The sequence below is a fragment of the Polyodon spathula genome, chromosome 2 (genome assembly GCF_017654505.1).
Source record: "Polyodon spathula isolate WHYD16114869_AA chromosome 2, ASM1765450v1, whole genome shotgun sequence".
NCBI classification, from domain to species: Eukaryota; Metazoa; Chordata; class Actinopteri; order Acipenseriformes; family Polyodontidae; genus Polyodon; species Polyodon spathula.
Window position 1 is genome coordinate 26,102,017 of NC_054535.1, and position 72,089 is coordinate 26,174,105.

The window sequence follows — 72,089 nt, forward strand, 5'->3', positions numbered from 1 at the left end:
GGCACCTATTACAAATACCAGGGGTTCAGACACGAAAGAGCTGGCAGACGGCAACCCTGGCACTATGTGCTGTGACTGAGAGAACACCAGCCCTGCAGTGAAGACCCAGGGGAATCCCTGTAGAATCAATCTCTATATTGAGCTGACCTTATAGCCATATTTTCCTTGCTGTTATATATGTGTTCAGTTTCTGTGCATGTTCATAATCATATTTTACAGTAAATATTTTTGGAACAACCTCCCTCCCTCCCATTTTACATAAATATAATTTATCTGCCGCTTGTGAACAGGTGTGTGGCCAATGCACCTGGGAGAGTCTATTCACTGGCATAATCAGAGATCTGTAACTCGTGATCTTTGCATGTGCTTTGCTTTTCAAATACACAATGCACATCAGTTATGCAGCACAAAGAGTGCTGGGCGAGAGAAGGCAGCAGGTGCTTCTTCAACAGATGGTTTAGTAAAGCACATCCAGCACACCTTACAGGACAAGGAGATAAAGGCTGAGAACATGATAACCAGGGGTTAATTTGTGCTGGATCACAGAAGAGAATTAAAGTTTTCAAACAATAAACCTTATGGGAATATATATACATACACACAATGAAACAGCAAACCCCCTCCCAAAAGAAATAAATTAAAGTGTCCTTAGCAATAACAGCGTTGTCGCTTCTGTTCATCGTACTGGTCAGCCGACCACTGGTATTGTTCAAATTAAAACTGTTAAACCGTGGCTATGCAAACAGCCGTACATGTGAAGATCCTAAACTGGTGGTCCATCTGCATTTGGAATGGGAAGCTCTTCAACTTCCTAGAACTGGAAAGCATTTCTTCTTTTAATTTTGTAAACAAGTTAGCAACAACAAGACACATTAGAAGAAATGTAATATACTTTATTCAGCTGATAATTATGTTTATCATGCTAATTGACAGCCGTTAAAGCACCAACAGAAAATGGCATTATTGTCCAACGTTACTGTAGGAGTATCCCAAGCAGCACCAATTGCATGTACAGAAACATGTAGTTATTTAAAATATAAAAGCATTGATTACCATTTATAAAACTTAATTTGAATGTTATTACATTTATATGGATTACCTGTAAGATAATAGGTTTTTAAATATAAAGTAATAGCTATGGTGACAATTACCAGCAGATTAGTACTATCAAAGGACAAACTTATAAAAAGTAAAAAAATGTAACCATTTACAGCCCCTTTTTTTTTTTTTTTTTTTAAAAGCAAGCCTACACTCTAGGATGAAATGAGCTCTCTGTTAAGCTTTTCAACGGTTACATGTTAACATGGCATTCACTGTTTTCCATTGCCGTTGATAGGACGGCTCTTGTGTGCATCAGACTCGAGGAACGCTTTAATTTTGGGACGTGCAGACAGACGCGCCACATAACTCTTGAGAGCCGGGAACGAGTCGAGACATCCAGGCGACAGGACCTGGTGATTTAGCAGCAGGTCCAGGAGGTTGTAGTCAGCAAATGAAATCTATCAGAGAAGGAGAGAAGATATTAACATTAAAAAGTAGTAACATTCATTCCCTGGCATGGGTGGTAATACAAAATTAGAGCCATCACCATGAACTACGCCCACTGTCATACCTATGCTTTTGTATATTCCCATTAACATGTGCTAAAGATGTCCAAACCAAGTTACAGCAATGTAAAAAGCATTTCTGAGATGCAGCACAGGACACCTCCATTTACCCGCATATTCTGATTCTCTAAGTTGTGCTACAGTTGGTCATTTTCAGGTTTCCTCAGAACTGGATAAACTCCACGGGACATGGAGAAAAATACAGCAGACTTTATAGGGCATTCTATGCTAAAATTACAGACACAGAAAACACTTGTCATAATTAACAAATGTAGAACTTGGAAAAATAAATGGTAGAGCTGTCATCTCCAGTGATTTAATGGATTATAAAGAGGATTACAGGGCTCAGTTAACAGTATGGGTTACTAGCAAGATCACTTATTATTATTTGGCAACTAGATCTTGTTAATTATATCTACTGTTTCAACAAAATGGTCTTCATGTCCTCAACACCAATGTCATTATAAAAGCCTTTTTTGTATTCTATTTAACAAGATTTTAGAAGGATAGAGCAACCAAGATATTAGTTTCCAGTGATTGCACATTGACAAATTAAAGTAAAGAAATGTCTGTTTATTTTCCATCCAGTCTGTTAACAGCAGCCCCCATAATGCACCTGGCCCGATACAACTTCAGCCAAGCGAATACTTGGAGGGTCACTAGCTTGTTTGTCATATTGCAATGTCAACATTAAAATTATTTATTTTCCTCTATTTGGAAAGGGAGTGACAAACGATGCAAAGAAAGTTAAAATTAGGAATTCCAGTTTCAAATGATTTGACCAACCTCCATTATCCGAATCGCTAAAAATAAATAAATCTAAGTTTCATTACCAAATTAGTATTTATTCCAAGTTAACTGATGTTACTTGTCTGTAGACTGGCAGAATGTTAGATTACTATTAATTCTCATTCAATTTATTTATTTTTTTAAATAAAAAGCCAATGTTGGTGTGCCCTCAACATCCAGCTGTGGTATGCGTTTGTTGCCATGTTAAGTATATGATACTCTAATGTATTCTATACTGCCTAGTAGTAAATGTGAAGAATACCCAAAATAAATCTAATGTTTCTGTTTTTATTAAATTTCATTTTGTTGCCACGCAGTAGTTGGGTGGGTTTAAAGCATTCAGAACGAATCGACTATTTTAACTTTTTTGTAAGTTATTTTTTTCACAGGGAAAGAGGTCAAAGCATTCAGAATGAATCGACTATTTTAACTTTTTTGTAGGTTATTTTTTTCACAGGGAAAGGGTTCAAGTCAACATGAATTGAGTAACAATTTCCAGTGGGGGTTTTGTGTTTATTGGATATACATCAATTAAATTTTTTATTTCCTTGAATCAAAGTGTTTTCAAATAACAGTAAATGTTTCACAATTATATAGATACCTGGCCTCCTACTAGAAAGCCTCCTTTATTGTCAGCCAGAATCTTCTCAAACTTAGACAGATCAGCAGGCAGGTTCTCAATATACTTGGCTTTACCATTTTCCTGTAGAGAAGGAATGGGTGTATCAAATGTTAATAAAATTCTAAACTATTACTTGTGAGCTACATCAAGTACCAGACTTTGTAGCAGGTGAGATGAAAATGAAATCACAACTTTAAAAACTTACATAATCCTGGTATATCATTCTAATATATTTTGATCTGATGTCTTCACAAGAGTCATTCATCATATCAATCAGAGCTGCCTGCTTGTCATCTTTTCCATAAAGTCCTGAGAATGACCAATGAAACAAAACAATATATTATACCAAGAGATTGTCCAGAATATGTATAATATTCATTCATACTTGCTGTCCAGATGAAAAGTACTGCGCATACCATGGGCTCGCGCCAAATAGCGCAGAATGGCATTGGACTGGTAAAGTGTGAAGCCACCATCTTCAAATTTCGGCAACTGGCCAAATACCTGAATTAAAAAAACAAACCAAAAAAAAACAACACTCTTGGAATGAAAGAAAAAAAAAATAACAGAACAATGAAAACTAGAACAGAGCCCTCAAATTGCCTAACTTCCCATGGATAACCTAAAAAAAACCAAAACAAACAAAAAAATATCCACAGGTATTGTCTACCACAGATTGATCTTAGAGATTAAACAAATAAAATATAATTTGGCTGAAGGAAGCAGTATTTGTTAGGAAGTCAATATCAATAGCTCCCAAACAAGGACTTGATTCACCGGGGTACATGCATCAGATGTTTTTAAAGTTAGTGCAGCAAAAGTACTGTATTAACGTGATTGTAATGACTACATAGCCTTTAGTCAGACTTGTCAGAACATTAAGTAGGCAGCTTCTATATTTAAATTAAGGCATACACATGTTGCTTTAAGGTCTCCCTTCTTCCACATATCAAAAGTGACGTCAATCTCTTTCCATTCCTGACCCTGGTCAGCCAGTAACACCCTGATTGTCTCACCGCGCCCTGCCAAAACAAACATTCATGTTAGTAGCAGACTATCTCCAGATTCTGAATATTATCATTCAAATGATCACATTTGGACAAGAGGTTTATAGTAAACACTGTAAAATGTATGCCAATTTAGGTTGAATTATTAAGTTGGCGTTACTGTATATTAAACTGGAGTATATTCAATTAATCTAAATGGTGGCAGATCTAAAAAAACAATGCTTCTCTTAGAACGGTGTAGTCGGGAGCCTTAGTTAAGAGACAGAATATGTGTTCCGCCGCACCGGGATTGTTCATGCAATGTCATAATAGGGCAACTGGGAGCAATGTCCAACCTGATCCATGGTACAAAGGGCTGCCTCAGAACGAGGGCACACTGTAAACACTTCAATGAGCACTTCAACAATAAAATTTGCATTTCACGTAAAATACAATTTAAATGGCTTTTGCATTCACATAAAACAAATACTCACCTCTCACAGCAAAGTATGTAAGGACGTATTGTGGCACTAGGAAAAAAAAAGAAATTAAATGTAATTGTCTATATATGGAAACCGAGCACGAAAAAAATACAAACAAAAAAACACACAGGCTGTCCCTATGCAATTTTCATTAATAAAAGGGCAACAGTCTGCACAACTTCCATGAATGTTTGTTTTGTTACTTCCACATCTGATCTTGAATCTTTTCACCAAGCTTTGTACTGAAATAATGTTCTCCTGTATTAAACCACCTTGAGTTAAAGTTTGTTTTTTGAAGCACACTGTAGTGTGGACACTCATCTAAATAAATGATATGATTAGCAACTTTATTCACCCCCCTCCTTTGTTCCACGTACTGCAGAACTGCAGTTTCTAAACCTAGTTTAAGGATAAAAGGCAGCATTGGAAAAGAATGTTGGACTTAAACCATACTAGGATAGACGCTTATATAGTACCACTGAGGTATTCAACTCCCAATCCTCAAAACAGGTTTTACATAAATCGCTAAAAATCAAATCCCCTTTATTACCAAAACAGAATATAGCATTTTGAATTTCCTGCAGTCATTTCCTTACTGTCAAGTGAAAATATGTAAAATTGACTGAATAATATTTGTATTTGACAGCAGTGGTTGGTTGTTTACTGCATGGGATTTTATTTTACCTACACTATTTACAACATGGCTTTTTCAAACACCTCCACCCGCCCAAGCATGTTTAGAAACTAAATAATCGGTCCGATTATTTTCCGATGCAGCCTTCACCCAGTCTAGAAACAAAACACAGATATGTTCTGTAGCAGCAAACACATTTGGGTGCCGTTTGTTTTGTAAGGTACAGTACAATTGTACATTTTTGCATGTACTTTTTCCTTCTGAAAATGCTGATCCCGTTTTATGCTTGTACTTAAAGGTTGAAACGTTCATAAATCAATGGGATTTGGTAGGACTTTTATTACTTCGCAATTTACAGTACTCTTGTCCATATATATTTAATTTAGGCTGCCCACAGTCCACATTGACAGATTCCATGGGGTGGGGGTGAGGGGTCTATGTTGTTTTTGTACATTTAACATGCTTTAACTAGATGACAATATAAAAATTAGTTATCTGCAATAAATTCATCCGATGCTTAATTTTTAAACTATTACTGTTATTTGATATACTGTTACTTTTGGCTTCAGAATTGCTACGGGTCAGTAAAGTAAAGAAAAACAAAAAAGCTCAGTTTATTTTCACTGTGGAAATCAGGTAACCAAAATAAGGCCAGTGTGAGAAACTGAAGCTCTGGTAGAAACTTTGGTCAGACACCAAAATTCTGCCGAACTCGACAAAACTCACAAAATAGTAAACTATATTTAAATATTTTCTCCAGAAAATAAAACTTTAGGTCACATGCATCTTTCATGATGGTTTTTAATTTCTGTATGTTTAATAATGTGTACGGTAACCAGCGAGCCCACGTCTCAAAAGTTGGTTTAACGAAGCCTTTCGATATATTGTAGTTATTTCAGTAATTTAACACGTACATATTGGTGTGCTTATCAGAACATTAAAATACTGTTTTCAAAATTTGAAAATGTGGGTGTACAAATGATAGTACTTTTTTTTTTTACAAGCAAACTCGCAACCGGGCTGTTAGCAACGCTAAAAATGTAACGGATTTGTACTAACAGTAAACACTATCAAACAATAATCATAATACAAAACAACCGTTCTCAGATCGTTGTCTCCCAAGTCAGATACGAACGATTCCTGAACGGCTTTTCTGACCCGAACACATTGTACCCCAAATCAAAAAGTGAGGCGATTCGATCCCGTTTTCCAGCTTCCATGTTGTGTACCTGGGTATCCATCGGTACTTTTTTTTCTCTCGCTGCAGTCACAGCAGCAGATAAACACCTGCTATCCTGCGAACTGTTACTGTGAGACTGGATAGGACGGCAATTAAATGTTGAATCCCCCCCCCCCCCAAAAAAAAAAAAAAAAAACGCTGCTGTTTTATCTGCAAGTCTGGGAAACTGACATTTGTTTCACTTTCATCATGAAGCCAGATTAAGTCTCTTCCACTCCACTCTCGTCTTTTTCATAATTTGTTTCTTTATCATTATTGATTTAAACACTTTACTTTTGGCTTATTGGTGCAGTTGGTTGCTTTAGTTGTGTTAAAAAACAAACAAACAAACAAACAAAAAAACACACACACACTAAAAAATCGCCATGTCGAGAATAAGTATTACCAACTGTACTGCAGTACGTAGTCTCAGATGCTAGCTGTACAACACGTGAGGCGGGAGAGGGAAAGTCCGGAAGAGTTCAAATACGCCTTACCGGGGGTCTGGGGGTTAGGTATGTTTTCAAAAATGGGTTTGTAAATTAGTTTTTTTTTTAGTGAATTAGTTACAGAAGCTAATTATATTTTGGACTAAGCATTAAACAAATACAATTTACTGGCAATGTACAAAATACTTTAAACAACAACTAACCATTTAAAAAAAAAGATTTTTCCAATAACGCAAATATAAGCATTACTCACTTTGACCGAGGTTAAGCCTTTACTGTGCAAATCATTTTTTATCTTATCTTAATGCCCAATTTGGGTCAGTGGGTTATATGAGACAGGTAAACGACTGCAATCAATAGTTCCAAATACTGTAGATAGAAAGCTATTTCTCTAATGCCATATCATCACAGTTACAGTTTCTCATTTTATATCTGTCCCGATTAAAAACGCAAAGCAATTAATAAAATGCATTGGGTTTACTAGGTCAGTTACTACTATTTAAACACTGCAAAAGACGTACAATGTCATAAACTACTCATGTGAAAAACGTTTTCACAGGTCATAATGTTACAAAGTACTCGTGCTAGTTTTGAAAATATCTGTTTGTTAATTACAATGCATTCTGCACTTCAAAAGAAATACACTAATTCCGTCTTACTTCTCTTCGTCCGTGCTTGTTTCCCTCTGAGATCGAAAGAGCAATGTTGGTCTGCAAATGACGCCCCTGATACTGTCTCAGACGTTTCTTATAGCAGCAGATTAAACTCTGCTGAGTCATTCTGATCAACGTGTTTAATACATTATGAAGGCGGGGATTGGACAGGTAGGGGAGGGAATTTGGGTCATTTACTGATATTAAAACGCAGACTACTGTTTGTCTGTTTTAATGTATAAATAGATCTTGATAGTGGAGTCATCATTAAAACCATCTTGCCAATGTGGTGAGGCAATTAAGAAGACAAATATAATGTTAGGCTATATTGCAAAAAGCGTGGAATACACGTCTAGAGAGGTTATGCTAGCTAGATTATACAATGCCCTCGTTTGAACTCGTCTTGCAGTTTTGGTCACTTCAGTATAAAGACATCATTACACTGGAGAAGGTACAGAGAACGGCAACTGGTCTGATCCCAGGACTTAGACATGAACTATGAGGACAGATTAAAATAATGAAATCTCTTGAGCCTAGAAAAAAAAGGAGCAGGGACTTGAAGGTTTTAAAATAATACATGTTAGATACAGTTAAACCAAGACAGTACTTCAAATTTAGCACAGAGAGAAGAACAAGAGGAAATACATGGAGGTTGACTAAAGGTAAATTTAGAACAGAAGGCAGGAAGCACTTTCTTTACACAGAGAATTATAAATGCATGGAATAGCCCACCAGGTGAAGTAGTAGGATCTAAAACACTGGGGACATAAAAAAAAAAAAAAAAAACCCACTAGATTCTGTGCTTTTAAATTAGCCCCCCTCCTCCCCACCCCACCCCATAAGGGGACAAGGCTTGATGTGCAGAATGGCCTTTTCTCATTCTCAGACTTTTTTTTAATGTTATTATGTTTTAAAACCATCAGGATCTCAGCATGTAAAATATTGACAATGTTGACAAATGCTTAACAGCCATTTGTTAATATCTCAAATGTGATTAAATAACTCATGGAGAGCCCAGCTAAACGTGCAGCGTACACTGTGAGACTTCTAGTTGTTCCAGATGCTTCCCCTCTCTTGATGTAATAGCATAAATAGCCTCATCAATATCACAGCTGTACTCGTGTCTAAACATTAACTATGCAAGATCATCGCAGATTCTGAAATTCCTACCAGATCTTATGAAACATGGATACAGATGCACTGCTGTCTATATAATGTGTTACTAGCAGCCTGCATTTGCAGGAACAGGGATTCCATTGGTAGCCTATACCCTACTGAGCACATTGTGACTTGTAATGATGAATAAGCACAAGGACACACAAACCTTACTGTTTGTCTTGTGACCTAATGAGAGGGCTTTTGATATTCTACTTACAAATATTTGTTTTTGCAGTAGAAGAAAAAAGAATATAACCATGGACAAAGTACAGTATTTCTAGTAGAATGAACAGTAATTTGTCCGTACTTGATATGTGGCTCATTCTCTGTTTTAGGTGTACCAAAGAGTGATGAAAAGTCAAAAAGATTTTTTTTTTTATTAAGAAAACAGCTTTTAATCATCAAATTAATTCCATTTTAATATTTTATCTAATTATGGGCATGTCACACACCATAAAACCGAGATTTTAAATTCAAAGTTTTAAAAATATCATTTCAGCTCACTTTTTGAAATCTGTTTCTTAGAGTTTTATCTTAGTTCTTTGAACTTAAATTAAAGAGGATTTCATTTCTCAGAGAAAATATTTAGATTATGGTTGTCTGTTACTCTAGACAGACTTTTTTGTACCCTTTGATAGTGGCCTACACATTGTTGTTTAATACTTTTTAAATTAATTTACTGCACACTGAAATATTTTTTTATTTTTTTTTTCTTTAAAATAGAACCCACTGTATTTTATCTTAGTCATTCTCCACCTTGCCAGTAAAGATTGTTTGAGTAAGATTATTAAAAAAAAAACAAAACTGCAAGTCATCTTGTCAAACATGCTAAACTGGAAACCTGCTCTTTTCTCAACTGTTAAATGCACTAATCAAAGAGCAATGATGTTGGCTACATTTGCAATGACAATAAAGATTGCATGCCATGACTGTCACGTTATTATTCCTGAAAAAATAAATCCATTCACCCCCTGCTTTTTTATTTTGACAAGGCCTTTGTAACAGACTTCTATGTGCCTCACCAGTGGGTGTAATTTTATGGTTATTGAGGTGGGGCTATGCTAATTTAGCATTAACATGCATCATAGGAACTTACCAATAATTAAAAGTATATTGCATTAAACATGGTGTCTACAAAGCAACGTTGTAAGATTTCTCAGTGATATTACAGAAAAGTTCCAATTTTACTTACCTAATCGTGGCCATCAGAGGCAAATGTAATTGGAGGGTTCTAGGTCATCTCTGGCTACATTTACAACAAAAATATAGCGAGCACGCTATGATTGTTACACTGTTATTCATGAAAAAAACCCTTGTCCTTTTTCATTTTGACATTGGGCCATCTGGAGTTAGAACAGGTGCAACTAACTTTATTTAATATATTTCTTTATATATCTCCAAGGATGGTTGAATGTAATTGTTTGTTAAATGTTTCTATTAAGATTTCCTGGTAGCACAAAAGGGATTCCTTAATGTGCTATGCTAATGTTGTGACAAGATGTTAAAACTACTAAGGAGAGAGACCACCTGGTGAATCTGCTCCTGGCTCTTGCAAGATTGGTCATCTACAAGACCAGGAAGTGTAAGATCATCGGGGAGGGTCTCTTTGACTGCGGAGCCATGTTCAGGGCCCTGGTCCGGTCCTGGGATAATTTGGAGTACGCCCATGCGGAGTCCGCTGGCGACATGATGGCCTTTGTTGACCAGTGGGCTCTGGGTGGTGTGCTCTGTATCACCCCCCCCCCCCTCCCCCTGTTCTAAATATTTAATTTACAGTCTTTTTTACCATTTTTTTTTAGTTAAAACTTAGTTAAGGTTCGACCTTGTTAGCACCCTCAAGGGTGCTAAGTAGAATTTGGTGCCGTCCTTTATTACGAGCCTTAAATAGGACTAATTAAATGAAGTTTCTTTTTTTAAACTACCAGTAGTTTAATTTGTTTTTTGGTTACTCAGTATTGTAATCACTGCACTGTAACATGAACTTCATAAACAAATCTGTCTGGTGAAAGATTCTTAACTTTAAAACACTTCATTTTCAAAGAAAGGCTATAATTACAAATTACTGTATAAGAGAAATATTTTTCAGCAGGATTCAATGCTGTGATCTTAAGGACTGTACCCCAAGGGTTTATTGCTTGATCTAACGGAGATTAAAACCCCTTGCATATTTTTAAAGATGAGACAATGATCTATTCATGGATACCAAGATATTTTATGAGCAAGTAGTCTGAGTGAAGTTGCCTGGCAACAAACTCCCCATCCCCACTTTTACTGCTTTCCTTGAAAAACAACATTTGAGGGTACCATTCTAATTGTGAGATGCCTTGCTCATTAAAATATTTAACCCATTTTTAAAGTAAGTAAGGGGTCTGAGTGAGGAAAAATGGCAATACAATCCCCACCCCTAGTCTTGCTGTAAATCATTTGTTGTTTCCCAACTTTTGAACACTACTGTAGTTTCATTGGCTGTATTTGTTTTGAAGTAGTGCAATATTAATTTCTTAACATGATTGCAGTGGGATTACAGAAGGTAAGGACGTGTATTTCTGTCCCTTTAATTTGATGCATTTTGACACATGGAACAATGTTAATTGTACCAAACAGGTACTGGCCTACCCCCTCCAGGCGTTTCACAGTTGGAACACACATTTCCCAAATCTGGAAAACTAACGGAGATTAAAACCCTTTGCATATTTTTAAAGAGGAGACAGTGATCCATTCATGGATACCAAGATATTTAATGAACACTGTAAAGCCACAGTAATTCTTCAGTGCAAGTACTGTATAATGAAAATGGAAAATGTGTGCACATGCTTACATATCTATATATCTATCTATCTATCTATCTATCTATCTATATATATATATATATATATATATATATATATATATATATATATATATATATATATATATATATATATATACACACACACATATTTCCTCATTCACTTTAAGAATATAAAAAGAATGTTTTCCTTTTGTATTTTAACCTTAACTCTATCGCGCATGAAATATTGAAAATAGCTGGGGGTGAAAAAAAAAACAGCAAAAAATATATGAAGTAGTTTTGGACACATAATAAATATTTTTTGTTGCCATTTTTTTTTAAATGGCATCCTCATGAGGTCATCATGCTTTTGCGTCCTCCATATGAATTGTATAAAGTCTAGAAGACTTATTGTATTTATTTATTTTTTTTAGCCATCCCCATAAGAGGTCACCACGAATGAAAGGGTTCATTAATATCTATTTTTTTTTTCTGTTTTGAGGTAAAGAGCTTATAGATTTTTTATTTTTACCCTTTTTAATTAACATCTTTAAAAAAAACAACAACAACAAAAAAAAAACAAACTCTTTACTTTAATATAAATTGATGAGCTTGAATAAACCCTCTTCGAATATAGGGGTCAAGAGTGGTAACCAACACACTGCCTGTGGTTTTAGGTTTCAAACACTTTAGCAACCTTGCTATACTTGACTTGATGTAATAACCTTGCTCTCTCTGCTAATTTAACTTAAAAGCTCTCAAACACATTTTTTTCAACCCCTAAAAGTATGCAGAAATTCAAGAAGATCTTCTTTTGCTAAGTCAGGGGTTCCCAAACTGTGGTCAAAGTTGGGCCGCGACACAGTCCCAGGCGGGCCACGTGAGCAATGACATTGTATGTATTTTTTTCTATTAATAGAGAAAAGCAGGCGCCGGCGGCAACTGTAACTAGAAAAATAGTGTAGAGAGGCAGTATTGGCGGACTGTCAATCCAAGTAGAAATGAACAAATCAGAGCTAACAGATTGCCTACCTGTAGGCGGGATGTTGAGCGAGAGCTCTGACAATAGGTCAGTGTTAAGGCCATGTGATCGTACTGTTGGCAGATGTAAACAGTGTATTCAGTCTTTTATAAAAGAATATGTTTTGCAAAGTATGAAGAACAAAAAGGCAACTACAGGAGTTTGGATGCATTTGTAACGTGGGCTCAGCTTTGAGGTGCTGTGAATGTGATTTTTCTTTTGTAGAAACGTTTTCATACTAACGTTTGTAATTCATAACATTCATGTATAAATTAAATTGATGCCTATGATGAATACGTTTTTGTGACTAATTAGCCACAGTATTAACATTTAAAATAATGAGTACTTTGATGTATGTTTCAATATTAACTAAATCAAGTTATTAACCAAACTGATAAATCTTGTTACTTACCGGTAATTGATTTATTAAAATGTTTGGATATACTGCTATTTTATTGATTACTGGTTCGTTCACAGTCGTCTTAAAATAACGCTAAAATATGTTTTGTTGGAAAATAATAATAATAATAATAATAATAATAATAATAATAATAATAATAATATTTTAAAAAATGGACTAATTCAAATTTCGTTGCAGATGTATTTATTTTCATAAGTGTTTTTTTGGGTGGGGGGGGGGGGGGTGTTGCAAGCTAACTCAATGTGATTTTGCAAGTTGTGGTAGTTGCAGTAGTGGCGAAAACAGTAACTTATGCAAGGCTCTTGTTTCTGTATTGTGCACATTCGTTTTTTGTGCATGACAGTTCAGCGTTAAAGGTAACGGCTGGACGTTTTAGTTACAGTGTTCAGAAATTAGAATTTAAGAGTTACGTTTTTGTTCACGTTGTATTGGTTTTACTCAAAAGTGATTCCTGTTCAGGTATTATGAATGGGAATAATAAGAGACATGCACTGCTTTCTTGTCTGATGACCATCTTTCACAATATTTATTAAAATGAATAAAGGACAGTTTAGACTAGGTTTATTTATAATGTTACAGGTTTAAACACGTAAAATGTTTTTAATTTGACATTTTTTTCCCAAGGAGTGCTAATAGTGGGCCGCAGTGCCTAATGTAGCCGAACAGGTGGGCCTCGGGTAAAAAAGTTTGGGAACCCCGTGCTGTGTGATTAGTTTCTTAAGAAAGAAGAACAAGAAGAAGAAAAATAACCAATGTTCTCCTTGCATGTGAATTTTGATTGTTTATAGGTGTACAGAAAAGTAATTTCAGTGGCATTGAAACACCTGGTATAGCTGTGGCAATACAATACCCTAGGTTTCTCATGAAGTTTGGTTCTGCATACTGTAGGTAGTCACCGTAGTTTTCCTCCATCCTTTATTATTATTATTATTATTATTATTATTTGTCCTTATTTATTTGGCAGACACCTTTATATAACACAACACTTGATAACTACGGTACAGTAATCTGAGAGCCATGAGTAACTGTTCAGCCATATTAATAAAGCAGAAGCATCTCAGTGACTTCTCAAGGAGTATGACAGTGGGTTCCTGTGAACCCTTTCCACCTTTTGTTAAAACATAAAGCTTTTTTATAGTACAGAATTAAAAGAAATATAAGTAAGGCTGAGTCTCACATCTGGCGGCGAGGAGATTTTTTTGTATTTTTCTGCAAGGACTGAGTCTGCTTCTGCTGGGTCCCGCTGCATTGATAACAGCATGGGGCTGATGCAAGGATAGGCATAGTGCAAAGGATTGACACTGCAAAATCCAAATTGCGGCCAGACAATTATTTTGCACTGCATATGTAAGCTTAAGAGCAATGGAATTACTCAACACTCACAAATAATGAGCCGCAATCATAATGAGGGTCGCAATGAGCACCACCTGTGCCTCTGGGTATTTAGCAGCCGCACTTACAGCCCAGAGGTGGAATGCAGTGTCTGGTTTTCGCCAGACATAACGGGGCACATGTTGGCCAATAAGTTCCACTTTTATCTCATCTGTCCATAGGACATTGTTCCAGAACTCTTGAGGACCATCCAGGTGCTTTTTGGCAAACTTGAGATGAGCATTCATGTTCTTCTTAGTGAGCAGTGGTTTCCGCCTTGCTACTCTGTCATGAATCCCATTTTTGCCCAGTGTCTTTCTGATAGTGGAGTCATGAACACTGACCTTAGCCAAGGCGAGAGAGGCCTGCAGATCCCTGGATGTTGTTCTAGGGTTCTTTGTGACTTCCTGGACGATTTTACGCCTTGCTCTTGGAGAGATTTTGGCAGGACGGCTACTCGTGGGAAGATTCACTACTGTCCCAAACTTTCTCCATTTGGACAGTATGGCTCTGACTGTGGTTTGGTAGAGCCCCAGAGCCTTAGAAATGGTTTGTAACCTTTTCCAGACTGACAGGTATAAACGACTTTATTCCAGAGGTCTTTTGATCGTTGCATGATGTACCTCTAGAGACTGTGTGCTGACAACTTCACTCTGATGGTAAGGGACAAAGTTAGTCAGATTTGTATTGGGCAGGGCTGGCCCAAATAAGTCCTGATTGTTAACCAAAGTATTCAAACAGCTGACCCTAATTATCCCTTCAGTTGGGTTGAGTTAACTGGGGGGTGGGAGGGGAGACAATAACTTTTTCACACCTGAAGATTGCATGTTTGATTACCTTGCACACCAAACAAATGAAAGAAGCACCAATCTTTGGTGTCAGTTTTTCTCTCAGACTCCCTCTGTATAGTACTACAACCCACAAAAAGATCTGACCAAATTCAATGTGAAAAATGTGCAAAAATGCAGAAAATCAGACAGGGGGCAAATACTTTTCCATGGTACTGTAACCTTACATCTGCCCCTTTATGTCTAAGGGCAAGGCTTCCCAATCTGGGGGCCTGGATATGGTTTCACTGGCAGTAGCACATACACATTCTTTTTCCTCACAAATTAAATTGTATTTCTAAAGATAAAGTGACCTTTGGACCACAAAATCACAATCAATGTACAGCCTAACACAAAATATGCGACTTTTACAAAAAGCAGGCATTTAATAGTATTTTAGTACTTTTGATGGTTTAGAAAAGAACATTTGATGGTGCTTTCTTAAATGCATGCCTAAATATAAACATGAATAAAAAATAGCAACACAATATTAACTTATATTTTACAATTCTTCCAATAATAGTATTTTTATAGGTATAATGAGTAATGGCCAATTACATTTTACACCACATAACTCATCTATCAAGTTTATATTTTACAAAGTCAATTCTGTGTCTCTCAAAGAAGCTTGTTAAATCGATTATTTTCTCACTAGAGGGCACTGTTTGCACAAGGAAAAGAGGATTGTCAAGTCTTGATTCTGTGAGCTACGGTATTTGTTTTGCACTAGAAACGGAAAAGGAGACAACTGTTTATATTTAGAAAATATCCAGTTGAAAGTGTATTGTACAGTAAGAGGGCAGCATTGATTTGAAATGCTTATCTCTTGTCATACTGCTACCAAGCGAAACGGAGCAAACCTTTCACATGTTTAAAAAAAAGTCCCCAAATGTTTTTATTTATTTTTTTTTTAAATTTTCTCATCTGCAGTACTTAATTCGTTAAAGGTACTTTACACAAAAAATAATGTACTTATTATTTCATTTTAGAACTTATCTTTGAAAAGCTAGCTTAGTCCATAGATACACAAACATCTACTTCTTTTTGTTCTAAATGAAGGCTGTGGATATTTTTGGAAAATAATTACATTTGTAAAAAAGTAAAATGATATGTCAGTTGTACTCTATAAATACACACTAAAACCACGTCGCCTCCAGTACCTGCTTCATACAGCAATATACTTGAATGCATGCATTTTCTTTTTTGCCAGTTGGACTCACAGCATCCTAACTGTTCAACTGGTAAGATGCAGCCTATAGTCAGTTTGGAGGCTTTCAAGGTACACACTGTACTGTGGGTTAGCTGACTAGAAACCATGCATTCACAATTCAACCAGACATTTGTTAATTCCTGAGAAAACATCATGATGTTGCAAATAATAAATTAAGTACATTATACCGTGTGTATTTCACAACTTGTCATCTTATAACAGTGGAACTCCTGCATTCTGTTTATCAAAGAGACTGAGAAAATAGTCTTGATTGGTAGTGGGTCCTAACAGAGGGAGATCTTCACGTATTGAAAGGGACTGACAGAGAGTGGTTTGAATGGTGAGACAGGAGTATACTCTATCGTGATGCAGTGTGTTTAAAAAGGAATGTATACCCACATATAATCAAATGATTCAACAAAACCACTCTAAATCATTTTTGAAAAGTGAAAAAATATTTATTCAGAAGAGGAAACATTATGCCAAATATATTTGTTTGCATTACATTAAATTACGAATTTATGTTTACAAAAAACAATGACAAATATACAAACTCTTACATTATGTATTTAGTGCTCCCGGTGTTGCAGTAAATGATTTAAAAGATACTCAACTATTTCATTTAAAGGTAATTTTAAATGTTCATCATTAACAGGTAATAGTCCTTTCAAGCTACTGCTTGTTGTTCCTGGTCCTCTGTCTCAGCGCTGCAGCCTATTCATGTTCCTCTGTGTTCCTCTCTTGCTGTGTCTTCACTGCAGGGCTGGTTTTGATGGGAACAGTTCTCTCAGTCACAGCTGGCAGTGCCAGTCTTGGAACTTCAATCTGTAGCTGTCCATTGGAGAAAGAGCAGGTCACTGCATCAGGCTTGACATCTTCTGGCAGCTCCAGTTCCTGTCTAAACTCCTGGTATTTGTAGGAGTAGCAACCATCTCGGGCTTCATCTTTCTTTTCATGCTTTCCGCTCACCAGCAGTTTCCTTCCCACCTGTTTCACAGTCAGCTCTTCAGGTAGAAAGTCTTTGGTATCCAGCATCAGAGCAAAATGGTTTTCGTCATTCTCCAGCTTGTAGGAGGGCGATTTGGAGTCTGAGAACTCGCTGGCACTATTTGTTTTCACCACCTCTTTCAACAGCACTTGATGGACCTGATCAATAAAGTCCACTCTTCTCTTCAGTTCCTCCATTTGTCTCACCCTTTCATTTTCCATCTGCATGAAGAAGTGCCGGTTCTCTGGCCACAGTGAGCACACTGGCATATTGAAAGCAAAAGGTGTGCTGAGGAAAGGCTGGAATACAGGAGAGCACAGCATCTTCAATAATAGTCCCGCGTCTTGTCTTTTGTTGCTGTAGGAGAGCAGTCTTTGCAGCTTCCAATCTGCTTTGTGATTCTGCCTCAGCAGTCAGAGCTCAAAGCTTATATACACTCCCACTCAGAGTTCCTGACACTTCCTGAACTTTCCACGTGTTGCTGGTATATTACAACGTGTGTGTGTGTGTGTGTGTGTGTGTGTGTGTGTGTGTGTGTGTGTGTGTACTTCGTCTGAAGTACTAATACATTGATTTCAGTAAAGCAGCTTTTGGCTTTGCCTAGTGGCATATCGAAATTTTTTCACAGATTGCAAGACACCGTATATAATGAGGGATCTGAGTGCTACATTGACAGCAGTTATTGCCCCTAAGGTGAACTTGTAACGCCGAGGAATAATAAAAAAGAAAAGGCAATTTTTTCCCAGATTGAAGGAAAATATATATTTATGAATGAGAGATTGGAGGGCTGGAAAGAAAACATTTTGCACAGCATTGGAATGGATTAATTATCCTGTAAATGAACTTGCTACATACACTAATTAAACTGTTCAGAAATATTACTGTGTTGAATTATACAGCAACCAAGTACAACTCAGTTACATTTGAAAACTTAGTTAAATACAATAAAACCATGCAAAAGAGAACTTATAAAACACCTAGGAGTTCAAGTATTTCACAACAATGTATTTTTCTTTGCAAATCAATATTTAAACATTAGCTATACTTTGTTGCCTTCACTAAAATAGTATAAGTCTGTCAAATATGCATTTGGTCTCATTTTTGTTTGGCCTTGCTGGGCTACATTGGGCATGTATTGCAAATAACCTCTTTCTGCTGCAGGTAAGAGCGAGTTTAAATTAACAGAATGGCAAGATGGCTTCAAGGCGAGAAAGCTTGTGTGAATGCAGCTATAACTGTCTTGAGGGAATATAAACAAACTGGAAAGCAAACAATGTTGGGTTTCTGATCAAGTTTACACTTTGGAAGAATAAAATATGCAGTCACACAGGAAAAATGTTATTGTAAAATGTAACTTGATTGTGGGACATTGGAGCCTCAGTTTTGTGAACCACAAATGACCTATGTAGATACAGCATTTCCCCTGAATTAAAATTATGAAAGAATGAAGCATTTGCTGTTTGCCTGTGCATTGCAGGACAGAGTACATTATATTGTGTACTGAAGAGCAGAAAACAAGCTCCCCCTAGTGGTAAAATGTTCTACTCCGAACATCCTGGAACAATCTGGATCCAGGAAGAAGCTTCAGTCCCCTGAGGCTGGTTTTTCCAAACGTTTAAGCTGGATAACAGGGATTCGGATAGTGTAATCCTACATTTCGTGATTGAAATTAATATGGAAAAGAAAAAAACAAAAAACAACTAATTTTGCATTTGTAATCTGGATAAATGTAATTCAGCAGTGACGTTTTCTGAAAAAACGGATCAAAACGATCCAGTAAAAAAAAAAAAGTAATCTTGATCAAAAAATGTAGGATTACAAAATCCAGATAATTTTTATCCAGATTCCATTTTTGAAAACCAGCCCTTGGCAATTTCTCTTTTAATAAGATCATCATCTGTGTTTGCCTACAAGTGATATTCATGGGTTTAATATAGGCGCTCAAAAAGCATTCAGACTTGGGAAGTATGCACTAAGGGGGCAGGCTGAACACCTACGTATTTTTAATTCCCCCAACACACTAAAACCACGTCGCCTCCAGTACCTGCTTCATACAGCAATATACTTGAATGCATGCATTTTCATTTTTGCCAGTTGGACTCACAGCATCCTAACTGTTCAAGCGGTAAGATGCAGCCTATAGTCAGTTTGGAGGTTTTCAAGGTACACACTGCACTGTGTGGTAGGTGACTGGAAACCTTGCATTCACAATTCAACCAGACATTTGTTAATTCCTGAGAAAACGTCATGATGTTGCAAATAATAAATTAAGTACATTATACCGTGTGTATTTCACAACTTGTCATCTTATAACAGTGGAACTCCTGCATTCTGTCTATCAAAAAGACTGAGAAAATAGTCTTGATAGGTAGTGGGTCCTAACAGAGGGAGATCTTCACATATTGAAAGGGACTGACAGAGAGTGGTTTGAATGGTGAGACAGGAATAGACTCTATCGTGATGCAGTGTGTTTAAAAAGGAATGTATACTCACATATAATCAAATGATTCAACAAAACCACTCTAAATCATTTTTGAAAAGTGAAAAAATATTTATTCAAAAGAGGAAACATTATGCCAAATATATTTGTTTGCATTACATTAAATTACAAATTTATGTTTACAAAAAACAATGACAAATATACAAACTCTTACATTATGCATTTAGTGCTCCCGGTGTTGCAGTAAATGATTTAAATAGTACACAACTATTTCATTTAAAGGTAATTTTAAATGTTCATCATTAACAGGTAATAGTCCTTTCAAGCTACTGCTTGTTGTTCCTGGTCCTCTGTCTCAGCGCTGCAGCCTATTCCTGTTCCTCTGTGTTCCTCTCTTGCCGTGTCTTCACTGCAGGGCTGGTTTTGATGGGAACAGTTCTCTCAGTCACAGCTGGCAGTGCCAGTCTTGGAACTTCAATCTGTAGCTGCCCATTGGAGAAGGAGCAGGTCACTGCATCAGGCTTGACATCTTCTGGCAGCTCCAGTTCCTGTCTAAACTCTTGGTATTTGTAGGAGTAGCAACCATCTCGGGCTTCATCTTTCTTTTCATGCTTTCCGCTCACCAGCAGTTTCCTTCCCACCTGTTTCACAGTCAGCTCTTCAGGTAGAAAGTCTTTGGTATCCAGCATCAGAGCAAAATGGTTTTCGTCATTCTCCAGCTTGTAGGAGGGCGATTTGGAGTCTGAGAACTCGCTGGCACTATTTGTTTTCACCATCTCTTTCAACAGCACTTGATGGACCTGATCAATAAAGTCCACTCTTCTCTTCAGTTCCTCCATTTGTCTCACCCTTTCATTTTCCATCTGCATGAAGAAGTGCCGGTTCTCTGGCCACAGTGAGCACACTGGCATATTGAAAGCAAAAGGTGTGCTGAGGAAAGGCTGGAATACAGGAGAGCACAGCATCTTCAATAATAGTCCCGCGTCTTGTCTTTTGTTGCTGTAGGAGAGCAGTCTTTGCAGCTTCCAATCTGCTTTGTGATTCTGCCTCAGCAGTCAGAGCTCAAAGCTTATATACACTCCCACTCAGAGTTCCTGACACTTCCTGAACTTTCCACGTGTTGCTGGTATATTACAGCGTGTGTGTGTGTGTGTGTGTGTGTGTGTGTGTGTGTGTGTGTGTGTGTGTCATGAAGCAGACTCATGATTATGTAACTAAAGTCATGTTCTAAAACAGCACTCACCGTATAGCTGGCTGAGTGCTACTGTGATACTAGTTATAAACAGGTGAACTGTAGTAAAGCAGAGGAATAAAAAAGAAAAGGCAATTTTTTCCCAGATTGAAGGAAAATATATATTTATGAATGAGAGATTGGAGGGCTGGAAAGAAAACATTTTGCACAGCATTGGAATGGATTAATTATCCTGTAAATGAACTTGCTACATACACTAATTAAACTGTTCAGAAATATTACTGTGTTGAATTATACAGCAACCAAGTACAACTCAGTTACATTTGAAAACTTAGTTAAATACAATAAAACCATGCAAAAGAGAACTTATAAAACACCTAGGAGTTCAAGTATTTCACAACAATGTATTTTTCTTTGCAAATCAATATTTAAACATTAGCTATACTTCGTTGCCTTCACTGAAATGGTATAAGTCTGTCAAATATGCATTTGGTCTCATTTTTGTTTGGCCTCGCTGGGCTACATTGGGCATGTATTGCAAATGACCTCTTTCTGCTGCAGGTAAGAGCGAGTTTAAATTAACAGAATGGCAAGATGGCTTCAAGGCGAGAAAACTTGTGTGAATGCAGCTATAACTGTCTTGAGGGAATATAAACAAACTGGAAAGCAAACAATGTTGGGTTTCTGATCAAGTTTACACTTTGGAAGAATAAAATATGCAGTCACACAGGAAAAATGTTATTGTAAAATTTAACTTGATTGTGGGACGTTAGAGCCTCAGTTTTGTGAACCACAAATGACCTATGTAGATACAGCATTTCCCCTGAATTAAAATTATGAAAGAATGAAGCATTTGCTGTTTGCCTGTGCATTGCAGGACAGAGTACATTATATTGTGTACTGAAGAGCAGAAAACAAGCTCCCCCTAGTGGTAAAATGTTCTACTCCGAACATCCTGGAACAATCTGGATCCAGGAAGAAGCTGCAGTCTCCTGAGGCTGGTTTTTCCAAACGTTTAAGCTGGATAACAGGGATTCGGATAGTGTAATCCTACATTTCGTGATTGAAATTAATATGGAAAAGAAAAAAAAAAAAACTAATTTTGCATTTGTAATCTGGATAAATGTAATTCAGCAGTGACGTTTTCTGAAAAAACGGATCAAAACGATCCAGTAAAAAAAAAAAGTAATCTTGATCAAAAAATGTAGGATTACAAAATCCAGATAATTTTTATCCAGATTCCATTGTTAAAAACCAGCCCCTGGCAATTTCTCTTTTAATAAGATCATCATCTGTAGGATGCAGCCTCTAGTCAGTTTGGAGGCTTTCAAGTTACAAACTGTACTGTGGGTTAGCTGACCTGAAACCTTGCATTCACAATTCAACCAGACATTTGTTAATTCCTGAGAAAACATCACGATGTTGCAAATAATAAATTAAGTACATTATACCGTGTGTATTTCACAACTTGTCATCTTATAACAGTGGAACTCCTGCATTCTGTCTATCAAAGAGACTGAGAAAATAGTCTTGATAGGGAGTGCGTCCTAACAGAGGGAGATCTTCACATATTGAAAGGGACAGAGAGTGGTTTGAATGGTGAGACAGGAGTATACTCTATCGTGATGCAATGTGTTTAAATAGGAATGTATATCCACATATAATCAAATGATTCAACAAAACCGCTCTAAATCATTTTTGAAAAGTGAAAAAATATTTATTCAGAAGAGGAAACATTATGCCAAATATATTTGTTTGCATTACATTAAATTACAAATTTATGTTTACAAAAAACAATGACAAATATACAAACTCTTACATTATGTATTTAGTGCTCCAGGTGTTGCAGTAAATGATTTAAATAGTACACAACTATTTCATTTAAAGGTAATTTTAAATGTTCATCATTAACAGGTAATAGTCCTTTCAAGCTACTGCTTGTTGTTCCTGGTCCTCTGTTTCAGCGCTGCAGCTTATTCCTGTTCCTCTGTGTTCCTCGCTTGCTGTGTCTTCACTGCAGGGCTGGTTTTGATGGGAACAGTTCTCTCAGTCACAGCTGGCAGTGCCAGTCTTGGAACTTCAATCTGTAGCTGCCCATTGGAGAAGGAGCAGGTCACTGCATCAAGCTTGACATCTTCTGGCAGCTCCAGTTCCTGTCTAAACTCCTGGTATTTGTAGGAGTAGCAACCATCTCGGGCTTCATCTTTCTTTTCATGCTTTCCTCTCACCAGCAGTTTCCTTCCCACCTGTTTCACAGTCAGCTCTTCAGGTAGAAAGTCTTTGGTATCCAGCATCAGAGTAAAATGGTTTGCATCTTTCTCCAGCTTGTAGGAGGGTGATTTGGAGTCTGACAACTCGCTTTCACTATTTGTTTTCACCACCTCTTTCAACAGCAGTTGATGGACCTGATCAATAAAGTCCACTCTTCTCTTCAGGTCCCCCATTTGTCTCATCCTTTCATTTTCCATCTGAATGAAGAAGGGCCGATTCTCTGGCCACAGTGAGCACACTGGCATATTGTAAGCAAAAGGTGGGTTTAATATAGGCACTCAAAAAGCATTCAGGCTTGGGAAGTATGTACTCATGGGGCAACAAGAGAGGATCTCATCCGGCCAGGGGATTTGTTTATTTTAAGAGCTTCTAGTTTCTTTAGCACTTCTGCCTCTGTTATGCTAAAGTTATTTAAAACTGGATAGGAACAAGCTGACATGTGGGGCATGTGGTCCATATCCTCCTTTGTAAAAATCTGTGAAAAGTAATAATTTAGTATATTTGCTATTTTTTGTCTTCGTCTATGATTTTGCCATTTGTATCTCTTAGACATTTTACCTCCTCTTTGAATATTCTCTTGCTGTTATGATATTGGAAAAACTTCTTGGAATTGGTTTTAACCCTCTCAGCAAGGCTCATTTCTACCTGTTTCTTGGCCTTTCAAACTTTTCTCTGAATATTTTTTAAAGTTATCTATTAAACCATTTTGGCCATTTTGTTTTAGATTTTGATTTGTCTACTTTTGCAATGTAATTGTTTTGCGCCTCTAGTATTACATTTTTGAAAAACAACCATCCTTTTTTCTGTGGATGTTTTCTTTATTTTACTCAACACTACTTCTGTTAGTCTTTGTTTGATTCCTTCTTGTACTTTCTGTATAAATGTCTTATTGCATACAAACTTATAATACCCTTTACACTTGTAACTCGGCTTGGATGAGTCCTTGGCTAAATATCTAATGTTCGGGATGTTGTTTTGTAATATGGCAAGTATAATAAAAGATATAGGGGCCTACTCGATTGGGAAGATACAAACATGCCATTTACAGTGGCCGTTTGATTGTAAAGTACAACCATACATATAATAGTCACAGTATTTTAAAATGCACTTTAACTTCTTGAAGCGGTACACCTCTTCGTTTCACAACACAAGGCGTGAGCAAATCGAAATTGATTCCAGCCTTAGTTTTCCCTTGTCACGTGATAGGGATGTGACGTTTTCAGAGATGACGTATTTTGAAGCTGCTCGCGCATAGGCCACCACGAGCAATGTTTCCGAGTCAGCAGTTATACACTCAAGGTGGCTCAACATCTTGGTGCTCAGTTGAAACTGTCAAGTGAAGATGAAAAATATATAAAGCGCTCATAATGTCTGCTGCTGGAGATGAAGAGCAACTGAACTAAGCCGAGGTGGTATATGGAGAGGGCATTGGGATGGGATATGCATTCTACAGGTACGACACAGCAATACAAAGGAGTGACCATGGGAACAGCAATTCATCCACATTCGCTCTAAAAAAAATAAGTTTTATTTTTATTTTGACAGTATCGAAACGAATACATCCTTAACTTTTTAAAATGTATTTAGAGTATATATCTATAATATATATATATCATATAATATTGATATATATATAGATATTATATATATATATGGTTATTATTTAGTATTTGTGGCTTTAGTAAGCCATACTGAAGTCACCGTTGCGTGCACGTATCGATATACTGTCAGATAGTTAGCCCGTTTGCTTGCTGTACGATATACCGATAGTGACTACCACGATGCTTTAATGTTTGTTTGTTTTTTCTCCCCCCCCCCCCCCACTTAATACAAAAGTCATTACTAGTAGGCTACTTTTTTCTTTGATTGGTTTTTTGGCTTACAAAGTACTAGTCATGTTAAAATCAATGTTGATTATTTGCGGCAGATTGAAACGATATCTTGAGTGAAAACGTGGAACAGCAGATTCAGGTTGCTGGGTGACACACACACACACACACACACACACACTACCGGTCAAAAGTTTTAGAACACCTCCATTTTTCCAGTTTTTATTGAAATTTACGCAGTTTAATGTCTCAATGTACTCTGCATTAAAGCATATAACAAATAAACATTTGGAGATAAAAAAGAAATCATGGAATCGTTTTGTTTAACAAAATGTAATCTAAATTTTTGACTCAAAGTAGCCACCTTTTGCAGATATAACAGCCGAACACACTCGTGGCATTCTTTCTACAATGGAAATCAAATATTGTTCGGAAAGTTCTTCCCAACACTTGCAGAAGTTCCCACAAATATGTTGCACTTGTAGGTTGCTTTGCTTTCACCCTGCTGTCCAGTTCATCCCAAACCAGCTTGATGGGGTTTAAGTCTGGAGACTGTGCTGGCCATTCCATGATTTGGTGCCTACCGTCTTGTTCTTTTCTTCTAAGGTAGTTCTGACATAGTCTGGAGGTATATTTTGGGTCATTATCTTGCTGTAGGATGAACCCCTGACCAACTAGGCATATTCCAGAGGGTATTGCATGGCGCTGCAAAATGCTGTGGTAGCAGTTTTGGTTCAGGGTGCCACTCACTCTGTGCAAGTTGCCGACTCTGGATCCAGCAAAAGAGCCCCAGACCATCATGCTTCCTCCTCCATGTTTGACAGTTGGTGTCACACACCGAGGAACCATCCTTTCGCCTACTCGACGGCGTACAAAAACCCTGCGTGATGAACCGAAGATTTCAAATTTTGATTCATCGGTCCATAAGACCTTCTTCCAGTCTTCAGTAGTCCACTGGCGGTGCTTCATGGCCCAGGCAAGCCTCTTTTTCTTATTTTGCCATCTTAGCAATGGCTCTCTAACTGCCACTCGACCTGTCAAACCTGCAGCTCAAAGTCTTCTCTTCACAGTTGAAACTGAGACTTGCTTACTTCGACCAGTGTTAAGCTGTGCTTGAAGCTGTTGTCCTGTGAGCCGCCTATCACGCAAGCTGTTGACTCTCAGAAACTTGTCTTCTGATTCTGTTGTGGCTTTGGGTCTGCCAGACCTCTTCCTGTCAGAGTTTCCTCCAGTTTCCAAGTGCCTTTTGATGGTGTAGGAAACTGTACTCGCTGACACCTTGGCTTTCTTTGCAATTTCTCTAAAGGAAAGACCTAGACTTTTAAGGGTTATAATGGTTTGTCTGTCTTCCTTTGTTAATTGCCTTTTTCTCGCCATTATGATAGCAATATACTACTTCCTGCAGTGCAATACTGTCCAAATAATGCTTAAGAGGGTGTAGTAACACAGTCTGTTCCAACACTGCTTTTATACAGACAGAGGGTTTGTAAGTAATCAACAAAAGTTGGGACACCTGTAGGAATTGTTAGCATCAACTTTCAAGGCTTAATTTACTTCCATTGCTGCAGAACAGCTGTAAGTTGTTAACCCATTACTTGTTCCCTGAAAAAGGCCTTTTTGTATAACTCTGAAATGTACATTATTTTTCAGTTTTTGGTAACCTAAACTTTTTTTTTTTAACCTCTGGCAGTTTACCGCTTACCTTTGTACCATTTCAGGTTATTCACTGGACGGGAACTGCTTAAATTTCAATACAAAATGGAAAAATGAGGGTGTTATAAAACTTTTGACCGGTAGTGTGTGTGTGTGTGTGTGTATGTCTATATATATATATATATATATATATATATATATATATATATATATATTATAGCTCTGTGTTTACTTTGTGGAAACTGGTGCCCAACAGATAATCAATGGCTGACTATACTAGTATATTCACACAGTCCTTATTATACTAGAGAGCGTCCTTGTGTTTTTTTTTTTTTTTATATATACAGTCAGTGCTAAATATTCTCTAACGTGCAATCCTACATTTTCAACATTTTCTTAAATTACACATTGTTATTTCAGTAAAGTACTGTAGTGTATGTCACCAAACTGATTAGATTATCCCATTAGCTTAATTGGTCTGAAACTTGTAAATGTCAGTCAAATTTTGTAGGGGGCGCTAATATACCTTGTAATGGGACATTATAACCAATTCGGCGGATTTGCTACTTTGGGGGATTTTAACGGTTTTTGAACTTACGGTCAAAAAATTAAATGCAACACAGTTTTGTACTACTACTTTTAATTCCAAAAAGATTAAAATAAATGTTTACTTAATGAAGTCTGTCTGCTAAAACAGTATCTCATTTACAGTATCTCATTAACAGTTATACTAGCATCTACAATGTCACTGCAGCAACTTGGAGAAAAACAAAGAAAGCCTTCTAATAAGTTAGACTTGACTAGCGTTTTGCACGGTGCAAAACTAATTAATCTTAACGTTTTGTTTATGGACTTTGCAATACCTGCAAGGTGGGTGTCTAGTAATATCTACAACCTATTGACAATAACAATCAGCAACATTTTGTTACAGACATTCTAGCAAGTCTGGCATTAACAATTTTGGCTGTTACATAAACCTTTGGGTGGAAAAAAAAAACACGAAAAACGCTTAACATAAATAAGAACAGTCCTACTACAGTATCAGGCCAAGTTTGCAGTGCCTCTGGGTTTCTGATTGTGTCAGAGATCAATTCCAGATTGAAGTCATTTGATGGAAAATTCCAGTCAACTTTTAATGTTTTCAAACAAATTGGCTTCATCACTGCCATTCTCATATCAACTTTGACATCTACACATTATTTCCCTGTTCAGCATACCAGTCTGCCAGAGGTATTTGTACTGCATGAAACAAATTCGAAAGGATATCTAGATGGATTTATCTTTTAAATCGTTGACAATTTGACTGTAACACATTAACTTGTTATGGAGGCTTAATATTAAACAAAGTTAAAAAAAGGAATTGTGTTTGTTTGTCAGGGAAAAGCTGTAATTAGAACCCTTTGCGGTCCATTTATTCAGCAATTATTTTCACATGCACTGTTTATTTTACACATGCTGTTTAAAAGAACATTCAGTACTGCATCTGCAGTCCCACCCCACCCGATGTTTGCTGCATTTATCACATACCTCTTCATAGTCGTGCATACTAATTAATCATTCTGATCACTTGTTTTATCACCAGACTCCTCAGTAGTGCGATCCAAGTCATTATTTTATTACTATAAATTCTCAAAGTTCTGCAAATGTCTGTGATATTCTTTGAGCGCTGGATGCGGAAGCAGCAATTTTTTTTATTTGTTAAGTCCGTGTTTTATCTCTGTGGTGGAGGGGCTATGTGTATTGCTCAGATCAGCCCTTTTTTCAGCTCCTATCTGTCTCACTCGACCATTGAAAGGTTTTCTCAACTTTTTCAGGAGAAATAACGACTAGGCCTGTGCTTGACATCTTTTTGATGATGTCGGACAGGAAAGGGAAAATTGTAATGTTGGACCGCAAAGGGTCTGCCACATTTAGAGCAGTAAAAACTTGTACACCTATATATACAAGCACCTCCAAAATTATTGGCACCCTTGATAAAGATGAGCAAAAAAGACTGTATAAAATAAACACAGATAGTGAGCTATATTGTAATTTCCAACATCTGGAATTGTACTTTTATTAGTGATTCAAGGGAATCAACCAAAATTACACATTTGTCAAATTCTAAATTTATTTCCAAAAAAATTAAGTGTCAAAATTATTGGCACCCTTGTTTTTAGTACTTTGTGCACCATCCCCTTGCAAGGATAATGGCTTTTATGAGATTGGAGAACATATTAGAAGGGATCTTAGACCATTCCTCCATACAGAATCTTTCCAGATCCTTGATATCCTTTGGTCTGCACTTGCGGACTGCCCTCTTCAATTCAAACCACAGGTTTAAAATGGGATTCAAGTCTGAAGACTGAGATGGCTATTGCAAAATGCTGATTTTGTGGTCAATTAACCATATCTTTGTGGATTTTGATGTGTGCTTGGGGTCATTATCATGCTGGAAGATCCACTTGCGGCCAAGTTTCAGCCTCCTGGCAGAGGAAGCCAGGTTTTTGGCTAAAATGTCCTGGTACTTGGTAGAGTTCTTGATGCAGTTGACCTTAACGAGGGCCCCAGGACCAGAGGAAGCAAAACAGCCCATAACATCAAAGATCCAGCACCATATTTTACAGTAGGCATGAGGTTCTTTTCTGCATACATATCCTTCTTTCGACGCCAAACCCACCGCTGGAATGCTTGGCCAAAGAGCTCTATTTTAGTCTTATCTGACCATAGCTCCCAGTTCCAATCCAAATGCCAATGCCTTTTAGCAAACTCCAGGCGCCTACATTTGTTGCTTGCTCTCAATAAAGGCTTTTTTCTGGCAAACCTTCCAGATAGGTTACTGGCATGGAGGTGGCATCTAATTGTAGATTTGGAGACTTGGTGAACCCAAGATGCAACAGAGTTCTGTAATTCTCCAACTGTGGCCATTGGATTCTTCTTTGCCTCCCGAACCATCTTCCTCACTGTGTGTGGGGGCAAGATGCACTTGCATCATCTACCAGGCAGATTTACCAGTGTTCCGCTGGTTTTGAACTTCTTAATTTTTGCCCTAATAGTGGTAAGTGGTTGTGGCAAAGTGCCCCGCCCCTGGGCTAGTTGTGTTGTATGTTACGTGTAGTGTGTTAATGTTGGTGTATAGTCATTGGTACACAGGATACAAATGGGTCTGTGTAACAAGAGTGTTTAAAATGTATGTTTGTATTTAGGCACGAGGATTGCACAGCACTTCACGTGCAGGTAAAATGTAACAATATGTGAGCAAGGGGAATTGCACTTTTATTAATTCACGTGTAGTTGTACAGAGACTCCAACTGAATAATTGATTAGCAATTGAGTCACAGTACAGCTGCATAAAAGCAGCATGTTTTCACTCACTCTGGGTTGTGTGTTTGGTGAGTGGAGAACGGATGTGGAGAGGAGAAAATAATAACGTAAAGTAAATCATAATTTCAGCTCACCGTGTTTGTAGAATGTTAATGCAGATTTCATTTAGGGGTGCCAATAATTTTGACACCTATCTTTGAGAAAAAAAAAAAATACTTGTTAAAAATAAATGTTTTCTCTGAGCAATTGTATTAGTATAAAATAATATAGTTTTTCCATATTTTTGAGCATAAAATATAGCTTATTACCTGCGTTGTTTATTTTATATAAACTTTTTTGCGCATCTTTATCAAGGGCGCCAATAATTTTGGCACCCTTGATAAAGATGAGCAAAAAAGTTTATATAAAATATAAGTCATCAGAATGACTTTGGTGGATATGGAAACCTTAGCCACACTTTAGAGTTATGCGTCTACCTTCAGTTGTAATTTAAGTTACTAAGGACCTTCTTTAGCACATTAAGTGTATGGTCGTGGAGGATGTCTGTCTGACCTTTACAGTAATGCATTTTAGAAGTGCCAGCACAATCTTTGAAGTATGCAATTTACCGAACACCAGGGAGCAGTTTGTCTTCCAGTCCTGTATCTAATAGATTTTAATGTTGTTTTTGTTTTCTTCAGGGATAGGAAAGAATGGGCTGATGTCTATCCAGTGCCACAGGACGATGGGATAAACGCCATAGTAAAGATTGCCTACTCTGACAAATGTAAGTGTCGTTTGGTTTTTATCGTTATAGTTAAAGTCACCAGTCTATATTTGTTGTTAAAAAAATGATTAAGTAGCTCAGCAAGCATTGGAGAAACCCTGAAGCAAGATGGTGGTACCACAAATGTTATCCATATACAGCAGAATCATGCTAATTCATACTAGATGTAATGATCATGATCTGTACTGTAATAAATGCATTTCAGTTATTTTAAAGTGATGGCCTGCACTGTGCTATAGAGCAGACTACACACAGAGGCCACTGTTTACAGTAATATTTATATGTATTTAGAATCATCGAGGCTGTTAACAGCATGCATTTCTTACAGCATTGTTTGGATTAAAGGTCAGTTCAGACTATAGGCTTTTGTATTGGTGGGCCTTCACTGTATGATCAGTGCACAATGAATGGGTGGAGTTTATTGATTTTATCAAAAAATCGCAAGCATAATATTTTTGGTCATTTTATATTGTCGATGATAAACAAACAGCTGCAACCTTCATTTTTAAAACTTCCACTACTTCAAAAACCAAGTAGACAAATGTTTTGGCTCGCGCTGTCAGTAGTGTGATGATGAAGGCATTTACTTCTTGATTAAGGGTTAAGCCACAGCTGGATTTTTATTTGTGAATTTTACAGTATCAGTGAATGCCACCTGGATTGCAAACCAAGGTGATTCCTAGTGCTGTAAAACGATCTAAAATAATCCACCTGTGGTTTATGCAGATGAGTATACTGTAGGTTACTCAAATCGTCCCCTTAGTTATATATAATAATAGAAAAGAAACCTTTGAAGCTATTTTGTAGCATTAACCTCTGGTCATAACAGTGATACAGATCATATGCTTTGACATATTCATTTGATTTTATTAGTGTTGGTGTTAGGAAGTGGGGTAAGACTGCTTGAATGCCACCCTCTTAACACCTTGTTCCTATACCCAGGTACATTGTTCCACAGCATATTACTTACTATATTTACAGTGCTGCAAGTGAATGAACAGTCCATTAACATTTTTTTATTGTTTGCTGGTATAATGTAGGCTGAGTTTGACATTTCAACTTTAACATTATTAAAATAAGAAGAACTGACAACAATTTTGTTTTTACTCAAATGTAACACAGAAACAGAGATGTATCTGCAGGATGTGATCAAGACATAACACACCTTAGCACTGCACTAAACGAGACGTGGACTCAGATCCTTTATGGTAACGATGTTCAATCTGAAATGTTATACCCCTTGGATCATGCTAGCAGGGAAGCTTTATTTTTTATCACAGTTGTGCATTTTTATATTGTTTTCAAACTATACTTAAAATAGTATAAAATTCATTGGGCTCTGTTAAAAACCTACAGTGCAACGCATGGTACTGGAACAAAGGGGCCGTGACAGTCCCTGTCCCTCCCCATACAAACATTATTCCCTGCCATTTAAAGTATTTCAACTTAAAATAACTGCTTTGCACATTTAAATAAAACACCTTGCAGTACAGGATACTGCCCTTAAGGTGTACACTTTTCTTTATTTTCACAGTTATGGATGTGTTCGATTATTTCCAAGCTGTTCTTCGACAAGATGAACGGAGAGAGAGAGAGAGCATTTGAATTAACTGCAGATGCTACAGAACTTAATGCTGCAAACTACACAGTATGGTAAGCACTGGGTTCCCTTAAACATACAAGCAAAATAAACAAGAACAGTGGTTAATGCAATCAGTGAGAAATACTAAAGCAGGGCAAAAGTTTTTTTTTTTTTTGTCCCAATGCGTACAAAATCAATTGACCAATTACAAGACTTGAAGTTAGAGTCGTTTTTTTTGGTTGGTAGGAATTCATGGCTAGTCATGATTTTTGTTGTCAAAAAATCACTTATGTAGTTATTTAAAAGGTGGTACCATTTATAGTTAATAACAGTTGACCAGTGTATTTCACTTCACAATCAATGCTCAGAAGGCATCATTTATATACTGTTCTGGGGTCTGTGTATTTGGGTGATCTACAGTAATGGTGAGTGATCTTAATACCTCAGCTCCTTAAATCTATTAATTGTGCTTGTGCTTCTGCCAGGGGTGATTTATTGACCTAGTTTTAATACAGTAAAATGACATTGAATTGAGGATTTTCAGAACATTTGACAGTTTAGATTAACACATACCCATATTTTAATTTCTCTATGCATTCCTTCCATGTTTACCTTGCACAAGCTTTTACAGAAATAATGGTGTAAAGTGGGAAAATGGAGAATCTAAGACCGTAGTCTTTACTGTCATGCTGGCTTCATTGAATCAGTAGTTCACTTAAAATACAAACAACTGAATCCAGCAAATATGTTCAATGGAACATCTATCTAAAAACAAAAACTCCTTTGTCTATCTGTCCTTATGCCCTCTACAGCCCCAAAACACTGATACATTAGTTGTCATACAGTAAGCATGTTAACATTTGTAACCTTGTGCTGACAAGTCGTTTAGTGTTATTCAATGGTTTTAGTCAATATGTAGCATATTAAAGGGTTACGCTGTTAGAAATTTGCGGTATTGATATGAAAGCTGTTGAATTCTCCATTGTGCAAAAGTTCCCTAAAAAGGGTGTGTGGCAAAGTGGCTGCTGATAGTGAACAGGTGTACAGCAGGTGCGGTGCTGGTGCAATTATCCAAAGAAACCAACAGACAAAGTCTGGGTGAAATGGTTTGTTTATTATTTTTTTTTATAATCCAAGGGTCTAATGACCAGACAGTAGATAACAAGCTTGCAATACACAACCATGTGTATTGCATAGTATTGAAAAAGGGTTGCAGTCGCGTAAATAAAAAGCACAGTACTTAAACACACACAATTAGACACACATGATCACCAGTACAAAGTGAGTGCTCTCAGTTCTTGTGCTGCAGTACAATATAATATGTGCTTTATTTGTGAACGACAGTGTTAACGATGTTAATCTTAACTGCAGTGCAGTGTTGATCCGGTTTGTGCTGGCCCTTGGCGACAGCTCCGGATTTGTGTTTAGCCATCTAGAGGTATAATCAGAAAAACACAGACAGTTACTAAACAGACACGGACAAACAAACAAAAACACTCACAAATATTTCCAATACGCTTTCTCTGTGTCTCTCATGGTCCTTCCAGTTTCTAACCCAAAACCAGGCGAAGGAAAAGATTAGCGTTTCCCTGGCCCCTTATGCTATCCCGCATGACCCCTTGGCAAACGCATTCAGCTGCGTCTATTGCTTGCAGCTGCTACCTCGTTTACCTTCCAGGTCAATATGTTCCTGCAACAGAGTCTCGTTTCCATCCTGGCTGACCGACTTCCCGACCTCGGAAACAAACTGTCAGGCCAGCCCGTCCAGAGACTTCTCCTTTCACTATTTAGCACCCTCACAGGTCGAGAGGGAGATTTACAGCCATAACTCATTGTATTTCTGTCACAGGTGTCAGTGCAAGTAAAATTATTGGTGTACAGCTATTTAACTGCAGTTGTTGCCACACTTCCTTGTTACAGGAGAACCTGGTATATGCCAAACTTAATTACAGAAGTGTATAAGGCAAATTAATGGTTTACAGTATTGAGAGAAGAAGAATGGGCAAACTTTGTGGAGTTTTTATTGCGTTTCTTGTGTGTGTTTGTTTTTTTCCGCCTCATGTTCCTGCAGGCATTATCGAAGAGTTGTACAGTCATTACAGAAGGATCTACAGAAGAGATAAAGTATATTACAGCTATCATTGAAGACCAGCCCAAGAACTGTCAAGTCTGGTAATGTTGTTTTTTTTTCCTTTTTTTTTTTTTCCTTTGCCTTGTGATTTCTGTACACGCTGGAGAGCTGCACATTTGTAAAGCACTATTGATGTCAACAGCTATGTCATGTGATCAGTGCCTAACAGTCCACTCACTGTTTGGCAGTGTTGTAGCTGATGGCAAGTCTTCAGTCTCCATGGAATCACACTGCTGGCTATCTATTCTACGGAAAAAGTTGTTTAAAGACTGTTGTTGTCTGATTTAAAGGTTGCTATTCATAAAATATCATGTTGGCTTTATTAACATTAGTCTGGACATACTCACCAAATATTATGTATTTAATTGAAATAGGCTTTAATACAGGACCCAATATCAGTACAACAGGAATTTGTGGCTCTGGTTCCATAGCAGCTACCTTTGATGGGATGTGTGCTATTCAGTTGTGGTAAATAATCATTTAGTTTTGTGCTGTTTCCACATTGTTTTTAATGTTTGGCATCACAGACAGATGATAGTGGAGTGGTTGAAGGATCCTTCCCAAGAGCTGGAGTTTATTGCTGATATTCTAAGTCAGGATGCAAAGGATTATCATGCCTGGCAACACCGGCAGTGGGTTATTCAGGTAGAAACAGCTTGAACCTGGAATATTCTCTTGCTTAAATCAACTGGCAATACAACTGTTTAGTTTGCCTCATGCGGTTTAGTGTGTCTGCATGGCTACTGGAATTTGGGTTATTGGAGAATAACATTGCCGCACAAGTCCTTGACTAAACTATAAGATAGTCACTCCATGCCAAGTAGGTGTCTTGACACTCAAAATTTGAAATTGAAGGCAGAAGGAACAAAGCCTTTGTGAACCTAAAAGCTAAATATGTGACTTGTGTAGCAATTCTAACTATGACTGATGCATTTCTTTTAAATAGAACCTCCATTTTGTTTCCATTTGTTAATGAGATTAGACAAGTATCATGCTAACTGTTTGCTAACAATGCTGCTTTTTCATTTAGAAGGTTAGAGAGGACAGGATGCTTCAGCTAGGTTTGCTTTCTAATCTAAACTAAAAAGCCTCTTCTCTCCTGCATCAGCATATTAGATTGTTTATGGGGAATGTTGTGCCTGGATTTTATGGGTTTACATGCAGTGTTCTCTGTATTTAGGAGTATAAGCTTTGGGATGCTGAATTGGAGTATATAGACCAGTTGCTGGATGAAGATGTACGAAACAACTCGGCTTGGAACCAGAGGCATTTTATCATCTCCAGCACAACAGGATACAACGATACTGCAGTTCTGGAGAGAGAAGTCCAGTCAGTACAAGCTTTGCTTTAAATGTACTTTATCAAGATCTGGTAGAACAGGGGTTAGCTTTCCTGGGAAAACACACTGCTGTTTATTTTAGTTATGTGACCTTTAATGCTAATATAATCCTGCTGTTTTTTTTTCCCAGGTGTGATCTATCTCTCCGCAGCAGTGTTTTTTGTGTCTTGCTCAAGTTGTGTCATGAGAGAAGACAGTCATACAATAATGCCTAACAACCTAGTAGTAATGTGAGGGACATGCCTTTTATGTGTGTGTGTGGTTCAGCCCTTACATGTGAAACTATTTATACATCCATTATTAACTGTACTTAATGTATAACTTTTTTATTACAGGTATAGCCTCAAGCTTATCAAAAAGGCGCCTCATAATGAAAGTGTCTGGAACTATCTGAAAGGGTAAGCTATTATTCATGATTGACATTACAACATAGTGATTCCAAAGGGAATGTTGCATTGGCTTTGAAGGCAAAACCAGCAGAGACTGTTTCTCTTCATCTCGCTACAGCCGATCATTGGCCAGGCGCCTGTTGATCTTGGAAAGACAAATACGGGGCTGGTCTTTGTCCTTCAGAGACATCCACGCTCGAGTTCCTGGGTGTAAAGAGGCAATTGATATGGTTGTGGGGATTAGAGGCGTTCACTGGCCTCAGTGCTCCTGATCATTTATTGTGGGGCAGTGTTGCTTCGGGGGGAATGTATTTGGACATTTTAAAATTTGTGGGGAATAATTTGCCACTCTAAATAAAAATAATAATAAAAAAAACTGAAAACATCACAACACAGTATTATATTTTTTCATTGTACTGGCCATTAATGGTTTTATGTGTGATTTACCATCACGGATTGTTACCGAAAGATTGTATCTAGCCAATTGTCAGAGGTATGCAAATGAGCTGAGCCCAGTACTTAAGAACTCAGTGGTATACACCATCACCATACATCACTATGTTATGCCAACTAAAGTCAAATGAGTCGTTCGAGTAGGGGCAGTGTACACTTTTGATTTAAATAAATAAATAAAAATACTGCTTGCAATATTCACATGCCTTCCTGAAAGAACTGTAGCCACCAGAAATGTCATTTTTGTCACAGTTCATGATATTTAACTTGGTTAAGGAAAAGGATACTCTAACATTAGCACACGTTTCCTTTCTTGTGCACTAGAAAGTACAGAAGGCACTGCAGTGTCGGCAAGCTTCGATTATTTTTCTCATATGTTTTACAACTTGTGTTTGAATCATAAATGGCACAGAAAGACAGCACCACACAATTAAAATACAATTCATAGTTAGCATAATTAGCATTTGTTATACTGTTCTCCTCCCAATTAGCAAATACCTGCACAGTGTATTCAAATACAATGCATACAATAATATATCTAAAATCTGTTTCTAATACACTACAGCTCAACATACAAAAATATTGTTTTAAACAAAAATAAATAAATACAGCTTGATTAAAAAATCCTGCCTATCACACAATACTACTTGGTTTGGTAGCGAAATCAGATTTGAAAATGCAACATATTTATTGCAGTTGATATGTAGTTACAAAAATACAGCTTCTTAAACTAACTAGACTAGTGGTACTCCACTCTAGCCCTTGAGATCCATTCCAGTCCTGGTCTTTATTCCTAGCAGGTCCTAAATTTAGTTAATGGCCTCTTAGCAGCTTTAACTACATTAGAACCTGCTTAGAGTGAAAACCTGGGCTGGATAAGATCTTGAGGGCCAGAGCTGAGTACCAGTGAACTAGACCTACAAGAACCCAGTCCCGTTTGACACGAATATGTATTTTTAAATATAAATAGTAAACACATGTACGTCCTGGGGGACTTGTAATAAAATGTAATTAAAATGACCTGGTAGTTGGGATGCTATGAAAAATGTTACGCTAAGTACTACCTGCCTTCTGTGCACGGACAGTGCTCAATAAAGGAACTAAAAATAGTGGGTTTGTTTTTGTTGTTTTTTTTCCACTGCAAAAACCTGCTCGCATCAGAATCCAAACTATGCAGTGAGTTTGTAAATGTCATTATTACGGGAGCAGCCTTGTTTATAGCAATTTCACTCTTCAGTTCATGTTCTCCACAAGTCCTAGTTCTTTTGTCAGTATCGTTTGGTTGAAATTTTATGCAACTGTCAGTTTCAGCTTGGGGAAAACCATAACTATTGAATTAATAATAATTGTTGTTGTTTTTTGTTTTGCTATATTTAGTGGTATAAAAGGTGAGGGACATGGCACTGTCAAGCACATCACACCTCAGTCCTGACCTGAACAGGGCATGTTTTGCAGAGACTTAACAGTTGTGCCAAATAGTGAGGTGGTTTTTTTATGTGAAAAAAGGTCACTACCAAACTTATTGTTGAGCTGGATTTGAATCCAGGCCTCCAAAAGGCTGCACTACCTAACCTTAATCTGCTTGTTTGAACACTACACCATTTTTTTTTCTTCAGAATATTGCAGGATCATTGCTTATCAACATATCCAAACTTGCTGGAACAGATACTTGAATTGCAGAAAACCCATAGCTCTCCCTACCTCATCGCCTTCCTTGTAGACATGTATGAAGACATGCTTGAGAATGTATGCAATAACCAGGAAGAGACCTCAAACAACGCACTGGAGGTGAGTAATGGGCATACAGAGGGCAATTGCACTTTTCGTTCATGTCTTGTATGTTTATGGTTAAACAAATGGGCAGTAGGTGAAATTTATATATAGTTATTACCATCCTTATTCTTCACTTTAATTTTCCCTAATTACCTATAAATGGTATGTTTCTTTTTTACCTATATTATTAAAGCAGGTCAGAAAGATAATTACAATAAACATTACATGTATAGAATTGCATTGTTTTTAGATAGAATTAGATTAAGTTGAGCCTGTACCTCTCTGAACCAAGATAAGGGTGTTGACTGGAAAATACTGGATTCAATTCAATTTGATAATTGCATTTGAGAATTAAAGGATGCAGGACACTATGTAGTGTTCTCGCTTATCACAGCAATTAACTTGTGCTGATTTGTTTATTAAAATATCATTACTCAAAAATGCACTGGGATATGAGGCAAAGTATTGGTTTGTCAAAGAAAATTGTATGGAACCTCATGCATTTAGTTTGAATCCAAATAAAAGTTCCTTCCTACAACATGCTCAGAATGTGGAAACTCTTGAGAGATCTGAAAAATGGCACCAGCATTGGAAGAGTGAACTTTTATTTAAATACAAATGTGATGCACTGTGCTCAGGGTTCCCTTGCTGATTAGTGTTCATGGTAATTAAGCTGTGGAGTGTGTTTAGGCTTCTTGCCTAACAGTTTTATGACTTAGGATATCAAAACAATCACAAGTATGAAAAATATATTGCAGTGATACAAATAGCACATGTAGGAAGTAATGCTGTTGTTGTACAGTAGTCTCTGCTTATAGGAACGCCTCCTTAGAGAAGCCTTTGGCTTGGGGAACACCCTTGCGGTGAAACTGAATTTTCCCCATTGTAAATGCTCTGCCTAAAGGAACAGAGACTTCGCTTAAAAGAACACCTTTTTGGCACCAATAGCAATTCGCTGATAACCTATTCAAAACTGATGCAGTGCTGTTTTGCAACCTGATAACTCATCATCAAATTCAAATGGTTTATTCAGTCTTTTTAAAACTGACTTGTCATCTTGAGAGTGATGTAGAGCTGCTGCTGCATTTAACGGTGTAGGAGTGCTGTGTGAATAATCATTGTGTTCCCAAAATTAATTCTCGTATTCATTATTACTGTTAGACCCGCTGCTGCATCTTTACCTTATGTAGGGGTGCTTGTAAATTTAGTTTGTCAGTTAGTTTATTAACTTTGGTTTGTCAGTTCATTTATTATTATTATAGTTTATTAACATATGCTTGTCAATTGCTTTTATCTTATTATGTTTGTTTCATATGTTGATGCATGTCCGTTATGACATAAGTAATCAACGCATTTGTATTTATTGATTCAAATCGTGATTGGCCTTGGCATATTGTGCCTGGTGGTCCACTCTGTCTTAGAGAACACTTTGCTTGCTTCAGGGGGTGGGTGTTCTCTTAGCCAGAGACTACAATATACTCAACATGGTGTATCTGTAACACATGTGTTTCCTGTTTTTTCAGACATGTTTTTCTTTCTCTTAGTTATGTGACCTTTTGGCTAAAGAAAAAGACAACATAAGAAAAGAGTACTGGAAATATATAAGGGGATGTCTTAAGAACAAATACGGCACCAGTGAAGCATCTAAGAATCCATCAGAAGAGCATTAAAAATGATTTCTAATTACTTGATATTTCAGAAGGGATCGTAATGGGGGGGAGACCTGTACCCAGTACCCAGTTAAAGAGTTGTCTACAATTGTACAGTAACATTCTATCCTATTAGATCATTTCAAACAGCGAATATAGATGTGTGACCAAGGATGGGAATAAGACTCCCATTGCATAAGAGTTTATTCCATACTAGGTTTTACTATGAGTAATAAGACACTCTTGAGCTTGTTGCCTATACACTGTGGTTAATCAAGCTCGTAGTAAAACCTGGAACGGGTGAAACTGTTTCCATCCCAGTCTGATGCATTTAAGAGTACATGGACTGAAATCTCTCCTCTGCATCTCGACTTCACTCCAGTACAGTAGAATGAATTTATGTATGCATTTAATACAGTACTTGGCCACTAAAGTATTTAAATTATGATTAAATTAGTCCTCATTCATTTATGGGATAGAGCTTTATAAAGTTGTTGCAACATAGCTCTAATCAAAGGAAGTAAAGGCTTTAAAAGTAATTTATTGTAGACATTAACATATTTTTAAAACAATTGTTTTACCAGGCATATCCATGCTCATAACTGCATTTACTTTTGTGCTTTAGATTTAATAAGTCAAACTACATTCTTGTCTCTATCTGTTTTCAGTTAACATTGTATATTGTTAGACTTTTATAATCCAGAGTTCTGAAAACTTGAGTTGGTGTCCCTTATACTGATACAGTGAATGCTAACTTCTAATTATTGCATATTTATGAATGTAACCCAATATGCTCAGTGAAATCTTATTATTCAGAGGCAAGGTTGCCCAGGTCGGCCTAAGCTTTCATTCCCACACAGAAGTTGGAAAGATTTGGTTAACTAGTTATTTTTTGGGTATTTTGTATCTTGTAATTTCAGCTAAGTTGAGGCAGCAAATGAACTATTTGATGCAATAAATTAGTATACTTTACAGTGTCACATTTGACTAGGTATAAAGATACATTTGAATATTGTCAATATTTTACTTGTATTACATCAGTAACCATAATTATTCTTTATGCACTTTCAAAAGTGTTTGGTGTTACCAGACTGAGGCTGGGCTTGAACCAGTGTACAGTCCCTTTGAACTTGTTTCTTTTAAGTCTCTTAACCTTGTCATACATCACTACCTTTTACAGTGGTGCATTTTGGAGTCTGTTCTCTTTTATTTTATTTATTTCTTAGCAGATACCCTTACCCAGGGCAGCCTACAGTTGTATACAAAATAAAATACATATCAAGAATTACAGTACAATTAAGAGGGGCTGCATAAAGTGGTTCTGAGAGCTCTGCATTAACACTCCCCCAGCATTTAGGCATTGTGTGTGTGTGTGTGTGTGTGTGTATATTAGTACAGTACATCTATTGGAGCAATCCACATACGAATTATTGAACAGGAAGAGTGGTTTATTAGGGGGCAAATATTTGCTGCACACCCTTAAGTGGTTGAATTCAATTGCATAAATATAATAGAAAATAAAACTAGATTAATAGTTATACTCCTAAGGTTAAGTTTCTGTGTAATTTTAAATAGTTATGCTTGCTAAAACTAAAAGTACTGTAGCTTGTAACAGTGTGTAGTTTACAGGGCTACAGAAGTGCAATAAATAGGGATTTTGTAATGATGGATTTTTAAAGCAGAGGTCACATGACTTCCTGAAGGTTACATGTTAGCATAAGCCATTTTTCTGCAGAAAGTGGTTTTATTTGTTACTTTTTTTTTTACCTGTTTTTCCTGTCTCTTCTGCACTTGGAAACAAATAATTTAGCTGTGGGGTTCAGCTGTTTACGGTAGAAAAAAAAAAATACAGCCATCTCTTTTGGTTGTTACTTGAGAAGGATTGCGAATAGTTTGTCAGTGTACGGAATACAGTCATTTCCCCTTTGTATTATAATGTGTATATATAAATGTAGGGTTTTGTTTTTTGTTTCATTTGTAATTATTATTTTTAATTGCCTAATTATTTGTAATTATTTAAAGCCTTGTTTGTATTGTAAAATTGAGGGATTTGTAATGTAAAAATGTGGTGCCCTTCATACAGATATCACAGGTTGCACACACACATACTGTTTTAAAAGCTTTATGTGTGGATTACCACAGAATGAATGACACCTACTGCACTACCGTCTGTCAAATCAAAATCCAAAAGCACACTTATGTTTATAATATTAATAATGTATGTGAAAAGCCACTTTAAAAAAAAAAAAAAAAAAAAAAAAAAAAAAAAAAAAAAAAAGGCAAATAAATAAATAAAAAACAGATTTATAGTTGAATGTGGAATAGCTAGTCTACTATGAGCTGGTGGGGGGCCTCAGCTGGTCCCCAACATCATGCATTTGCAGAGTGTAACAGGTGGGATAATTGAACCCAGCAGGGGCTAGTTTGCTTTAACAACCTCATTATGTTGTGTGTATAAAATCAGTGCAGCACGGGCAGTAAGCAGACATTAACTTTGTCTCCTGCTGTGTGTCGGCTCGGCTCAGCGCAGGTATATTCTTCCCCCGTCTGTTAGAAGGCAAGTTGATTACACTTGTTTGGTTAAGCGATGGGTTACCTTTTAAATGTGTATTTATTTTAAAATGTATTTTGCAATGTGAGTTCAGGTGTTGCTGCGTGATTTGTTGTACTCTAAGCCCCTTTCACACTGGCATGCTGTACACGGGTCAGAACCTACCCTGGTCAAGTCCCAGTATCATGCGGGTCAGCTATGTGATTTCGTACTGCTTTTGATAAAGCAGGGTTGACCTGGGTGACAGACGCAAGTAAACAAAGCTTGTTACGGGTGCTTCCATCCAAGCGTCTCTGGATTGAACAGTCGGCCCAAATGTTGATAGAGCAAATATTTCTTATTCCCTGCTGCAATCTGACTCATGGTGTGTCCCAAGCAACGAAAACATGGCTAAACAGAATAAAAAAAAAAAAAAACGTTCCTTGCGGAAGTGAAACCTTCATGCAGACGTGGCTGTTTATTATTTCATCCACCATCATGTATTTTGTCTCGCTCAACCCAGGTCAAAGTATGTTGACCCACATCCTGAGGTGGGTAGCTGGTACCCAGGTTTACTGTGGTTAACTCCCAGGTACGTGGTTTCACACTATGCAGGATTGTGACAAGGGTAGCCAGAACCCAGGTCCGGACCTGGGTAGGAGTCGCAGTGTGAAAGGGGCTCGACTCCCTGCGGTAACTTGTCTTTTAATGTGATTGTTGTTTTAATGTTAGCTGTGCTGACAAATATGTTTCATATTTTTATATTTTTAAGGATGTCGACCAGCCACTGTTTTCTTTGTTTATCTTATTGGTTTTAGTACAGTATTATACCTTCTGCATAGTATTGTGATTAAAAGTTTAGTTTTTTTATTTTTATTTTTTTCAGACAACTACCTTGTGAACTCCTATCATGGTGCACAGGTTTGTTCTAACATGGTTCACTGTGTATCCTTTGGTTTCAGCTGGCCTTTCTTTTAATATAATAACAACGTGTTATAAGAGTGATGTAATCTCTGCGTTTGCTACTGTTGTATCAATCTTTTGCATTAAGCAAGCCAGGCTGATGTCGCAGGGGGAAGGTTCATCCTCCTGGACTGTTCTGTTCCCCTGGGATCGTCCTGGCCAAGCACCTGGAGACCTGTCAACTCTCCCTTGTCTGCACGTTTCTTGGACTCTTCTCCCAGACAACTCCCATAATCCTAATCGTTTGGTGGTGGTGGGGGGCATACTTTCTGTAAACTACTCCAGCCCTGGCTTGCTTGTGTTTTCTTTTTAGGTGCTGCTGTGTTAAAAAGAACTCCAAACAACTGTTTTATTCTTTCTGTCCACTGCCTGCAACCATCACTGTGCTGGTCTTTTTAGCTTATCTGTGTTATAATAAAATATCCTGCTGAATATCCTCATAAGTTATTGGGGCACACACCCGTCGCAGAGGTTCATTTGCCAGTGGGTGGAAGGATACTGACTACTGTTGACATTAAATTAAATGCACACAAAAATCTGCAATATAAAAGTGTTACATGCCCCATTAACTGCTGGTTTCAGAGATCCAGATTGGCTTTAATCTTGTACTATTTTACCTAAAATAACATTAGCTAGTCCATGATCAAAGCCAACGGGTATGTGGAAGCAGCTTGTGTTTTGTGTATGCATGATAAACACTTCAGTGTGAATCAGTGATAGGTTCATTAATTACCCCCAAATTAGGTTCTCTGTACAGCATAAAACGTCACTTATGCAGTATGAATCATTTTCTATTATGTCAAAGTAAATTATTTACATTAGCATTGTTGTTTATTTTATTAATCATATGCAGGAATACATTTATGTTCTTGCCTGTCACTTTTGTTGCTGGATTTAGGCTTTTGAACAGTACTGTACTTCCACAAAAATGTGTCTTTGAAATGCTCACAGGCTACAGTAGAGAGATGACATAATATTCTGAACATGGCCTGGTGAACCACATTCAAGCAGAAATGACCATGCAAACAACTGACATAACATGGTTTAAACATAATACAAATTAGTACAGACAAATAGAGGGCCCTCATAGTCTCATAATAAGTACACTGTAAGTGAAAAGTAAAAATAAATATATTTCAGATTAGAGCCAAATGCAATATTAGGCTTAAAGAGCATGGAAAGCAACAGAACAGGTGGGTTTTGAGAGTTGATTTAAAGAGAGTGACGGTGGGAGCATCACGCATCATAGCTGGGAGAGAGTTCCAAAGAGTTCAGGCTAAACGAGCGTTCTGCAAATGTGGTGCACTTTTGCATGGGTATAACAAGCAGGCCAGAGTCGGAGGACAGCCTGTGGGCATTTTAATTGGAACCACGTACAATTAAAATCATTCATGATTGAACATGCGATGCATTGAACATTCAGTTTAGCCAAAGCTAATTTACATCGCTAGTCCCAAAAATAAAATAAAACATACAAAACAACAGTAAAATACAATAAAAAAATCGGCAGGGAGGGGGACTAATAAAACAACAATAATACAATAAAAAATACTAAAACAACAATAAAATACCATAAAAGAAAATCAACAAATGACTGGGGACTAGGTGTGGTGACAGAGGTGGTCCCATTCCAGTTTTTCAGTTCTGATAAAAAGCTCATGTAGTCTGATATACTATTCATAAAGTCTGGTAGCATATTCCACGACATGGCACCCTTAATTGAGAAAGCTGTTTGTGCAATGTCGAGACACTATACAGTCTCCTCTAATGGTTGATTGAGTGAATCTAACAGCTTTGACCAAGTAGTGCTGATCAAATTCCCTTAGGGTTGGAGGGGCTAGTTCATGTAGAGACTTCAAAATCAGACATGCTTTGGAAAAGTGTATAAAATCATCAACTTAACATGTTATATTTCTTAAGAATGTGACAGTGATGATATTTTACTGGATTTTTGTCTATAACTTTCAAACTCTGTTTGTATAGAGAATGAAGTTGTTTTAACATAGCTGACCCAGCCTGTGACCATATAGTTATACAATAAGACATATGGGATAAAATCATAGAGTGCAAATACATCTTAGCAGCAGTTGTAGGTAAATAGTTTCGAATGTATCTAAAATTTGACAGGTTACATTTCAGTTTTGATTACTTTTTTATGTGTTTCTTAAAGGCAAGGTGCGAATCTAGTGTAATACTTAAATTCTGAGACCGTGCTAATTATCTTCCCCTTTACAAAAATGGGGAACTGATTAGCGTTGTATGTTGCCTAATAGAAAAACACATTCCCACTGTTTTACTCAAATTCAAACTCAAGCAAGAGTGATCAATCCACTTTGACACCTCTGCTATAACAGCTGTTTATTTTGTAGCTGCTTCTTGACTAGTTTTAGCACTTACATACACCACTGTATCATTTGCATACATTTGGATGTTGACTTCTGGACAGACCAAAGGTAGATCATTAATGTAGAAACTAAATAAGATTCCATCAAGTAAGACTCCATCCATTTCAGTGCCTGACCAGACAGGTTAAATTTAGATAACATAGACAGTAAAACAGTATGATTACACTGTGTAACAATTTTTTTTATTTATTTTTTGGTTCCTGGGTAGTAAGTGTTATTTCCTAATTGCTTATGCCTCAAAAGTATAGAAAATGGCTATTATTCCCCACAAACTTTGCTTTTGTGACCAGGACAGTGATATTTTGAAATTTACCTATTTTCCAGAACATTCCAGATAGATTCAGTGCTGAGTAAACTTGATGTAACTTCTAGAACTTTCCCGCAATATAAATAGTAGTATAAATACAGGGGCCTTAAGCCCACCAGTTCAGTTTAGTTCCAGCTGCCTACGTGGATACATATCTGCATTTTTCTGAGATGGCATCAAGAGGCTGCAAGCATCCGGAAGACGCATTTTGCTATGTCTGCGGCCAATTTATCAAGACAAGAGCGAAAAAGTACTCAGTGGAAGCATCTACTAAGATGTGTGAGGCCTACAAGGCATATTTCGGCATGCCTGTCGGGGATCAAGACAAACCCTGGGCACCTCATTTCACCTGCGAGCACTGCAAAAAAAAAAATTTAAATTGTAAAAGTTTTTAATTTTAAAATGTTTTACAATTTTCAGTGTTATTGAAAAAATATATCATTTATGAAAAATGTTGCGAGAATCTCTTACACATTAGTCATGGATGAAATAAATGTATTTTTATAGGATGGTACAGAGGGGAAAAGAGAGCCATGAAGTTCGCTATCCCAAGAATTTGGCGGGAACCCACTGACCACTCAAGCAACTGCTACTTCTGCATGGTGGACCCTTCCAAACGTCGGACTGGCAAGAATGCACCTGCTATCATGTATCTGGACCTTCCTTCAACCATCGCCCCGGTGCCACACTGCCATGAGCTCCCCGTACCCACTCCTCCGGAGAGAGAGCAGCCGTCTTTAGAAGAGAGCAGCAAGTCAGAGAGTGAGGAAGATGTTGTAGATCCAGATGACAATTTCGGAGGTGGAGCTGAGGAGAGAAACCCATACTACCCCAACCAAAAAGACCTCAACAACTTGATTAGAGATCTTGGTCTCACCAAGTCCAATGCCGAGCTTTTGACGTCTAGGCTGAAGCAGTGGAACTTGTTGGATGAAAGTGTGCAAGTCGCAGATCAGAGGAAGCGTCACCAACCTTTTCCAGCTTCTTCACCCGTCAAGATGGGCTCTGCTTCTGCCACAATGTGACCAGTCTGTTCGAGGCAATCGGAATCACCTGCAACCAGAATGAGTGGCACCTCTTCATTGACAGCTCATCCAGGAGCCTCAAAGCCGTGCTGCTCCATAATGGTAACAAGTACCTGTCTCTTCCCCTGGCTCATTCGGTGCACCTCAAAGAGGATTACAACAGCATCAAGACCTTGCTGGATGCCTTGAAGTATGATTAGTACGGCTGGGAGGTCATAAGAGACTTCAAAATGGTGGCATTCCTGATGGGTCTCCAAGGCGGTTTTACCAAGTTTCCCTGCTATCTTTGCCTTTGGGACAGCAGGGACATCAAAGCGCACTACCACAGGCGGGACTGGCCACAGCTGACCGAGTTCTCTGTGGGGAGGAACAACGTCAAGTGGGAACCATTGGTGGACCCCCGGAAGGTGCTGATGCCACCACTGCACATCAAATTGGGTCTTATGAAACAGATAAAGAAGATCCTGGAGTGCAATGAATTCCCCAAGAAGCTCACTAGTAAGGAGAAAGCGACTTGGAACAGCTTTGTCGCTGTGGTTCGGGGCTTCCTGGGCAATCACAAGGCCGAAAACTATGTGGAGCTGGTTGAGACTCTGGTGAAGAACTACGGCACAATGGGCTGTAGGATGTCCCTCAAAGTCCATATCCTTGATGCTCATCTTGATAAATTCAAGGAGAACATGGGAGCGTACTCGGAGGAGCAAGGCAGATATATTGGACTTTGAACGTCGCTACCAAGGACAGTATAACGAGAACATGATAGGAGACTACATTTGGGGGCTGATTCGTGAAAGTGATTTACAGTATAATCGTAAATCTCTAAAAACTACTCACTTATAAATCTTTTGTAGTCATTTTTGTATTACTTTAGTATAAATACATGTTAATTTGGATTCATATGTTGTTTTTTTCAGACTTTATGTGAACAAAAAGACACAAATTCACTCGTTTTCTCATTGGAAATAGATAAATTTCAAAATATCACTGTCCTGGTCACAAAAGCAAAGTTTGTAGGGAATTATAGCCATTTTCTATACTTTTGAGGCATAAGCAATTAGAAAATAACACTTACTACCCAGGAACAAAAATTGTGTTACATAGTGTTATCCGTATTGAAAGCTTTCTTCAGATCCAGAAATACAGCTCCAACAACTCCACCTTTATCAAGCTCAGATTTAATCCTTTCTAAAAATAAGTTAGCTGTTTCTGTGGAGTGTTTTGCTCTAAACCCAAAACACAGGGTCTAAAGAAGAACTAGTGTCCAGATGTGCCAAAAGCTGTTTTACTATTGTGGGTGAGCAGGAGAGTTCTGAAAATAATTCTGAACTTTACAGTTAGTCAGTGCAGCTGGGCAAGACATTTGTTTGCATTTGGTAAGGGTCCTGGCAGTGGCATTCTGGGCTAGCCGCAGTCAGTTTATGGTGCATACAAGTTATCATGTTTACCTTGTAGAGTGTGTGAGATGGATGGACACAATCATGTAAAACAATCCCCATTTTTAAACAAGGATCCTAAAAAGCAATAGTAATTTTTTATCTTTGTTTTTAGTTACGAGTACCAATTGAAACATAAGACAGAGGATGATACAAACAAACCATGATAAAATAATCAGCACAGTTTTTCTGATAAACACTGCCACTTGAAGGTGAATAAGACAGAAGCAGAAACTAAATTATTACTAAACAGAGATAGGGTAGAGTGGCTAACTTTCCCTCATTTGCAGTCCAGGTGCAAGCGGACCTTTGACACCCAGAGTCCTCTCCCACCTCCAGGCTTTCTTCACTAGTCCAGGAGAGGTGAAACGGTGCAAGCAATGTCTCCACCCTGGCATCCTTAGACTCCACCTCCAGACACTTTCCTTACGATATGAGCTCTGTTAACAGGAGTGCATTTATTTTAAATGTTTCCCCTTTCTGCAGACAAAAATACAGTAGGGAACATGTAAACTTTAGTGATACACCAAACTATGTGACATTTCAATAGGAAAATAAAAGGTAAGAAAATAAGATTTGCAAGGCAGACACAGATAATTTGGGCTTTATTTAAACATCAACACATTTCAACTGCTGCTGCTTGTGAATCCATAAGAGACCCTATATAGTCTTTACTGACCCCGGCTTATCTTCCTGCACAAACTGTGTTTTGAGTCTTCCAATAATAAAGATTTATTACTGACACTCAGTTTCAGCCACTGTTTCTCAACTTGCCAGGATATCTATAATACATGAGGGATTGGAAAAACCTCTGGATGGATTCACAGGCAGATTGCAACCCTATTAATGAATCTCAACACAGATGGCTATCTAATATTTATGACATCCCCTGCAGCCATATAAAATTATTCTATTGAATAGAATGGCAAAGCTGTCATCAACTGTAAACATAACAATACAAAAGGACTCCAAACACAATTCCCCACAGTTGCCTCAGGAAAAATCCAATATAATGCTAGATGCTAATTAGGCTACCCTTCATTACAGTGATATCATGGGGCAAGTACAGCATGGAAGAGTAGGCCTTGGTCTCAATTCAGCTCCTCCTACATGGCACAAAGCAGACCCAGCTCAATGGAAGAAGCTGGTAGTCAACGAGGTGCAAAAGCAGGAGGAGAGGATGAGGTGCGTGAAGGCAGTTTCCCAGGCCAAGCAGGGAGAATGGATGAGATGGGAGAATGTGTAACATCTCAAGATCAGCTGGCGAGATCTATGGACAATGGAACAGAGCAGGATCAATTTCCTCATCAGGTCAACATATGATGTTCTCCTATCACCACAGAACCTTAATCTATGGTTATGAGAGGATCTGTGGTGTCTTTTGTGTTCATTGCCAGCTACACTAAGACACATTTTGACAGAATGTAAGGTTAGTCTTAACCAAGGATACTAGGCGTCATGACCAGGTGCTGCAATGTTTGGCCTTAGCATTGGAAGACAAGCGCAGCATGACCAACAGGTTGGCACCTATTCCAGCAATATGACACTGTCACAGAGACGGCCGAAGTGGGCGGCGTCAGAGCCAGGAAAAGTAATGAAATGCACAAAACACAGGACGGATGAAATGAAATGATGAAGACGCCTGTTGGCGCCGGTTTAATACAAAATAAAAGGTTTAACAAACACGAAAAACACAGGACACGGCACTCTATGCCAAAATAAATAGACAAACAAAAAACAGACTAAACTTAACAAAACGGTGCACGGACAGACACTGACAAACACGGTGAGCGGATACTTTCTCCTCTTATTATTACTACTACTACTGCTTATTTCCTCCGTCTCCAATCCCGTTCTCCGCTCACCGAACACCCAACCCCAGTATGTGCCAACGTGCATCTATATATACTATTGTGTTGGGATTCAATTACCAATTAATTATTCACTTGAATCCCAGCACGTGAATTAATAAAGTGCAATTCCCCGTGCTCACATATTACTACATTTTACTTGCACGTGAAGTGCTGTGCAATCCTCGTGCCTAAATACACATATACATTTTTAAACACTCGTGTTACACAGACCCGTTTATATCCCGTGTACCAATGTCTATACACCAACATTTAAACACACCACACGCAACACATAACAGATAATATACACGGGCGGGCACTTTGTTACAGACACACACAAAGAATAGCATTCCTCCATCCAGGGGAGCAACCACCAAGAAAAGGTAATAAAACCAAAATTCGTCTAGGACAACTGGAAGCTACTAGAGACTGGAAAGATGTTGGACAATGGCTTATTTTCCCACTGGAGATTGCCACCACTAACTTTCAACCTGCTATTGTCTTGTGGTCTGGATCAGCATGCCTTGTTTACCTGGTAGAGTTAACAGTACCATGGGAGGATTATGTGAATGAGGCATATGAAAGAAAGAAACTTTGGTACGCTAATCTAGCTGCTGAAGTGGAACAGAGAGGATGGAGAGTCCAGGTTTATCCAGTGGAGGTGGGTTGCCGAGGATTTATGGCACACTCCACAACCCGGTTTCTCAGACACATTGGATTCAGTTGTCAAGAATTGTGACTCATAGAGAATAAATTATCTGAAGCAGCAGAGAGGAGCAGCAACTGGCTCTGGTTGAGATGAAAAGATTCTGGTTGGGGACCTCAAGCACAGAAGAAAGAAAGCAATATTAATAGAAGATAAGTAAGCTGGACTGAGCTGAGTGGGGGGCGGAGGGGGTTGATGCTGAGATGCCAGAATCACTGTCGATCTCCCTGAAAGGGCACATAAGGACCTTGATTTTATTGTGTTACATGTTCCTATGTGTTTATACAACTGGTTACGTAAAGTGTGTTTATTGGTTTTAATTTTTATTTTTTATTTTTTTTACATTTTGACCACAAAATTTTTAAATTGCATTCCCTGCTTTAAGATGGCTTCCCATGTACCCGCATGGACCTCTCGGAACTCCACTTCCCATCATCTTCCTGCTCAAAACTTCAGCAACTTCCAATTAAAACCAGGGACTAGACTCGTCATCTGCCATTGCTAATACTGTACTGTGTGTGGTTATAGCACATAGGAGTTTGTAATGGAGCTTTGCCTACTTAGAAAAACTCTTTAGGCTCCTCCAATTAAAACCATCCTTAGATCACGTGATCTGCTACTGCTAGTACAGATAGGAGTTTATAACAGAGCCTTGCCTCTGCCGTGGAGCCAGAACTGCTGTTAATATATGAATGTTGAATCTAGGGTTTTGGTTAAAATGCCATTTTTTTTTCCTCCAGTAAAAGGCACTCGCCCCAGAGTGCAGGATGTACCCTATAGCTTGGAGATCACCAGTTTGAATTTAGGCTATGTTACTGCCAACCGTGGCGGGGAGTTCCCAGGAGACTCACAATTGGCCAAGCCCGGATGGGGGGTATTTAGGTCAGCTGGGGATATCCATTACATGAGAGTAGATGTTAAAACTTCATGCTGATTTGAACTCGGCTCTCGCCAAGATAAGCACCAACTAAGAGGTAGCTTTACAGTAAACTAATTTGATCCTTCTGCATCTCCATCCATTTGCATTTCTTTCCATCAGTTGATGTAGAGATCCTTCTGCTTAGTGTTGATGGCTCCAGGGATCAGCTTATTTTGCCTCCCCAGCACATCAGTACACACAACGGCTGTGATGCTGGCTCCGGGGATCAACCACAGTGCCTTCTCCCCAGCGCATTAGCATGACAACTGTCTAGATTGAGCTAAGTAGGATACATCTCTGGGGTCTTCAAGTGGGCACCTTCTGTCCTCAGTGTTTTATCGACTAGCCCATGAGACCTCAAGAGGGCTCAACAGTGATTCTGGCGTCCCAGCATCATCCCCCTCCACCCGCCCCCTCCCCCTCAACTCAGCCCAGCTTACTTACTCGTACATCAGTGTGGCTTTCTTTCTATTGTGCTTGAGATCCCCATCCAGAATCTTTCTGTCTCAACCACAGCCAGTTGCTACTTCTTTCTGCTGCTTCAGATAAGTTCTTCTCTGTGCGACGCAACTCTTGGCCACTGAACCCAACATCTCTGAGAAACTGAGTTGTAGAGTGTGCCACAAATGCTCGACAACCCACCTTCACTGGGTAAACTCGGACTCTCCATCCTCACTGTTCAGCTTCAGCAGCCAGTTAAACATAACAAAGTTTCTTCCTCTCATACACCTCATCCACAACACTGGATCCCATGGCACTGTTAACTCTACCAGATGAACAAGGCATGCTGATCCAGAAAACAAGACAATGTCTGTTCGAAGGTTAGGGGGAAAAATAAGCCATTGACCAACATCTGCCGGCATCTTCCAGTCTCTAGCAGCTTCCAGTTGTCCTGGGTGAGGCTTGGTTTTAACACCTTTTCTTGGTGGTTGCTCTCCTGGATGGAGGTATATTGTCTTTTGTTTGTAATGCTTTGATGGAACTGGTGGCACCTTATTGGTCAGGTTACGCTTGTCTTCCAATGCTAAGGCTAAACATCGTAGCACCTGGTCATGGCACCAAGTAAACCAAACATGAGGGATCCTCACCCACCCAGAGGTTTAGGTTCTGTGGTGATGGGAGAACATCATATGTTGATCTGATGAGGAAACTGATCCTGCTCTGTTCCATTGTCCATAAGTCTTGCCAGCTGATCCTGCATTGTTCCACACTCTCGCATCTCATCCATTCTCCCTGCTTGGCCTGGGAAACAGTATTCCTTTACCATAAAGCCCCACTCTGCTGAGGCAGCATGGAACTCCCAACCATTTCCTGACATATGAACTGATTAAAGCGTCCAGCTTCTCAACTGTTGTCAAGGAAACCTTGTACAAAGTCAGTGGCCACAGCAGTCTTGACAGTAGACCAAACTGAAAGCACCAGAGTTTAGTTTGCCCGGTAAAGTGCTGCTGTCTATGTTCTTCAACCCTTCCACTGCTTGTTGTCTAACTTCTCCCACATGAACTGTGTCCTTTAGATCCTCATCATACCATCTCCCTAGACTTGGCTTCTCACACTGTTGGTATTGCCTCACCATTAATGTAGAACCTTTAATCTACTACTTTACCTTGTAATGAGATGTTCCTTGATTTAGTGGGTTTGAATTGCATTTGTGTCCATTCAATATTATTGGTTAATCTGCCCAATAACCGATTAGTGCAGGCTACTGTTGTAGTCATTGTTGTCATGTCATCCGTGTATGCTCGAATATGTGATAGTCACATTCCAGAAGCCAAGTGCTCTCCACACACTACCCATTTTGATTACCTAACAATTACTTCCATTGCCATGGTAAAAGCCAGTGGAAAAATGATACATCCTGCCATTATTCCAACTTCTAGGCATTGCCATGTAGTGTTGAATTGTGAAGTTGAAAAATGAAATTGCAAATCTCCAAAGTAGGCTTTCACTAAATTTGTTATTGTCATCGGTACGCTGAAAAAATCAAATGCTGCCCAAAAAAGTTCATGTGGCACTGAACCATATGCATTAGCCAAATCCAAGAATGTCACATGGAGCTCCTTCCTCTCCTTTTTAGCTGATTGAATTTGTTGCCAGATTACGCTGATGTGTTCGAAGCATCTTGACAACCTCTGAGCAATAATGCTGAAGCAAATCTAGCTTTTTACATTTAATGGGGGAATAGGGCGAAACAACCACTCACCAGCAACCTCTGTGGGTGGCCGAGGACCTGCAGGCCTGCTTGTATGCAATTCAGAACTGCATGGTCCTCCCATGCTGTAGTTCTGTAATGGCTGCACAGCAGCCAAGCAGTGCGAAAAAAGCTGACGGCTAACGGCACACATTATCGAGGACGTGAGTGCTGGTCTTCATCTCTCCCGAGTTAGTGAGGGGGGTGCAGAGATGAGCCAGGTTGAATAATTGGGCATTTTGAAACTGGGAGAAAATTGGGGGTAAATAGTTGGAGTTCCAATATATATATATATATATATATATATATATATATATATATATATATATATATATATATATATATATTTGTTTTTCAACTAACTATTGACGGACTGCCTGCCTCCCTGGCCTACTTGAAGGAGCCTTCACTGTGTAGCATTTTAATATAATAATATTCAATAAAACCAAATAAAATTAATTAAAAAAAACAATAACATTTTAACCTAAACCCTTGAGAAACATTTCTATATTGAGAGCAGTTCTGGTGACCAGAGGGTTTTTTTTCATAGAGGAGGCAAGCCAATCTGCCATTGCCAGAAAGTTAAATACAAAGCCAGCATGTTACTGACATGCGCAGATGACGGGAGTTGTAGTTTTCCTCTGCATTTCTGCTGATTGGAAACACCTTTCAGCGTATGTACTCTGTATGCTTATTGTATTGTGACACTGGTAGCGCCTGTAAAGTGAGATATATTTTCCAAGTTTCATATTATGATACCACTTCCTTTCTCTGGGAATAAATCAAATTGTTGGTGTTGTTTTTTTCTCTATTAGTGTTTGTTGGAAGTCATTTATATTATTTTAGCCCGTGTTAGTTTAGCAAATGAAGCCTATAGTGTAGGGTGTGACTGAATGCTGTCTGCCTCTCTTCTGCCATAACAACTTTGTTTAGAAAATATTTTATGCAAAGTATGTTAGTGACATGGTCTTGAAATCTAAATGCTATATTCATGTTGTATAGAGTTCATTTTTTAAACATACGCTGACAGTGTGTAACATTTAAGTATATTGGCATAAACTATGATGAGTTACTGTTTTCTCTGTTGGGTGGTGGAGCAAATGCATTTAACAGACAAATTGGGGTAAACCTGTTTAGATTGCACTTGTGATCTATTGATCTACACCTCCTACATCTGCACGACGTTACTGGACCCTCAGCTAATGCACTATCCTTGCATTATCATACCACTATTATGCCATTGTAGATATAACTTGTAATCCTAACTTGTTGCATCCTATTTCATATTCTATTTTAGTAGTATTATTTGGAATTACTGTAAACTATACTGTATTTAATATTAATCTTGCACTGTAACCCTGTACTGCCCTGTAACACCTATAAGTCACCTTGGATAAAGTCGTCATAAATAAATAATATAATAATAATAATAATAATAAATAATAATAATAATAATAATAATAATAATAATAATATGAAAAATGTTGTCAGTCAGAATACAATAATAAGATTCTACTGTTGCTGGGAGCTTAAGGGGACCCGAAGCTCTCTGCTTTTTTTTCTGCCTCCCCATTTTTTTGGCCTGCCAGCACTGCTGTATTGTCACTTTCACAGACACATTTAGAAGTGCATTGAATCTGTTTTAATATAAAATAACAATTTAGTAATCATCTATGGTTTGTTTAGTTCAAGGCCACTGCTAGGATTCACTGGGCCCTGGTGCAAGAGAGTGAAGTAGACACCACTGTTGATTCACGATTCCAACTCTTGGCTCCTTGGTACAAAAGTCAGGCCAAGTAGCTGGATCATAAAAATAACACATAAAGGTGACTGACTGGGTACCGGGTTTACAATACATGATTCAGTACCTTGTATTTGTTGTTGTTGTATATTTCCAATCCAATGTCTCTGATTTCACATCTTTCCTGTGGTTCAACTCTTGTTTATTTTTTCGTGCGAGGAGGTGGTTGGCAGTTCCGCTGCAGCACTATACTTCCATCTGCTGTTGTCGGCCCACTTTTAAACTGTTTGCTGTCTACTTTTTTTTCTGTGCATATTTGTGCTGTACTAGTAAATTTATGCTATAAAAGTCAATGTAATACACTTTTATATGCTGCGTTTTCTACGGTTTATTTGAGACCATTTTTTAATTTGTGTAGGATCTTTATCTTTACAAGGTATAGCTCTGCTGTGACCAAATGTTCTTTTGATCAGAATGTTGGTAACCATGGTTTTGTTTCATGTTGAATATGATAAAAGGGCTTCCTAAACAAGTCTGTTAAATAAACGTTGATATTAATAGTGAATTTGGCAAAAAAAATAAAATCGAATAGTAGCAAGCCTAAATATAAATAAAGGAAATGATAATCCTGTTACATAATTGTGAACATTGGAGTTTAAAGTCCACCACTCCCAGTGCATCTTCACAACTTGAGAGCGAAGAGGTATCTGGGAACTGCAGTTTTTATTTATTTATTTATTTTTTTAACATTTTTCAGTATGAAGACGACTGCAGTTCAATGGTTCAATGGTTTACTCAAGTTGATCAGTCAAGTTCCCCAGATTCAAATACCAGATGATTGAGTTTGCACCCTGGCTCACAATGGAATTCCCACACAATGCAATAACCTCAGTTTTCAACAGTTCTGAACAAACACTTTCTTTGATTTTACAACAAAAGAAAGACATTGACAGAACTGCTAGTGGACCAAGGGTAGCGCTTCCATGTTAGTTAAATAAACTGTAGCTTGCACAGTTTTGACAGTCAAATGCAAAAAGTATAGAAGCATGGCAGCTAGCACAGATTTATGTAGTGACCGCTGTCAACTTCTCTTTTTTGAGGTGAACTTTAAAGATAATTGGGGGATTTTCAAACATCAGCGTTAATGTATCTAACTCACGGTATAGTAACAACAGCTTTAGTAGCCAGTGACTTTCAAACGGAATGAGTTAATAAAATCAACCAATAATACTTTGAAACTGAGTTGATGAGGTCATTACTGAATGAATTTCTTGTTAAAAAGTTTAATTATCGCAGTTCACGTACATCACTTCCTGTCTCATAATCTAGATAAGGGGATCCTGTAATCGAAATGTATGCTAACGAGATCAATAAATGGAAGCATAATTCGCTGTTATGGAAACTACTAGCGTACGCAGAATATCTATTTTGTGTATAATTTGTAAATTTAATTTTAAAAAATATGCGTTTTGACATCCAGAATGTACATTTATTTAGAATACCACTTATAAAATGCTGATTTACGATTATCTGTCGTTAGATAAAAATCGGTCTGCACATAAAAATAGGAAAAATTAAAAAACAACCTTAAACCCCATTAGTCATTTGCCCTCATTCGGGGGGATATTTTGCAATGATATACTTTAAACAACTCTTTCAACAAACAACTCTTTGCAGTGTTTTTTGGTTAAAAGGAAAAATAAATACACATATATATATATATATATATATATATATATATATATATATATATATATATATATATATATATATTACATACAAGGTACTTGTATTGAACTGTGTTCCTAATTTGTTTCTTCCTCCTCACCTTCCTTGGGTGTGTCGAGCATTTCTTGGTCGCCCAGCAATCTTTGACGTATAGTTATGTTATGCAGGGTGCAACACACTATGAAGATCCTAGCTACAGTTTGGGGGTTGTACTGAAGCACACCACCTGATTTGTCGAGGCACAGAAACCTAATTTTTAGCAAACCAAAGGTGATTCTGGATCTGTGTATCCTATTGTACGCCTGTTCTTCGTTTGTGTGTGGATTAGACACAGGTGTTAAACGCCAAGGACGCATTTCAAATTTGCAATCACCTGTAAGGAAACTTTATTGTAGCATCTAGTATAACGTTTTCTATACCAAAATGTAATGATCTGCTGTTAGGTTTTTATTTGTATAATTCAAATACAATCTACAGTCAGTTGTCATATAATGTACGTCTCCAGAGTTCAAATAGGCTATAGTTACACTGATAATCTCTGTAACAATACACTGGGTGCAAATGACGGTATATCATTTCAGCAATACAACACACGTTCCATAAGGTTACAAATGGTTAAAACAAGTAAATACATCTCTTCATAACCACAAGTATCTAAAAGGCTTAAATAGTTTCATAACTACAAATACTGAGTTTTCTAGGTAGTCTGTAAGAAATTAACCCTTGTCCTGTACACCCTTTCTCTGTATGGTCGGTGCCACTGCCGGGGTTGTCAATCACAGGCTCGCACTCAATCTCTAAAATTACATTTGCTGCTACAGCTGCTGCAACTGTTGCCACTTCCAGCAAAACCATAGCATAGTTTATTTGTTCTATTTTTTTTTTTTAACACCAAAGAACTTAAATACTGTTTCAAGGTGGTGTATATACGTTTTTGTTAATTGTTCAATAATTCTGGAGTTATCATTTATTAACTTTTGAATATCCCTCTCAATTGTTCTACTATCAGGAGATAATGGTTCCAATAACGACAATGAGGGGCAGGTTATTTCTACTGTCAAGAACAACTGCTTTTAACAAGCAATCCTGTTATCTTGTCATACAATGCAGCAGCTCTCCGGAATCGCATTGATCGGAGTTATCATTTTCCTTGACAATCTCAATCCCTCTATGCACTATTTCCGTCAAACTCCTGTGCAATACCTGAGCTGTCAACTTGTGTGCCCAAACAGATTTACTTTGAGTCTTGTCATTTATACTTGCTGGACATGGACATCAATATATTAACCTTGTACGTGTTGTGATCCACTTAAAGCTCAAGCTATTTTTGCAGTAACAGAGAAATCTTTGCAACGCTGCTTTTTCTGATGACAAACAGGTTTAGAAGCAACAACAGTGCAATTTATGCTGCAGCTTTCACAGCAACAAACAAAAGTATTTTCTGTTGTGGTGCACCACTTGACAGTTTTCTGTCTGCTGAACATGTAAAATATACATTTGAGGGCATAGCATCAGAGAGGTATATATTAGTATTTAAAAAAAAAAAAAAAAAAAAAAAAATTTTATATATATATATATATATATATATATATATATATATATATATATATATATATATATATATAAAATGCATTAAGGGGTTTTATGCATTCGGTAATGTTCTGTTCTGAGTCTGCGCATAAATGTGAAACACAGGTTTTAAAGCAACTTACTGTATATCCAATCAAATGCAGGCATGTTGATTTGCTGTAGTTTATTTTGGTGCCCGCAGCAGCACCCAACAGCTTCCATCTAAACTACAGGATGAATCGTGCACACAGAATATAATTGTAAATGTCTGTGCTGAATAGTACGGGAGACCAGGGACAGTTGTAACATGGGCCAGTTGTAACATCTTGAATTTCTCCAATCAGAAACAAGCTAGAGTGCCATCATTCACTCGGCACATGCTCAATTTTAGTCTCTGTCTGCCTGTGGAAGAGGAGCCACCTGTGCAAGTCCAGAAATTTTATCTACAAAAATTACTTTTTTGACCTAGTAGACTAATCCCACCACCCCCCATTCCCCCCTCTTTTTGCGATATACAGTGGTTTGCAGAAGTATTCCCCCCTACCAATAATGTCACATTTTGTTAAATTACAAATAATGTATGCACAGTTTTTCCAACTAACTTTTTTTATTCAAAGATGTAGTGGTTAAACTGAACAATGTTATGAGGAGGAGGAGGTTAAATTTCAGCAAAACTTACAAAGAAAATGTACGAAATGAAATTGACTGGTTGCATAATTATTCAGACCGTTAAGTCAATACTTGGTAGAAGCACCTTTTGCAGGAATTACTGCTATGAGTCTTTTTGGATAGGTCTCTATTTGCTTTGCACAGTAGGATGGTAATATTTTTGCCCATTCTTCACAGGAAAATTGCTCCAGTTCTAATAAGTTTGTTGGGTATCGTCGATGGACTGCAATCTTCAAGTCTTGTCATAAATTTTCAACTGGATTGATTGGATTCAAGTCAGAAATTTGACTGGGCCACTCAAGAACATTAATTATCATCTTGTTAACCACTCCAGTGTGGCTTTGGCTTTGTGCTTCGGGTCATTGTCCTGCTGAAATGTGAATTTCCTCCCTAGTTTCAGAGTCTTGGCTGACTAAAACAAGTTTTCCTCAAGGATTTGCCTATACTTTGCACCATCCATTCCCCCCTCTATCCTGACAAGCTTCCCAGTCCCTGCTAAAGAGAAGCATCCCCCATAACATGATGCTGCCACCACCATGCTTGATAGTTAGGATGGTGCTGACTGGGTGATGTGCAGTGTTGGTCTTACACCAGACATAGCGCTTAGAATTTGTTCAATTTTTGTCTCGTCTGACCACAAAACCCTTTTCCGCATGTCTATCATCTACATGCTTTTTCACAAACTCCATATGTGCTTAAGATGAGGCTTTTTGAGTAATTGCTACTTTCTTGCCACCCATCTGTACAGGCCAGCTTTGTATAAGGACTGGCTGAACACTGGCTCCCTTCTCAGACACAGAACTTTGCAGCTCTTTCAAGGTCATTGTTGGCTTCAGAGTGACATCCCAAACCAGTTTCCTGCTTGCCAGGCTGCTCAGTTTGTCTAGGTGGTATGATGCATCTTCCACTTCTTAATGATGTGTTTCACTGTGCTGAGAGGGATAATCAGCGACTTTGAAATTTTCTTGTACCCTTCTCCTACTCTGTTCCTCTCTACTACTTTATCCTTGACTTGATTTGAAAGCTCCTTGGTCTTCATGGTTGCTTTGTTGGATCACTATGTGAGTTGCAGCTTGAAATTCTTTATATACCTGAGTGAAATTATCCACACGTTAAACCACTTTGAGTACACACAGGCTGAAACCATTTCACTAATTTTGTGACCTTTATAAACAAATCATTTGCACCTGAGCTGATTTAGAGCTGCAGTAGCAAAGGGGTTAAATACTTATGCAACTGAGATTAATCTTTTTTTCTCCATAAATCTTACTTATTTATATTCTATATGCATTTTTTTTTATACTTTATCAGTGTGGAGTAGTTTGTGTAGATTCTACATGTAAAGTCTAATTTGAAAGTGTCGTGGAATATGCTCAGGTGCCAACAAAATGTGAAAACTTTGCAGGGGGGTGAATACTTCTGCAAACTATGAATACCCAAATTATCCAGTTTATGGATCTAGGCTTTTACATTCTTATCGCTGATCTCTGTACTTATAATTGACACAATGATTAGTTAGTTTTTTTTCCTGCTGGAATGTGAGGTTTAGTAATAGAGTGGCTTGCGAAAGTATTGACCCCCCCCCTTGGCATTTTTCCTATTTTGTTGCCTTACAACCTGGAATTAAAATAGATTTTTATTTGGATTTCATGTAATGGACAAACACAAAATAGTCCAAATTGGTGATATGAAATGAAAAAAATAACTCGTTTCAAAAAATTCTAAAAAATAAATAACGGAAAAGTGTTGCGTGCATATGTATTCACCCCCTTTGCTATTAAGCCTCTAAATAAGATCTGGTGTAACCAATTACCTTCAGAAGTCACATAATTAGTTAAATAAAGTCCATCTGTGTGCAATCTAAGTGTCACATGACCTCAGTATATATACACCTGTTCTGAAAGACCCCAGAGTCTGCAACACCACTAAGCAAGGGGCACCACCAAGCAAGCGACACCATGAAGACCAAAAAGCTCTCCAAATGGGTCAGGAACAAAGTTGTGGAGAAGTACAGATCAGGGTTGGGTTGTAAAAAAATATCTGAAACTTTGAACATCCCACAGAGCACCATTAAAGCCATTATTAAAAAATGGAAAGAATATGGCACCACAACAAACCTGGCAAGAGAGGGCCACCCACCAAAACTCACGGACCAGACAAGGAGGGCATTAATCAGAGAGGCAACAAAGAGACCAAAGATAACCCTGAAGGAACTGCAAAGCTCCACAGCGGAGATTGGAGTATCTGTCCATAGGACCACTTTAAGCCGTAAACTCCACAGAGCTGGGTTTTACTGAAGAGTGGCCAGAAAAAAGCCATTGCTTAAAGAAAAACATAAGCAACCACGTTTGGTGTTTGCCGAAAGGCATGTGGGAGACTCCCAAACATATGGAAGAAGGTACTCTGGTCAGATGAGACTAAAATTGAGCTTTTTGGCCATCAAGGAAAACGTCATGTCTGGCGCAAACCCAACACCTCTCTTCACCCCAAGAACACCATCCCCACAGTGAAGCATGGTGGTGGCAGCATCATGCTGTGGGGATGTTTTTTATCGTCAGGGACTGGGAAACTGGTCAGAATTGAAGGAATGATGGATGGCCCTAAATACAGGGAAATTCTTGAGGGAAACCTGTTTCAGTCTTCCAGAGATTTGAGACTGGGACAGAAGTTCACCTTCTAGCAGGACAATGACCCTAAGCCTACTGCTAAAGCAACACTCGAGTGGTTTAAGGGGAAACATTTAAATGTCTTGGAATGGCCTAGTCAAGGCCCAGACCTCAATCCAATTGAGAATCTGTGGTATGACTTAAAGATTGCTGTACACCAACGGAACCCATCCAACTTGAACGAGCTGGAGCAGTTTTGCCTTGAAGAACGGGCAAAAATCCCAGTGGCTAGATGTGCCAAGCTTATAGATACATACCCCAAGAGACTTGCAGCTGTAATTGCTGCAAAAGGTGGCTCTACAAAGTATTGACTTTGGGGGAGGGGGGGGGGGGGGGGGGGGGGGGGGGGGTGAATACTTATGCACACTCAAGTTTTCAGTTTTTTTGTCTTATTTCTTGTTTGTTTCACAATAAAAAAACATTTTGCATCTTCAAAGTGGTAGGCATGTTGTGTAAATCAAATGATACAAACCCTCCAAAAATCTATTTTAATTCCAGGTTGTAAGGCAACAAAATAGGAAAAACGCCAAGGGGGGGTCAACACTTTTGCAAGCCACTGTAGCTTCCTGGTTTGTGGCCAGTTGTAACATGTGTTACAATTGACCCCATACACCATTAGCTGAACTATATTTGGGCACATGAATCTTTCACTGAAGGAAAAAAAAAATTAATACATCACAATTGTGATTCAGTGATTTAATCTTGCTTGATAAGGCCTATAATTTTAGGGATGTTAAAGTTTTAAAAGTAGGACAACAAAAAAAAGCCTTTTGTGAAGATTCCATTTTTGAGTGAAATAAAAACAAACATATTTGCTTCAACAACACATTACATTCTTGAGTTAAGTGAAATGTGTTATTTATTTAATTATTCTTCACAGAATGTTACATCTGACCCCATCCCCCTTACAGCTGACCCTGGTCATATGGTCAGTTGTAACATCAGACACCTTACATTTCAAGTGCTCTTGCCATATGTATATCAGCTCTTAAACCAGGTATGGGGATTGGTAGAGGACATATGTAAATTGCTTGTATCAAAGTCTGGCCAAACTAGCTCAAATCTTCTGTGTCTAATGGAGAGAAAGGTAAAAAAAAGAAATGTTTCATTTGTCCCCGGTCTCCCCTACCCCAAAACCTTCCATGAAGACGGGGGAAACTATTTTGCAGTATTGAGCGATCACTAAACTAAAGCATAAATAGTCATGGAGTTCAAAAAAGAGACGCTGAGGGAACATAAAACCATGCCTCGTATTAGACTCCATGTAAAGACAGTTACTGGGGGGAGTTAAGATAATTAAGACAATAACGATACCTATTGAAATAAGGGAGGATAGAATTTGAATTACTGGCACCGCACAACGGCAGCTACACTGATACAAATGTGCAACTGCAACATCTGTAAATATAAATGCAAACGATATTGTCATTGTTAAAACAAACAAAAACAAAAAAAACAGTAGAGCGAGCTTTCTGGAAAAAAGAATAGTTAGGTGTAGAAGCCTCAGTCCGGGAAGCACTGTCATTCGGTCCAAGCCAAGTTTGAGTTAGAGAGAATATCAATGTTGTAATCCTGAATAAAATCTCTAATTAACTGAGCCTTATTAGACAGAGACTTGACATTAAATAAACCTAGGCGTAAATTGGTCCACTCAAGAGCATGTGATTGAACAGGGGTAATAGGAATTTAACAGAAGTTGCTGTAGCAAACACCTCTGTGTTTACTCAGCAGGTAGTGGGAATGGCAGGATACTTTAAGCTGAATTTTACATGCCTCTTTAAATTCTCTCCCCTCCCCATTTCCTAGTTTAAATACCTTGCTAGGTGGTGTTCGATGTTATCAGCTACTCTGCTTGCCCCTGACCTATTTAGGTGCAGTCCATCTTTCCTATAATATATATTTCTTTTCCAAAAGCAATCTCAGTTGCTTATAAATCCCAGCCCTTCTTGCACACACCAACCAGCCAGCTAAGTATTCAAGGCCCTAATTCTACTGAATAATTCCTCCCCACCACCAACAGGTGGTAGAGCTGAGAGAATAATTCTGCATCCTAACTGTTTCAGCTGTCTTGTTAATGATTTAAAATCCACTTTCAGAATCTCAGATTTTCTGTTCCTTGTCATTTCTACCAGCATGTACAATGACCAGACTCTTTTTTTGTGATTTAATAATCTGTGACCTCTTGATTCAATATCCAGGGAGGCAGGTAACAACCATATTTACGCAATCTTTTCGGCTAAAATCACTGTCGACAGAGTGTATAATTGAATCACCTACTAACAACACCTCACCCCTGTTTTCACCCAGGACTAGGCCATCATTGCTCAGTGCTTGGAATCTATTAACTAGCTCAATCTCCTCTCTAAGTTGACTGCTGGGTGTCGTCCTACTCTTCGTTCTTTTTCTAACAGTTACATAGTCCCCACTCACTTCCTGCCTTTCATCCATATTTACTTTCTCAGGTCCCTCCACACATACAGTTCCACTTTCATGCTGTGGCACTGAAAAGTCACATGGTGCAGACGCATTTATAATGTTAAAATCAGAGTCGTTTTCCGTCTCACCTTCAGTATCCAAAACTAACCAAGTGTTATTAATTTTGTTAACTATTTTCAATGAACTGCTCATTTCTGTTTATGCTTCCAGTATTCCAGTTTGTTTTTCAAGTTCAGCAACCTTCTGCATTAAAGAATACGTGACAGAGCACTTCTTGCAAATAAAGTGAAATGTGTTGACCACCATATAATTTTCACAAGAAATACAGATCAAAGCATGCATTTCGGTGTGTGGAAGACAATAAATAAACAAAATAGGATTTATAATAATTTAACAAGGAAGAGAAGAGGTGGTGAGAACTGAATAAAAACAAAAGGTAAAATTATAGCCTAGGTTGTGAGTGTTGTGGAGCCAATACAGTTCCGCTCAACCAGCAGCAGCCTCTCATAGGTTAATAAGACTGGTGGAGGTCTTAGAAATTGCTGACAAAAAAACAGCACAGCTGTTTTTCAGACTCCAATTTATAGTACCAATGGCAATTAGCACAGTACCAATCTAGGCCAATTCACAGGGCAATTAAAAAAGGAATGTAGACACACCCTACCAGATAAAGTACTAGTAATGTGGAAAAAGCTACTCAAAATATTTAGTCAATATTAATAAGCTAGGTAAAATGAACTTACCAATCACGATAAAGCCTCAGCGGAAAGTTTCTGTAAATCACAGGTTTAGAGTGACCTCTGCCTGTTCTGGACTCTAACTCAGTTCTGCTTAGGTAAAGTTGCAGATAGAAAATGTAAATAATGGTACTTCTCACTTACAAAGCTAGTGGCTGGACATAAAATGTGCACCAGAAGACTTATATACCAACAATACAGGGTCAACTATACAAATTTACATATTTGACAAGTATATACATTAGACCCAGCATATCAGCCCATCTACATCCTCAGTCATAATCCTTGCTCATTTGAAGTATGTAGGCCTACTGTTAATGGTTTTACATTAGTGAATTTAAATCAACCATCAAAAGAAACTTTAACTGATTGCAGTTTCACAAGAAGTTATTTAACAGTTGTTAAAAAGGTTTTAATGTACAAGGTAGATTAACAGTAATTTGCAACAATATAAATACAATCCTTTAGCATTTTTTTAGCAAGATTTTCAGCTCATTAATCACAAACAGAAAGTAACCTTTTTTCCCCAAGCAAAATTAGAACGTGTGCCAAGCAGCTTTCAGAGTCATTCCTTTCACTAACTTATTGAAGCTAAAAGACTTCGCATGTTTTTAAATTGAATTGTAATTATGGCAGACTGCAATACCTTTGCAAGTGGGGAATGATAAAATGTTAAGCAAGAGATCAGTAGCTAAGCATATATTAGTACATTAGTCAACTAATTTGGGTGCACTCTGCTCCTGCTGTAGATGTATATCAATCCGACTTTTACTGAATAACTCAGGCCAAATTTATGTTACATTCATTTTCGTTAAATAACAGGATGTTTGGCCACTTAAGTCTTTTATCAGTTAAAAAAACTAAAATCAATGAAAGGGCCTTGTATTTTTGACTATTTGGTCACATGCATTCTAACCCTGTACTGTCCTGTAACACTTGTAAGTCACCTTGGATAAATAAATGAATAATAATAAAAATAATAACATGCAGAATATAAAATGTCTTGGTGAATGACATTCTATCAAAAACAGACTTTTACCAGGAAATAACTATGACCAAATTAAAACATCTCAACTTTAATCCACCTTGGCAAGGTGCAAGTCTTGCGTTTAAACAGCGTGTTATTCAGAGATTGATTATTTTAAATATATTTGGCAGGGGTGACTGTTCCTATATGCAAGAAAAATAATTACCTATAAAATATCTGAAAGTGTAAAAAATATCTTGTTGACGCAAAACAAGATTTTTAATTCAGAACGGAGAATCGGCAATGTGATGATATCATGCATCCTGGTGTCGCAGATAGGAAGTGGCACGTAGGGCCGCCTCCCGCAGGACAAGGCACGCTGCAATGTGGTGGCAGGGCAGGAATAAGCCACATGACTGAAAGCCACATGGAGTTTTTATGGCGCTTAGTGATGACGTGTTGGTTAGGGGCAGATTCTCCTTTACAGTAAAGCAATCAAGTTTTCAAGGATTTTTTTGTAAAACCTTGAATCAGTGTCAAGATTTATCTAATGAACTAAGGAATACAGTTTGTTTGAACTTCAGCATTTATTTATAGTTCACAATATAGGTTATAGCATGTATTTTATTTTAGGCACATTTGGAAAGTCACAGAAGTGCAATTTATTATTCTGCAGGCAGTGAGAGATATAGCATAGAATGACTTTTTGATATTTGGTGATCCTAATCCAATTTTAACCTAAGTGTAAACATTACATGAAACTGGATTAGGATGTTTTATTTTATAAATGTTTACTGTTAACCATATAGCAAAGCAAAATAGCACAGTACAGTCTTCTAAAATAAGTTTGGTAGCCTATTATAACAAAATAACAAAGTTATTTAGCACATACCATATTTTGTAAATCAGTTTTGTCCCTACACTTTCAGTACACACTTTTATTATCAAAAATTTATAATGAAACACAGACTTTAATTTTCCCCAAAAAGCCACTGTACCAACCCTGCTGTATTTTTTGAACTCTCAAAATCCTACCTGTTATAAAAGCCATCATCATACAGGAGTGGACGATTTGCATTGGATCGCTGGTGTGATATTATCATTGTCTGATACAGATATACCATTCATTATTAAGAAAACAATCCAGTTAAAATTTCAAATTGCAGAAAAAGCCTTTTTAACAGAATATGTTTGCAGCCTGTTTAAGAGCCCTGCCACTGACAAAGAGAAAGAAAACTGAATTTGCTTTATTTAGGTCAGAGCAAAAAGATTTTGAAGAGGGGGATAAGCCAGGGTAATAACTAGCTAGCTCTGTAAAACAGCAAAAGACAGCAGCTCTTATACCAGCGTGGGAAGCTTGTGACTTAGTCCTCTGAAATAAACTAAACTTTACGATTTTCATTCTACAATATAGTCCACCAACGCATCAGTGGAGAAAAGGGAAATGCAGTCTTCCTTTTACAGATTTGACCTGTCTGAGCTAGAAGATTCCCCAGATGAGTCTTTACCATTAGAAGAAGTAGTGGGGGTCTATGGTGGGGTACCCTGCCCGTGTGAGTATTTACTGTTTTATATGGGGTGTTATTATTTGTATGTTATATGTAGTGGTGCACGGAGTGTAGGTTATGTAGCACGGGTCATTTAAAATGTGTATTTGTATTTAGGCACGGGGTTTGTACAATCACTTCATGTGCAGAGAAAAGTGTGTATTTGTATGGGAGCACAGGGACTGCAATGATTAGTTCACATGCAGACTGTGCCGGTATTCAAGTGAATGATTAATTAGCAAGCAAGCCCCGGCACTGCTGTAGATAAAATGAGCATGACTCATTCTGTGACAGGCTAGCAAGTGAATAGAGGCCCAGAGACAGACTGCAGTTCAAAAAATTAATACTTTTATTAACAAATAAACAGAAAATAAAAGGACACAAGGGCCAAAACAAAGGTATTTAAACACAAATAACAAAGCAAAACTTACAAAATAAAGGTTTCCAGGCTGGGCGATGCCTTCACTGGACCAGAAAATACCAAATAAACAAAACAACAAACCAAAAAACAGCAAGCACAAACATCCACTTGCTTCCTCAGCTCCCTCCTCTCCCTAATGGGAAGCTGAGGCCTCCTTCTATGTCAGGTGGCTGGGTGCTGATTGATCGTTAATTACTCCAATAAATCCCCAGCCACCTGAGCACAATAAACCCAGCCAGGTAGGGGAATTTAACCAATCTATATAGGGTAGAGCTCTACTCTGCCACACACTCACTTAGGGATGTTTTGTTAGGTGGAACGAGAGCTGGGACAAATAATAAGAAAACAATTGCTATGAGTGCTGGGTATACATCTGTTTTGGCCATCGTGCCATTTTGGTTTGTTTAGTGTTTCTGTTTTGTTCAACCTTTTTATTTTGTTTATGTACACAAAACTCACATAACAGCGCTTCCATACCCCAGTACAGTGTCTGTCTCCTCCCTGGTGAAATCACCTGCAAGCCATCTTGCCACAGGGTCATGAGAGGGTTTGGCCTTGAATAAGGCTCTAGTCTAGATAGCTTCACAGGGGATTTCTGTTAGAGAATAGGCTCCACTGCTATTAAAGGTATTCACAGAATCATTTGCAAACAACTCCTAACTAACCACTGTCATAGCCATTATCTCTCTGGATGCAGAAAAGACTTTTGACAGTGGAGTGGGAGGATTATAGAGGTGCAGTAGCTAAATTGCATGAAAGCTCCCATTATAAACATTAAATTTGAGATCTGAATAACTCAGGTTTAAAAGCAGTCAGAAGTATGAAATGCGGTAAACATGGAGTCATTCAAATTTTCTCTGAAATTAAACAAAGTCTTAACTCTCCTTTGTGTACTTTTTTAGTTAAAGGGGATGACTAAACAGGAGTTAAATTCATGTTTCATACCATTCTTTTCATTGACCCATAGCATAAAAGCCGTGAGTTATATAAACATGCTGCTCAGAATAGACACAGTCCTCTATCTGGAATCAAGCCTTTTGGCAATTTGAAGTGATTTTTAATTTTTTTTTAAAATTAAAACAGATTAAGATCTTAAAAATGTTTTTTGGCCATGTACAGTTCAAATTAACAGACCCCCAAACTGGAAAACTTGTATTATAAAAATTCCCAAACCCAACGGTCCCTGTCAATCATCAGTCTCAGAACTATGGTATGCATGTGGCTATACATTCTATATACAGTGAAGTATATAAAATAGTAAATTGTATAAAGGCTAGCATTTTGTTATTGAAAGCCGACCCAGACTAACCAGATTAACCAATGTGCAATAAGGGGCCCTGTTCTCAGAATAGGCTTCCAAACACAGAAAAAAAAAAAAAATAGAAAATGTAGGTACCTATCATTTATTTTTGATTGATTGACATGTTTACCTCTACCTGGATCTGGGAGTATATTCTGTTAGACCCTTACAGTCAGAAATAATGACAGACTAGCTGTATACCTCTGCTTTTTTGGCTTATTTATTAGGCAATTAGCCCTAAAAATATTACATGGTTTCAGAGTAAAGCTACTAAGCTTCCCTCTACAAGAAAATGGATATCATTGGTGTTCCTGCATCCAAAATGGACTGGAAATCCAGTAAACACCCTGATTCTGTAAATGGACAAAAATTAAACTTACATGTTGAACTTGTGTTCTCAGATCCCCACAGGTCAAAGACAGAAGAATGCCCTTACCATTAAATTCAAGCTTGATACTGAGAACCAAGTGAATATAATACCAGAGGGCACAAAAGAAGCACCCCATGCAGAAATTGTTTTCTACTATTATAGACATTGCACACACATGTGCTCCTTTTTGAAATAATCACACACACCCTGATAGACCCTTACCAAAGCCGAATCCATTCTTTATGTATGCATTAGGTATCAATTACTATTGACTTTGATTCAGGTTACGGATTGATTTTAATTTAAAAAAAGCTCCAACTTTGCTGCTTGGTTAAACCATTAAAATACTCTTGGATGTTAAAGGTTACTCTTATTTATATAGTATAGTAACTAACACCTTAAAATCCCAGTTCAATGTCTTCATCATCAGTGAGACATGTTTGAAGTAAATATTGAAAATATAATGGAGTGAGATTTGCAATTAACATTACATCTACTTGTTGTTGATTTCTTTATGAAGATACTTGTTTATTCAATATATATATGCAGGTGATTTCCTTAACAAGCATAGAACAAAAGAATCCACTGAATAAAAGGAACATTACATTTCTATACCAAAAGGCAGACTGGGTTTCTCCTCCCCAGGCCTGGCTGAGCTCCAATCAGCCACACTACACCCTGGTGATTTATGCCTTGTTCATGGTCCCTGTGTGCAATGTAAGCAGTGTCGTGTGTAAAAAATGTAGCTGAACTGAATTCTCTCTAAATTTCTCCTTAAAGTGCTGGGGCCCTTTTAGCACCACAGCACGTTGTTATCTCCTGTAGAGTGCTTGGGAGCCTTCCATAGCAAGTTTTGTCATACGCCCAGGCTATGTTGTTATTGCTTCCAACATTTGTCAGCAGTAGTATGTGCATTTTGGAACTACCAGTCTGCCATCTCCAGTGTCAGTTGCTTTTCAGAAAATAACACAAGTGTAGCTCTGCCAGTCCTCATGCTTAGCAAACTGCTACACAATTCTTGTTCCATGTTTTCCAACAATCTTACATTCTGGAAAAATACTTTGTGACAACACTATCAGTTTCTAGCATTCTCTGGATCATTTGTAGAATGCCACTTTGTATCAACATCTGGCAACTATACAGTGTGACTAAATGTTGCACACTTACTGTAATGTAAATTCACAATAAGGTTGCGAGTATGCTGCCAAGACGCTTACATCTTTGCTGATGTTATGTTTATCTTTGATAAACCAAATTACTTTGTCAATAATGCCATAATCTTCTTGTAGAATTTCATTCAGAACAGTTTTTTTTAATGTTTTTATCTGTGTGATGTCTTGCCAGGTGTTTGGTAGTGAACACAAAATAACAGTGATTCCAGTTGGCATCAATGCAATGTGCAGTGAGAGATGTAAAGATTATTTGTTTCTGCATGTCCAAATGTCAGATATAAAATACACAGTATCTTCAAGGGCACCTCAAAACTTTTCTATGGGGAAGTCAAGTGGCCTTGTCGGCAGCTTTGCAACAAGTGGGGATGTATGATGCTATATTTTATATAACCCCGCTGCTTACTCTTTAATTAGACTTGAATATACTGAAATATTCTCAGGACACTTGACATATTCC

The 72,089-nt window shown here is 37.8% G+C and overlaps 4 protein-coding genes and 1 pseudogene across 4 annotated transcripts; 1 reads left to right on the forward strand and 4 right to left on the reverse strand.

Annotated features, from left to right (window-relative positions):
* Positions 1 to 872: 872 nt before the first annotated feature.
* On the reverse strand, positions 873 to 7,549 carry LOC121294719 (glutathione S-transferase P-like). The gene is made up of 7 exons (XM_041218761.1): positions 7,448 to 7,549; positions 4,499 to 4,534; positions 3,934 to 4,040; positions 3,435 to 3,522; positions 3,224 to 3,327; positions 2,998 to 3,099; positions 873 to 1,499 (listed from the first exon to the last, which is right to left on the reverse strand). Coding segments are annotated over exons 1-7 (627 nt in total). The 5' UTR covers positions 7,449 to 7,549; the 3' UTR covers positions 873 to 1,310.
* Positions 7,550 to 16,704: 9,155 nt separating this feature from the next.
* Positions 16,705 to 17,593, reverse strand: LOC121327781 (heat shock protein beta-11-like). The gene has a single exon (XM_041271994.1). It carries the CDS (start codon positions 17,528 to 17,530, stop codon positions 16,934 to 16,936), a length of 597 nt encoding a protein of 198 aa, XP_041127928.1. The 5' UTR covers positions 17,531 to 17,593; the 3' UTR covers positions 16,705 to 16,933.
* A 2,192-nt stretch (positions 17,594 to 19,785) lies between these two features.
* LOC121327791 (heat shock protein beta-11-like) lies at positions 19,786 to 20,675 on the reverse strand. The gene has a single exon (XM_041272001.1). It carries the CDS (start codon positions 20,610 to 20,612, stop codon positions 20,016 to 20,018), a length of 597 nt encoding a protein of 198 aa, XP_041127935.1. The 5' UTR covers positions 20,613 to 20,675; the 3' UTR covers positions 19,786 to 20,015.
* Positions 20,676 to 22,812: 2,137 nt separating this feature from the next.
* Positions 22,813 to 24,421, reverse strand: LOC121326392 (heat shock protein beta-11-like). The gene is made up of 2 exons (XM_041269651.1): positions 24,310 to 24,421; positions 22,813 to 23,387 (listed from the first exon to the last, which is right to left on the reverse strand). Exons 1-2 carry the CDS (start codon positions 24,419 to 24,421, stop codon positions 22,813 to 22,815), a joined length of 687 nt encoding a protein of 228 aa, XP_041125585.1.
* On the forward strand, positions 24,370 to 42,238 carry LOC121294727 (annotated as a pseudogene).
* The last annotated feature ends 29,851 nt before the right edge of the window (positions 42,239 to 72,089 follow it).

Excerpts from the sequence above, each read along its gene's own strand:
- LOC121327791 (XM_041272001.1), bottom strand. The coding sequence starts at position 20,612 with ATGCTGTGCTCTCCTGTATTCCAGCCTTTCCTCAGCACACCTTTTGCT.
- LOC121326392 (XM_041269651.1), bottom strand. The coding sequence starts at position 24,421 with ATGTTGAGCCACCTTGAGTGTATAACTGCTGACTCGGAAACATTGCTC. Across the intron at positions 23,388-24,309 it reads AAACGTCACATCCCTATCAC|TGCCTATATTAAACCCACCT; the intron begins GTGACAAGGGAA and ends ATGCTTTTTGAG.
- LOC121294719 (XM_041218761.1), bottom strand. Across the intron at positions 4,041-4,498 it reads TACATACTTTGCTGTGAGAG|GGCGCGGTGAGACAATCAGG; the intron begins GTGAGTATTTGT and ends TTGTTTTGGCAG. Across the intron at positions 3,328-3,434 it reads CTATTTGGCGCGAGCCCATG|GACTTTATGGAAAAGATGAC; the intron begins GTATGCGCAGTA and ends GGTCATTCTCAG.
- LOC121327781 (XM_041271994.1), bottom strand. The coding sequence starts at position 17,530 with ATGCTGTGCTCTCCTGTATTCCAGCCTTTCCTCAGCACACCTTTTGCT.